This window comes from Pseudorasbora parva, chromosome 1 (assembly GCF_024679245.1).
Source record: "Pseudorasbora parva isolate DD20220531a chromosome 1, ASM2467924v1, whole genome shotgun sequence".
NCBI classification, from domain to species: Eukaryota; Metazoa; Chordata; class Actinopteri; order Cypriniformes; family Gobionidae; genus Pseudorasbora; species Pseudorasbora parva.
Window position 1 is genome coordinate 5615335 of NC_090172.1, and position 59006 is coordinate 5674340.

General features: G+C 42.1%; 1 protein-coding gene across 1 annotated transcript; it reads left to right on the plus strand.

Moving 5' to 3' along the window:
• Positions 1-6998: 6998 nt before the first annotated feature.
• Positions 6999-43059, plus strand: LOC137082552 (adhesion G-protein coupled receptor G5-like). The gene is made up of 15 exons (XM_067447803.1): positions 6999-7015; positions 7252-7348; positions 11258-11295; positions 11548-11666; positions 17266-17437; positions 17536-17668; positions 17888-18004; positions 18104-18223; positions 18308-18347; positions 27702-27802; positions 27884-28002; positions 31035-31303; positions 39522-39636; positions 39734-40014; positions 40901-43059. Exons 1-15 carry the CDS (start codon positions 6999-7001, stop codon positions 41014-41016), a joined length of 1854 nt encoding a protein of 617 aa, XP_067303904.1. The 3' UTR covers positions 41017-43059.
• Positions 43060-59006: the final 15947 nt, after the last annotated feature.

Consider the following 59006-nt stretch of genomic DNA (forward strand, 5'->3'; position numbering starts at 1 on the left):
GATGGTTTCCAACTTTTTAAAGCTGCTCTGATCTTCTGTCCTTGTCTAAAGAAATAATTACACACACACACACACACACACACATCATGCTTAATGTTTTATTATCAAGGTGAACACATGAAATTCATCATCTGTAAAATTCACCTACATAAATAAGTTTCACAACACTAACACTGTTTCAGCTTTGATCGCCTCGGTAAACACGTAATAAACGGGGCGTTAACATAAGCCTACTTGCATTTTATGCTTGTCAGCTTTGTTGCATTACATTTACTTTACCAGGAGATGGTGCTGCAATTTCTATCTTAATGAAGCTTCGAGTAATGAACCATTTTCGACACAATTGTATCAGAAAGCAATAATGCTTCGAAATGCTTCATTTGGCCATCACTATGTTTCAGTGCTTCACGAAGCCTCGGCCTGCCCATCACTAGAACTGACAGAAAGACTAAATATTAATAGGACTTGACAAGAACAGCAAGCAAACACTGACAACGTATTCACAAGCACACACAATGAACCAGCAAAGACAAGAGGGAAAGGAGCTCAGTATAGAGGGAATGCATCGACGTCACTTTCCCGCCGTAACACGCCCCCTCAGCCGGGGCTGAGTGGCAGAAGAGCTGCTGCGTGACTGGAGTTAATGGAGGAAAAGAGTAGAGCAAATGATCCTTACAACTTACCAAAGATTCAGTGATCCATGGATAATGATATGCAGCCAGGAATCGTGTTTTACTTACATTATTAGGAGCCTCATTTCAACAAGAATGTTTATAACTGTCATTCATCACATTTTTCAAGTGAATGCCGCATGTATATGTGGATGGATCCGTGTTTTGAAGCATGTAGTGGTGGTAATATACTTTATATTCACTAAAAGCTGTCACTCATTCAATAAACACAATCTCATAAAGTTCCGCAGTGATGTTGGTATACAATGAATCTCTTATTTTCACAATGTCTGCACTTACAGAGGATTGCTGCACGTGTTTAACTGAACTCAGCGCCTAGACAAGTGTTCGAGCGGTGAGTGATTCCAAATGCAACACCTGTGATTGGCCAATTCCGTTGTAGAAGTCTACAAACATGTCTGTGATTGGCTACATTGCACTGAAGCGAAAACACGTTGGAAATGTAATCATTTGACGAGTGCAAATACAGATACACACTGGATCTTTTGCTAGCTCCTTTTCGCTGATAATATGCAATTATTACGAATTCTTACAGAGGATTACAGATCACAGACAAGCAGTTATGGGCAGCTTTTCACTCTAAAAGCAGAAGCAGCAGCAGGTGGCAGTGGTTTGAGTGAGAAAATAACCCGCTATTATAAAGTCTGTCTCATGCTCAGAACAGCGATGACTATGCGGTCCGTGGACAAGCTTCCCCCTACCCCCCTTCTGGCGCCGGGCCTGGTTTCACGAGTTCCCACTTACATCAAATTAAATAGAGTAAAGATTATGCGTATTTGGCATGCTGTCCAGGGGAGGGCTCCGGGCTCGGATTTTTGCCCGGACCCAGAGTATCCCCCAAAAATGCAAGGAGTGGAGGACAGCCACCAGAAAACCCCCAAATACGCAGAAAAATTGGTGGGCTGATAATTTGAGAGGCCTGGCTGCTAGACCAGGAGAGCCCGTGTTGCCTCGCTGCTTCGGGCGGACGGGTTCTACTGGCTGAAGGAAACTGGGCGTTGGAAGACCGATCGGGAAAGCTCTTGCCGCGTCTGAGGGGGGCCAGGCTCACTGCAACAGACGGGAAAGAACCCTACCGGACGATGGATGAGGAGAATTTTTGTAAAATTACCGATCGGGAGGGCCCTTTGCAACGTCTGAGGGGGGTCCGGCTCACTGCAACAGACGAGAAGCGAGCTCTTCCGGCTGATAAATGAGGAACATCCTCAAAATCAGAGAGGCCGATGGGAAGGCTCTTACAACATCTGAGGGGGGCCAGGCTCACTGCAACAGACGAGAAAAACCCTACCGGACGATAAATGAGGAGCGGCCTAGAATTTGGCGTACCGATCGGGAAGGCTCTTTATCGAGTCTGAGGGGGGCCTGGCTCACTGCAACAGACGTAAGACGAGCTCTTCCGGCTGATAAATGAGGAGCATCCTCAAAATCAGGGGGGCAGATTGGGAAGGCTTCTTACAGCATCTGAGGGGGGCCAGGCTCACTGCAACAGATGAAAAAGAAGACCCTACTGAACGATAGAGGAGGAGCAGCCTAGAATTTGGCGGACCGATCGGGAAGGCTCTCTACCAAGTCTGAGGGGGGCCTGGCTCACTGCAACAGATGTAAGATGAGCTCTTCCGGCTGATAAATGAGGAGCATCCTCAAAATCAGCGGGGTAGATTGGGAAGGCTTCTTACGGCGTCTGAGGGGGGCCAGGCTCACTGCAACAGATGGGAAAAAACCCTACCGGCCGATTCAACTAGGAGCGGTCTTGAATAAAATTACCGATCGGAAAGGCTCTTGCAACGTCTGAGGGGGGCCAGGCTCACTGCAACAGACGAGAAGTAAGCTGTACCAGCTGATAATGAGGAGCATCCTCAAATCAGAAGGACCGATTAGGAAGGCTCTTACAACGTCTGAGGGGGGCCTGGCTCACTGCAACAGACGAGAAAAACCCTGCCGGCCAATAAATGAGGAGCAACCTTGAATTTGACAGACTGATCGGGGAGGTTCTTGCAACGTCTGAGGGGGGCCGAGCTCACTGCAACAGACGAGAAACAAACCCTAACGGCCGATAAATGAGGAGCATCCTCAAATTAGAGTGACAGATCGGGAAGGCTCTTGCAATGTCTGAGGGGGGCCCGGCTCACTGCAACAGACGAGAAACAAACCCCCACCGACCAATAAATGAGGAGCATCCTCAAATTGGAAAGACCGATCGGGAAGGTTCTTGCAACGTCTGAGGGGGGCCGGGCTCACTGCAACAGACGAGAAACTAACCCTAATGGCCAATAAATGAGGAGCTTCCTCAAATTAAGATGACCAATCGGGAAAGCTCTTGCAATGTCTGAGGGGGGCCCGGCTCACTGCAACAAACGAAAAACCTTACCGTCCGGAGAAAGAGCGCACAACGAGATACAAACCCCACCGACCAATAAATGAGGAGCATCCTCAAATTGGAAAGACCGATCGGGAAGGTTCTTGCAACGTCTGAGGGGGGCCGGGCTCACTGCAACAGACGAGAAACTAACCCTAATGGCCGATAAATGAGGAGCTTCCTCAAATTAAGATGACCAATCGGGAAAGCTCTTGCAATGTCTGAGGGGGGCCCGGCTCACTGCAACAGACGAGAAACAAACCCCCACCGACCAATAAATGAGGAGCATCCTCAAATTGGAAAGACCGATCGGGAAGGTTCTTGCAACATCTGAGGGGGGCCGGGCTCACTGCAACAGACGAGAAACTAACCCTAATGGCCGATAAATGAGGAGCTTCCTCAAATTAAGATGACCAATCGGGAAAGCTCTTGCAATGTCTGAGGGGGGCCCGGCTCACTGCAACAAACGAAAAAACCTTACCGTCCGGAGAAAGAGCGCACAACGAGATTCGACATGCGCGAAGTTTGAAAAACCGTCGATCGGGGGCTCAAGCCGCATCTGACGGGAGATTAGAATCACAGCGTCAGATGAGTGAGCCCTACCAAATTGATAAATTGGGCGTCGAAATTAAAAAGAAAGACTGACCTAGGGGGCCCACCCAGCTTCCGCCAGGAACAGATTCCTGGCATCAGATGAGTGGGTACTATCGGCCGACGGTACGGAGAAAGAGATGGGGAAACGCACGCCAGGAGAGCTTTCGCAGCAGTCGACGGGAGATCAATGCTCGCTGCAATCGGAAAGGGAAGCTTCACAGGACGGAAAAAGAAAAGATGGATAGTGACTGAGAGGTTCTGACGACATCCGATGGGAGATTAAGACTCATTGCTTCCAATGGGGGAGCCTCGCCAGATGGATGAGGGAGAAAATTAGCCAGAGAAACTGAGCTCCTGTGAGAGCAGAGGGAACAGCACTGCTGTGGTAGTGGTGAAAATTAGCCAGAGAAACTGAGCTCCTGCGGGAGCAGAGGAAACAGCACTGCTGTGGCAGTGGAGAAAAATAGTCAGAGAAACTGAGCTCCTGTGGGAGCAGAGGGAACAGCACTGCTGCGGCAGTGGTGAAAATTAGTCAGAGAAACTGCGCTCCTGCGGGAGCAGAGGAAACGGCACTGCTGCGGCAGTGGAGAAAAATAGTCAGAGAAACTGTGCTCCTGCGGGAGCAAAGGAAACAGCACTGCTGCGGCAGTGGTGAAATTAGCCAGAGAAACTGAGCTCCTGCGGGAGCAGAGGAAACAGCACTGCTGCGGCAGTGGAGAAAATTAGTCAGAGAAACTGAGCTCCTGCGGGAGCAGGGAAACAGCACTGCTGCGGCAGTGGTGAAATTAGCCAGAGAAACTGAGCTCCTGCAGGAGCAGAGGAAACAGCACTGCTGCGGCAGTGGAGAAAATTAGCCAGAGAACCTGAGCTCCTGTGGGAGTAGAGGGAACGGCACTGCTGCGGCAGTGGAGAAAGTTTAGCCAGAGTAACTGAGCTCCGTGTGAGCAGAGGGAACAGCACTGCTGCTGCTGTGGAGAAAATTAGCCGGAGAAACAGAGCTCCTGTGGGAGCAGAGGGAACGGCACTGCTGCTGCTGTGGAGAAAATTAGCTGGAGAAACTCGGCTCCTGTGGGAGCAGAGGGAACAGCACTGCTGCTGCTGTGGAGAAAATTAGCCGGAGAAACTCAGCTCCTGCGGGAACTGAAGGAACGGCACTGCTGCGGCAGAAGAAAAAAAAAAATGGTTGAACAGACAAATGGAGAAACATGTTTGTATAACCAACTGAGACTTTTGAAATTACTGCTTGATTATTGCAGAATGCTCCTTTTAATTAGTATGAAGGAAATAACATATACTCCCTCACAATTGAGTGCAACAAATTACGATATAATCGTAGTACAGAAACCTTGTCATTGTATGCATTTACTTGGCATAAACGAGAACTAATCATGATTGTGAACTGCTCTGAAATAGAGCGTTGTTGTTGTGAAGGCTGTAGAACGCATAGATTCTGAATGTGAAGCTCGCGTTTATTTAATGAAATCATGGCCTTTGAGGTTTGCGTCATCGTGATATACGTTTTCTTTCCCCAAAATATAAGATGGCTTAAAATAATAATTATTATGCTATACAATATAGCCTACTGTAAGAAATTTGTGTTATATTTAGGAAAACAGGAGCTCCAAATTGGATTGTATTTCGTGAAATGCAGCTCGTCTTGCTTCGTCCGGATTCTGACTTTCAGTTTGCAAAGTCTCTGTCCGGATCAAACTGAACGAAGATTAGGTTCGTTTCTTGTGCGAAAGCGTTCTGTATGGTTTGAATTATCTGACCATTTACAGGAAGTTCCTTTTTATGTTGATGTAATGTTAAAAGCCTTATAGAAAGCCTTCTTTAGGTGAATTTTGTTTGTATGAATGGTTACAACTTCTAAAGATATTTCAAAAGGAATTTCCAGTTTTTTTTTTTTTTTTTTTTTTTTTTTTTTTTTAACACGCAACCACCAATATTTCCACTTCTGGTGACATTATAAATGTAGTACTAGTGAAGTAATTAGATGTGCTTAGTTTTCACAAAAGCTCTCTCTGTTTGCTGCAGATCATTAAACTGTTACACTGCCTTAGAAGTCTGTCCAAAATCATTGACAAACCGCCGCTTTACAAGCCATGTCTCGTAAGGCAGTGAGGCAAAGAGTCAGCTGGCTAAGTTTTTGGGAGTTACTCGCCCGAGTGACGATGCGCTGACGTCAGACGCACGTTCGTTTACGAGCCAATCAATGTCAAGAAGCAGCACACTGCAATAGTAGTGGGAAGTTCGGATCCTTTTTACTGATACGGATCTTTGAATCTTGTTCAGCAAAATGGACGAATCTTTTCTAAAGTGATCCCGTTAATTTAAGCTGAATCTAATTAAAATGTTACATGTTACATTTTCCAGCACGTTTAGTACTTCCCTGTACAGAACATATGCGCGTGCTCGGTAAACAAATGAACGAATCGCTCTCTGAGAAAACTCGTTGTTCAAAAGATTCGGATTAAAGATTCATACAAAATGAACGAATCGTTCGTAAACGACATCACTACAGCAGGACGCATGTCATGTAAGCTCTTTAGTGCACTCGCAAAATTTGCAATGTGAAAGCAAACAAAACTAACCCAACATGTAAAAATGAATCAAACCATGAGCTTCAGTTCAGACCCCAGTGCGGACTTTAAGGTGTGGAAATGCCCTGAGTCGCAAATGCTTGTAAGAAGGTTGTACTCACTGTGTCCGTGTGACCGAGCTCATTTGGAAGTCAAGTTGAGACGTATTGGATCAAGGGAGAGCTGGTTCCGACTAGTGGCTTGTCTTTTTTGTGATGCACGCTGTAGCATTGTCATTATTTGAGTGATGTAGCCTCAAAATATCTGTACATTCACTTTCCCAGAAGTATAATTATTTGTTCATCGCCACGGTCACCGCGTGCGCGTGCATAGTACACAGCGATCGAAAGCTTGAGGTGTGCCAGTGATACATTCATTATTTAAGATCGTTTTCTATTTCTTAAGACAGGAACTGTTGTAGTTTAATGTTGCGAGTCTCAGCAGTGTGCATTCTTTGATGACCGAGTGCTGCTTTCGCAGTTGACTCTGTTGTCGAGGTTCCAAAAACGCAACGTTATTAACATGCCTTTAGGACATTGATTATTAAAGTTGTTCATCGATTAGAATTGTTAGAAGACAAAATGCCAATTGTGTTTCGTAGGGAAAAGCAGAAATCTTTTACCATGAATGCTGATGAAGCGGTATGAGTTGAGTTTATAAATAGCTTAAACTTTTGTTAGGAAAATACTTGTTTCTTGAGCATTTGGAGTTAGCCTAGCAGCGTGAGTGTGCAGGCGGGGCGACCTGCCTGAAGCCATCCATGCCAAAATAAAAATGGTCAACGAGAGGAGGTAAATCTGTAGTATAAGTACACCTCCTATCGTTGATCAGATTGATTAGCTTACCATGCTCCACCTGTGTTTAATTAGGTTTAATTATCTGACGTGCTCCCCTTGTTAATTAGGTTTGATTAGCTGACGGCTCCGTTGTTTAATTATCTGTTAGTGCTCCTCCCGAAATTAGTTAATAAAACTTCACTTTGTGAGTTTTCGCTGCATTCGCGCTGTAAACCAATGCTGCCTCTCAGGCTTTCTGCCATTCAGCGGGGTGTAATCACAGTCACTCCAGCTGACGATGACGTCACGTGCATTCCCTCTATAAAGGGATCAGCACATAAGGAACAGGTGAGCACAATTAGTGAAATGAGGACTAGACCAGACTAAACAAGGTGGCGTGGTAACAGTAAACAAGGGGGCAGGACAAGAGGAACGCATGACAAACGCAAAGAGAGACAGATACATGTGCTAATATACAACACAAACATAGAAATATTAAACAAAGACAAAACAGACAAGACTGCCAGGGCAGAACCCTGACACTTTTACTCTACTAAAACTACATTTTTTGATAAGTAACAGTACTTCTACTTGAGGATGCTTAATCAGTACTCTTTCCACCACTGTCGTTTACACAATGGGAAGAAATGAACAGCATGTGTTGAATTCACTCTCACTCACGTATAGCCCTGTGACAGATATTTTTCTGCTTGTGTGACAGAATGAGAATGAGGCTCACAGCGCTAGAATAGGCTGCTTCTTCATTAAAGATTACACTATTAAAACAAAAACAAAAATAAAATAAAAACGATCACATAATTTAATACAATTTAATGATGTTTGAAAATAAATGGGGAAGTAGATTTATTAGCTAAACAGACAAACAACAATAGATTTGCACACTTCATTAAGTGAAGTTATCAAAAAATATCAAACTCACAAATATGGCAGGAATATTGGGATATTAATGATACAGGAATGTTGGCTATTTATATGATATTCAAAGACAGCATGGTAGTGTTGTCAAAAGTACCGACCGCGATACCAATTCGGTACTGAAATATGACGCTTTGAGCACTGTTGAGCGGAATCGTAAACACCTCTGACTGGCCATTGTGCTCACACGCTCATCAAATAGGTCTATGATTGGCTACTTTGATCAGTGCTTCACAAACATGTTGTAAAAATACAACAATGACGATTTTCACGGAGCGCTTACACAGATACACACAGAGCGTTTGAATGTAGGTGTCTATCAGCCTACCAGTCTGCTGGTCGACGCCTGCTTGTGCTTTCAAACGCTCCTGCTCCCGCTTTCAAAACACTTTTCAAACACTTCCGTGTTGTTTCAAACCGCTGCCGTGAGTTGATCATTGTAGCCAAATCACAGGCACATCAGATGAGCGCGTGAGCACAATGACCAGTCAGAGGCGTTTACGATTACAGCTCAACAGGGCTCGAAGCGTCACATTTTTAACATTTCAGTACCGATTTGATATCGCGGTCGGTACTTTTGACAACACTACAGCATGGTATTGGCAGAGAACTGGATAACATTACTCGACTAAGAATAGGGCATACAGGACACTCAACAAGACACTTCATATAACCCAAATGGATTGTGCTTGAATGAACTGTAACCGACCAGAATCTGTCCAACATATTATAATGGAATTTAATGCACATGAAAAGGAAAGAATAGCACTAAAAGATGCCCTCAAAAGTGTGGAGCTAAACTTCATAATAAAAAACAAAACATTGTTGGAATAGCATTGAGACAAATATATGGATTTTTTTTTTTTTTAAAGAAACGTTTATATATATATATATATATTATATATATATATATATATATATATATATATATATATATATATATATATATATATATATATATAAACGTTTCTTTTATCTAAGCATATATATATAGGTCCGTCTCAAAAAATTAGCATATTGTGATAAAGTTCATTATTTTCCATAATGTAATGATAAAAATTTAACTTTCATATATTTTGGATTCATTGCACACCAACTGAAATATTTTAGGTCTTTTATTGTTTTAATACTGATGATTTTGGCATACAGCTCATGAAACCCCCAAATTCCTGTCTCAAAAAATTAGCATATCTTGAAAATGTTCTCTAAACGAGCTATTAACCTAATCATCTGAATCAACTAATGAACTCTAAACACCTGCAAAAGATTCCTGAGGCTTTTAAAAACTCCCAGCCTGGTTCATTACTCAAAACCGCAATCATGGGTAAGACTGCCGACCTGACGCTGTCCAGAAGGCCATCATTGACACCCTCAAGCGAGAGGGTAAGACACAGAAAGAAATTTCTGAACGAATAGGCTGTTCCCAGAGTGCTGTATCAAGGCACCTCAGTGGGAAGTCTGTGGGAGGGAAAAAGTGTGGCAAAAAACGCTGCACAACGAGAAGAGGTGACCGGACCCTGAGGAAGATTGTGGAGAAGGACCGATTCCAGACCTTGGTGGATCTGCAGAAGCAGTGGACTGAGTCTGGAGTAGAAACATCCAGAGCCACCGTGCACAGGCGTGTGCAGGAAATGGGCTACAGGTGCCGCATTCCCCAGGTCAAGACACTTTTGGGCTACAGAGAAGCAGCACTGGACTGTTGCTCAGTGGTCCAAAGTACTTTTTTTCGGATGAAAGCAAATTTTGCATGTCATTCGGAAATCAAGGTGCCAGAGTCTGGAGGAAGACTGGGGAGAAGGTAATGCCAAAATGCCTGAAGTCCAGTGTCAAGTCCCCACAGTCAGTGATGGTCTGGGGTGCCATGTCAGCTGCTGGTGTTTTATCAAGAGCAGGGTCAATACAGCTAGCTATCAGGAGATTTTGGAGGACTTCATGCTTCCATCTGCTGAAAAGCTTTAGATCGTTTTTCAGCACGACCTGGCACCTGCTCACAGTGCCAAAACCACTGGTAAATGGTTTACTGACCATGGTATTACTGTGCTCAATTGGCCTGCCAACTCTCCTGACCTGAACCCCATAGAGAATCTGTGGGATATTGGGAAGAGAAAGTTGAGAGACGCAAGACCCAACACTCTGGATGAGCTTAAGGCCGCTATCGAAGCATCCTGGGCCTCCAGAACACCTCCGCAGTGCCACAGGCTGATCGCCTCCATGCCACGCCGCATTGAAGCAGTCATTTCTGCAAAATGTTTTCTTTTATTGATATTTAGATGTTTGTTTGTCAGAGTTTCAGTTTTCCAGTTAGTCAAATTAGAGCCTGCCTTTTCCATCACTGACCTAATTTATTCAAATCTATTCTTTGGAAGGGCATTGAGGTCTTTTCATATTTTCCTAGGAATTAAAATATTATTGAGCATCACATGGTACTCCAATGAACATAGAATATCATGATCATACTGTACTTTTTGTAAGTTTTAAAGAATTTATTTGTACCTATAAGTATTAAAAATGTTGTAGAATAATCCCATATGCACAGTTTTACTCTATGACGAGAAAGTGGCAGTAAGTTATAGCAGCATAAAGCAGTGCTGAGGATTTAGTGATATAATATAATTTCAATACATTTTCAATACATTTTTCACAGCATTGAGCAAAAGAAAAAAATACACCCTAATTTACAACAACCATAAACTCCCTTTGGGTAGAGCTGTGCACTACTGTAAACAATATTGCAGTACATATTAGAACTGAACATACATCATACATATAACTAATGCTTCACTCAACCCTTCTCATCAGTGAAAGTTGAAAATCACCGGAATGTTTCAATTTAGGAGACTTTTTCAGGAAAAAAGAAAGATTTAAAAATGTGTGTAATATTAGCTTGACAGATTTTGACAACTAGTTCAACATTTTTGTATGACTCAAGCAATGAAATGAGGGCTATAGTTTATATGGAATGACTATTCAGCATTCACAAGTAGTTAATTTTGACTGACATGACATAAGCACATGATAAGGTTTTAAAACAACAGAGAGTTTTATGAAAGCAATTAATGCATGTCCAAATGCATTTGCAATTTGTTGGAAGGAATGAGAAACTGCTAATATGATGTGCACAAATGACTAAATGTTGTGGAGGTTGAACTAACTGTTGTGCAAATGTAAATAGTGATGTGAGAAATGCACCAAAGTGACTGAGAAAAATGGTAATAGTATTGCTGAAGGCTGACTGTGATGACAAGGATGTCATTGATGACTGAGTTTGACTGAAGCCACAAAATTTGAGTTTTGCTCTTTACTTCTGCAAACTTTCCACAGAGCTGTCACAACTTCAACCTTCATGAAAAAGCAGCAAGGTAAGAGAAGTAAGACTATATTAAGGTTAATGTTTTAAACCAGAAACATTACAGAGGAATAATTTGGCCTACTTGGTTCTTATTATTATAGAGCATTTTTATAAACCATTTTAACAATGAGGAGATAAACTTTTTTACATATTTTATATAATATTGTTGTTGTTTTTGTTGTTGTTGTTGTTGGCTTTTTTCTTTTCGTTCTTTTTTTTTTGTGTGTGTGTGTATTTGATTTAATTATGTCTGTATCTCCAGAGTTGAAGATATGAAACTTCTGCTACTTCTGATCATGATCTATGGAGTCGATAGATCTGTTAAAGAAACAAAAGCTGAGAAAAACAATACTAGTACAAAAAATGAGGAATTAACCCGTAGTAAGTAGCTGACATCACACTGTATTTGACACTGTATTATCGTTAGACTTGTATTTCAGATTTGAGTATTGAGACATTTTTGTAACAAATACAGTATCAGTTAAACGTTTTGTACATTTTGTTAAGATGTTTTAGAAAAAACTCTTCTGTTCAACAAGACGATTATGTGATCAGAAATACAGTAAAAGAGTAATATTGTAATATATTATTTAAAATCACGTTTTTTCTTTGTATTTTATTAATTAGTGAATTAAAGTGTTAACCCTCATCCCTCCCCCACACTTTGACAAATCCTTCCCTCCTGGTTCAAAATTACCCGAAAATTGCCATAAAAATTATACTTTTTGTCCAGAAATATTTTTTTTTCTATTTTTAATGCAACTTTTTGGAGGGAAATTGTTTCTCTATTTTATTTACCTTTAAATTACTAGATTTTATCAAAACATAAATAAATGAATAATTTAAGCACATTCTTTACATTCTTCCAACTTAAATTCATAATAACTCACAATTACATCCATAATCCTTTTACAGTTTTTCTCAATCGCTTTGCCACATTCTTTAAAACAGTCTCTATATTTTTTTTTAACTGTAAGTTCAATCATCACAACTGTTTGCTAAAACATCACAACTATTGCATTTCTGCAAAAATGTAGTTACTCCCCCAAAACATTTAATTATTTCATATAATTGCTTCAAAACCTACTTATTGTGTCAGTAAACTGGCAAATGGCACCAAAATAAGTGTTTTGTTTAGATGTTTTATGTTTTCTTTTTTTTTAACCATAGAAATACTTGTTTTATACAAAATTGCAAAGTTTATCTTTTGTCTGTTGGCACTTACTGATACAATAATGTCAGTTTTGTCTCTGAAATCTCACTCTGAGCTTTTACTGCATACCGATTCAGACAGTAGGTAAAAACTGACTAGGAAAAGTCAATAATGCAGTGCACACAAAGAAAAGTAACATTTGTATTTATACAGTAAATTTATTTATTTATTTATTTAGAAGAAATGTGTTACATGTGAGTTTAAAATTTTACAGTTGTTTGTTAATTTTTACACACAAATTATTATTAACTTTTTCTAACACATATCTTCCTGTTGCTATTTCATGCATTTTCAGCTTACATCAAACACATTTCTACAAAAGTAAATTAATTGTTTGAACACAAATGAGTAAGTAAATATGTACAAATAAGTACTGATGCTGTTCAGGGTTGTGATGTTCCTCCATATTCAAAAATGGTGCTGACTGTACTGTTATTTAAAAAATAAATAAATAAATAAATATATATATATTAGTTTTGTTTTGTTTGTTTTTTAAATATATATTTTTTATTATTATTATGACAAATATATATATATATATATATATATATATATATATATATATATATATATATATATATATATATATATATATATATATATATATATATATATATATATATATATATATATATAGAGAGAGAGAGAGAGAGAGAGAGAGAGAGAGTTTGACAGTTTCACTAAGAAACAACTTATCACTTTGATCAACAAGCCTCATGTGCATTTAGTCATTGTGCAAATTGTAAAAACTATTGTGCACACGTTAAATCAATAAGAAATTAAAATCTGATGTGAACAGGAAACTAATTGTTCAGAGACCTGAACTTAATGTTCCCTTTCTTTCAGTTGCTCCGACGTCCCCCCGGTGGAGCGTTCTGTGGCGATGCAACTGTGAGCGCCTACTCCTGGCGTGGCGATCCTAAGCACCCCTCCAAGGCCTGTCACATTGTCTATGGTATCGAAGACCTACAGAGCTGCGGGGCAGGCCGCCGCTTCTTTGCATGCCATAGCAGCTCTTCAGGCCTACCAGGCCAAGTTGCTGTGTGACATGCACGAGGATGGAGCCGACCCAGGGCTCAGAGATGAGCTGCGCGCCGCGACCGACCTCGCCCTCCGGGCGATGAAGGTTACCATGTGCTCCCTGGGCTGGGTAATGTGGCTATTCGGCGGTGCTGGTCGAGAGCTTCGCCCAACAGTTCTCGGCTGCTCAGAAGCAGACTGAGGCTATAAAGCATATACTGCTCCGGCGGCCCGCTGCTGCATCTAAAATGCCGCCGTCACAGTCGCCTCAGCTGCCTCGCTGCCGAGGCACTGACTTGTCCATCCCTGAGCACCCAGAGACCGGTGACGGCAGTGTGCGCCGCCCCCGGGCCACACCGCTCTCATCCCTCTCTGTCGCCAGCCCCCTCTCAGAGCAGACCACAGTGGAACGCGAGTCCTTCCCTGGTCTCCTCTGTCAGGGCGCAGTCGTTACCAGTGCCTCGACACTGGGCCGCTATGCCACCCGAGTCCGGGCCGGTAACACTGCCTCGCTGTCCCACCGAGGGTACACCGGTGCTCCGTATGACCCCGTTGGTACACTCCCTGGGAGCATGGCTTCAGCTGCCGGGACTGTCCCACTGGGTCGCGTGGACCATCAGGCTCGGCTACGCGATTCAGTTCGCGCAAGCTCCTCCCCGCTTCCAGGGTATCCGGTTCACCATGGTGGGGGCCAATGCCCCTGTCATGCGTGCGGAGATCGATACCCTACTGGCGAAGGGCGCGGTCGAGCTTGTCCCTCCCGCCGAGATGAAGTCCAGCTTCTACAGCCCTTACTTCATTGTACAGAAGAAATCCGGTGGGTTACGACCAATCCTGGACCTTCGCGTCCTGAACCGATCCCTTCACAGGCTTCCGTTCAGGATGTTGACTGCGAAACGCCTTTTCGAATGCGTTCATCCATGCGATTGGTTTGCAGCGATCAACCTGAAGGATGCGTACTTCCATGTGTCCATCCTTCCGCAACACAGACCGTTCCTACGGTTTGCGTTCGAAGGGTGGACATATCAGTATGCTGTACTCCTATTCGGGCTAGCTCTACCCCCTCGCATCTTCACGAAGATTGTCGAGGCAGCCCTTGCGCCACTCAGGCAGCAAGGGGTTCGCATCCTGAACTATCTCGACGACTGGCTCATACTGGGCCACTCTCGGGAGCGGGTGTGCGAACACAGAGACCTGGTTCTCCGACACTTAGCTCGTCTGGGCCTTCGGGTCAACTGGGAGAAGAGCAAACTCTGCCCCGTGCAGAGGATCTCTTTTCTCGGTACGGAAATCGACTCGGTCGCCGTGTGCGTGCAGCTCACCGGCGAGCGCGCGCAGTCACTGCTGACTTGTCTCCGTCAGTTAGAGAGCAAGATTGCGGTTCCACTGAAATTGTTTCAGAGGCTCCTGGGGCATATGGCATCTGCAACCGCAGTGACGCCGCTCGGGTTGCTTCATATGAGATCGCTTCAGCACTGGTTTCGCGATTGAGTCCCGAGATGGGCATGGCAGTCTGGCACGCTCCGGGTCCCAGTGACTCGGGCCTGCAGACAGACACTCACCCAGTGGTCGAAAATCAGCTTTCTACGGGCAGGTGTGCCCTTAGAATGAGTTTCGAGGCATGTTGTTGTGTCAACAGATGCTTCCACTACGGGTTGGGGTGCCATATGCAATGGACATGCTGCATGTGACTTTGTAAATGGTTACAGAGAAAAGCAGGGCATCATACACTAATAGACTTTAAAAACGTCTGGAACACAAACTGAAACAAGCGTCTGGTTGCTAGGAGACGCATCGCATGACATGCATAACAACAAGCATGAGATGAGCAGGAGATGAGCGCAGTAATTTTTAAAGCGACTATCTGTGCGCTGAGCAAAAAGTCAACAAAAAGAGCCAAAACGTACTAGACTTGGCCAGTAGTGGTCAGATTACAGCGGGAGTTAGAGGTAGGCCTTAGTGTTTTTCTGTGCTGATGAGTAAAAATATTGAGTCTAATCTGTAAGCGTGTTCTGTTCGTTTATTTTTATTTTATTTTATTTTATTTTATTTTATTTTATTTTATTTTATTTTATTTTATTTTATTTTATTTTATTTTATTTTATTTTATTTTATTTGGAACTACTTTCGTTGACAATATCTAAGTTACTTATACAATAGTTTTACTGTTTTGATTCCTACAAAAGTCTCAGACAGATAAGATGTGTGACCATTGAATAACGCAACCTTGTTTACTTTATTAAATAATCTGTTAACATTTATTGGAATAAGCCTACAATTAATAATTCGCAGCTATTGACGCTTTTTGATCACTTTTAAACACGTAACCCGGGAAAACGTTAATGTAAAACCCATAGGCTAATGGTAAATAGTGACATAATGGATAAATTAAGACAAATGTTTACCTCAGAATTTGGTTTGCGAAATATTATTAGTATTATTATTTGTCTTTGCTGTATCAATAGACAATGTATTTATATTTAACATGAAGTATATGGCTTCCCTGTAAATGTACAGCAGTGGGTGGCGCGTCAGACACCCTTCTGGTGTGCAAAGACAGACCCTGCGTCTCAATCAGCTCCCTAGTTCAGTTGTCAGGGCACTGATCAGGACATAAGTCAATGGGCTGACTCCCTGTTCAGTGCCCTGACAACTGAACTAGGGATCTGATTGAGACGCACCCAGAGAAAACGGCAGGCAGCCCCGCGACTGACGCAACAGAAGCGACACGTTCACGCCACGCTTGCAGGCAAAATCGATAATAATGTTGTTTTTTATTATTACAATTAGGCCTATATCTGCATTTATGTTAACCTAAAGACTTTTAAACATGAACGTGTCATTTATTAATATGTATTCGTGTCAAAATGACATAAAATCAGCTTTTTTCTTTGTCTACTACCGGTAACAGTTGTCATCCACATTATAGAGACACTTGTGCTTCTGCCACAGCTGAATACATTTTTCTTCCATGGCGGAGTTCCACTTTGTGATCCTGCTGATCTCCATTTCTTGTTTGTTGATTTTTGTTGGCTTCAGTGATTTCCGGTTTCAGTAGCGATGCGTCATGTGTTCTAAAATCGGCTCAAAATATCAAACATGTTTGATATCCTCCGACTGGATGGAATCAAAATCTGAAGCTAAAAAATCGGAGTCTATGGCCATGATATAATACGCGATTTTTCATGGAATCTGTCGGCTCAAATCTGCAGACTGGCTCTGACTTTTGTCAACTAGCGTCAACTTGTTCAGATTCTAAATCTGGGGGAAATCGGGGCAAAAATCGGGTGGTGTATTCCAGCCTTTAGATGAGATATAGGGAGCAAATGAGCTGTTGCTCTGGGTCCTAAAGTCAGTTTCTCATTCAGATAGACATGTAGACATTATAAAAAAAAAAATTGGGAAAGTTTTTGAGCATTTTTGGATTTTTTTCTATGTGTACTGAAGTTCATATGGGGTTAAATTGACTCGTGAGGGAAGGATTTGTTACTTTTATTACCAAACTACAAAACTTTGAATCCAGTCAATTTTTGGTTTAGTTTGTTGTGTGTATTTGTGGTTAAAGTACAACAAAAGTCATAAGATCTTGGAACACTCCAATGAACACTCAGTTTTAAAAAGGAATTTAAACATGAGTTTTGGGTCAAAATAACCTAAGGGAAGGATAAAAACATAGGAACTTCAAACAGACCTAAGTGTGGGAAAAAGATGAAAAGTGTCTGATATATGTTTTTGTGCCACACCCAGCAATAACTTCAATTCAAACTATCAATCCTGAGTGTGAGAGAAGAATTAAGGACAACAACAATAATTACTCAAAGTTGCAGGATTCTTGTTTATTGATGAAATCTGTTAAGGAGGTTAAACAATATTGTTCACAACAGCAACAAAATAAAGAAACTAAGAAATTCTACAACAGGTAAACACCTGTACCAATCTCTTTTAAAAAATTAAAAAAAAATCTAAATAATCTTGTGTTGATTTGGTTGTGTTCCTGTTAATGATATCATTTTGCAGAATGGAGAAGGGAGTCATACAAGCATGCATTTTGACAATGGAATTGCAGATCTACAATTTTATGGATTTCGCTATGATTGTGGTTAAGATGAACCAGAAGATAAAAGGTTATGAACAAATTACAGCTCCAAGCGTAAGACTCTTCTCCCAAAGGTTTAAAAGATAGATGACTTTATTTAATTATATACTTTCTTTAAGATGAAACTGACAATATGGTGCAGCTTGGCTGTTTCTGTTTTTGACACAGAAAACAGAAAAATAAGAAAACTATATAATAGTATTTTTATATATATTATAGCCTTTGCAAGTGTTCATGACACAGTGACTTCATTCACTCCTTTTCTTTTTTCAGGTGTCTAATGAAACTCAAACAGCAAAGATATGGCTCCCAGTGGAGCCTTTCCAGAATTTTCCTGAGGACCAGCAGAAAGTTGGAATAGTTACCTACCACTCCGATCAGCAGTTTAATGTAAGGTTTACATTTTTCTTTTTTGACTGTTTAATAAAACCTGTTCTTAGCTCCTTCACTCTTTATAAGATAACCTGCCTGTCTGGGGTTTATTCACAGCTGAATAATTCCATAATGTCCAAAGTCATACGGATTGAAGTTCCTGGACGCGACGTTGTGAATTTGACCAATCCACTTATAATGCATTTCCCAGTCAAAAATTACACAAATAACACAAACGTAAGCATAACTTTTCAAATTTCCTTAATATGGCCAAAAATGTTTCATAATTTGTTAATTATGTTTTTGTGTTGGAATTCATAGACAAGCTACATATATTCCTGTCAATACTATGATGAAAAAGGTGAGTATGAACTAAAGGGACAGTTCACTCAAAAAGGAAAACGTTCCATGTGCGTTTTATTTATTCTTTTATTTATTTTTATTATCTTCATTTTTTTTTCAACATATCATAGCCAAGCTCAAAAAACATTAACATTTCTGTGCCAAATACACTCCTTCAGGATTCGAAAAAGTTTCATAACGTTTTTCAAGTATGGCCCTGTATGAGTATGCTGGCTCTGCCCTCCTACGTACTTCCGCTTAATTTTCATTTTCCTTCAGTACTACGTCTGGGACTGCAGTGTATTCTTAAATCTAAAATCTAAAAATCCCTGGCCGAATTACCTACTGCTTTTGACAAACACAGAGGTCGTGTGGTGATGTAATAGCTGTCCGAATCCACATCTCTGAGTTTTCAAGAATATATCACTTAAAAATTCACTGTTATAATCTTTTTTGACCACTGCAGGGCACCATACGGTTGCTCTTTGCTGTTATTTGGATGCATTTCTAGACTTGTATTTCTTTAAAATGCTGCCAAGTATTTACAAGAGCAATATATTTCATCACCGCTCAAATTTTTTAAAATAAAAGCACGTAAACATTTAAATTGTTCTTAAATTGGTTATTTATACCAGCATTTATTATCATACCAAGCATATGACATTTTATATACAGCATACAACCATGTTAAGGACCACGTGAGCGGTGCGTTCCCGATCACAAAACTCCCCCCTCCACTGTGGCGTGAATTAATCACAATCCAAATGCACAAGGTTTTATCACTGAGGTGGCCTGTACAAGTGCACATTCATTTTGTCGGATTTCCATGACTAAAACAGGCGAAGGGCGCAAGACATACGTCACGACCAAATAATAGCGATTGGTTATGGCAGACCCAGAGTGGCTCAGGGCAGATCCAATAGTTTTAAACCTCAACAGCGTACCCGCCTTCGCGAAAATAAACCCTTGTCAATGGAGAGTGGCAGACTCTATGTACAAATGAAATGTACGAGAGTCTGGTAAGACCAAGCTACTGTATGAGGTCTTAAAGGGCAGAATTGCATGGGCACTTCTCCCAGAGGAGAGCGCGCGCACACACACACACACACACACACACACACACACACACACACACACACACACACACACACACACACACACACACATAAACCAGAGCGAGAGCAAGAGCGTCAACAACAAGCTTTGTTCGGGGTACAGAAGCTGTCAGCGGCGCTGTCATGTTTTGGGGTTTTTTGTCACTAGAGAAGTGTGTTTCTGGTTGTGAGGGAAAGACCTTCTTTGTTCAGCTTCCCAAATTACCCAGTGCTAAGGAAACAGTGGATGCAGTTTGTTTTCCAGGAGCAGCAACAGAGTTCTGCAAGTGTGTGTGTTTGTTTCCGGTCATGCGTCGAAACCGCAGGCAGTGAGTGAAACTGCGTCAAATGTCTGTGTTTTGTTGGCAATCAGAGTGCAAATCCGTATAATGTTAACAACACAAACTTTGTTATGCCCTGAGCCAGGGGATACCAAGAGCAGGGAACAAGGGTGGCATTTACAACCATTAATAACTAATTTATTTATTTATTTATTTATTTATTTTCAATCGGTCAACCACAACAAATACGTTGACGAGCCTTTTTAAGCACTCGACTGCGACTGCGTCTGCGTCTCTGCGTCCGTGTGAAGGGAGGAAATCGCTCACCATGAAAATGAGCCAGGCTGCTTTATCCAGACAAGGCACACCTGTGCACTGGTGTATCCTGATTAACCTGATTAATCTCTGCAGCACTGCAGTGCCCCTATAAGGGGAGCACAACAAGAACAGCAACTACAGAGAAAACGAGAGCAGTGGTCGTGACAATCGTATCGGCCGTTTCTCAATACCAAGTATGCAAACTTGTGACTTGCGTCCTTGGTAGTTCAGACTTGCCAAGTTCGACCCGAGAGAATGAACTCCGAAGGATGGGAGGAATTGTCATTAATCTCAATTGTGAATCGTCATCAGTCGCTGGTCAAGTACTGTTCCAATTCAAAGTTCACATCTAGCGAAGTATAGTTCAAATCCCCGGATTTGTCCTTGATCCGCCCCTTTTATCAAGGATACTGTGGTGTGACAAGCAGCGGGGCGAGGGACCGCGAGAGCGGGCCGGTGATGAGTGTTGATGAGTGCCAGCTGCATGGCACACCGGTCTCTCATCTTCCACAGCCCTTGCTCCTCCTTTTATGCTCCCGTCACATGGCCGTGAGACGAGACCGGTGTGCCATGCAGCTGGCACTCATCAACACTCATCACCGGCCCACTCTCGCGGTCCCTCGCCCCGTTTCTTGTCACACCACAGATACATCGAGAGGTGACTTGTGGACTTTAGACAGACCGCTATCCCAGAATGCATCTTGTACTGACCAGCAAGCGCAACAGCGGATGAGAAACCCAGCGCAATTTAAAAATACTACAGTTAATGTGTAACTAATGTTAGTTAATGTGTCACAAAATGTAGTTTTAAGACTTTTTCAGGTGAGAATGTAGTTAGTTAAAGCTCAAATCTGTGGTTTATTTATTAAGAGAGCGCCTTTTTAAAAAATTTGATCTGGCATTTTCGGAGTTGTGAGATCCAGGCGATCAGAGGGTGCTCAAAGCTTGTTAACCCGCCGAGAACAGCCTTTCCTCGGCTAGTCCTTCTTTCGTTTGCCGCTGATTCAGAAGTCTCTGTTGTGGTTAAACATGAGATATAATTTGTCTTGTGTAGATCTAACGGGTGGTCTTTGGTTTCATTAATCTATCATTTGTTCCCAGACAGATCATTTTGGCTGAGGGAAGAGTTACATTTTATATTTAAGGCTATTAATTTTTTGACACATTAACAGTAGTATCCTTAAATTAAGTGGGGTTTCTCATCCACTATTGAAGCTTGGTGGTCGGTCCGAGATGCATTCTGGGATAAAAGAATCCTCTCGATGCATCCTTGATAAAAGGGGTGGATCAAGGACACATCCAGGGATTTGAACTGTTGCCTGCTTGGCTAGATGTGAACTTGTGAATTGGAACAGTACTTGGGCAGCGACGGATGATGTTTCAAAAGTCCACGAGAACACAAATGCAGACAAGTACGCATATTGAGAAACGCCCATAGTGAATCGAAAGTTATCCAGGGATAATGCCATGATGTAGTGTGTGTGCTTGTTTTTGTGAAATATCAGGACACAAATGTGTATGGGTATGACACAGGCATTACAAGGAGAGGGTGAAATATGAGGACATTCCCTATGACCCCCACTGTTCAAAATAAATCATACAGAATTTTTTTTTTTTTGAGAAAGTAAAAATGCAGAATGTTTCCTGTGATGGGTAGGTTTAGGGCAGGGGCAGTGTAGGGGGATAGAAAATACGTTTTTTACAGTATAAAAACCATTACGCCAATGGAAAGTCCCCACAATTCACAAAAACCTTAACCACACTAGCCACACTAGATGGCACCTTAGGCAGCTAGCCTACCAAGGATGTAAAATGGCCTAAACTCCGCCAAGGGCAAACTCCAGGTAAATTCCTGGAGGTCCTCCACTCTCCTTAGAGAAGTGATAGCAAGGAGAAAGGCCACCTTAAGGGTCAGGTTCTTAGCCTCAGCCGACTCCAGTGGCTCAAAGGGGGCCTCAGCCAATCCTTCAAGTACCACTGCCAGATCCCTGGTCGGAACTCTGGCTGAGCCGCAGGCCTCATCTTCTGGGCCCCACGGAGGAACCACACAACCAGATGGTGCTTACCCAATGGCCCATCACTCACAGGAGCGTGGAAAGCCCCAATGGCAGCCATGTACACCTTGAGTGTGGACGGGGTAAGACCCACAGAGAAACGCTCTTTGAGGAACTCCAGCACTGAAGCCACCAGGCAATTAACTGGGTCCACCTCATGCTCTATACGCCAAGTAGAAAATACATTCCACTTAAGGCTATACAGTCTCCTTGTAGAAGGAGCCCTGGAACTGAGCAAGGTCTCAATCACATCTGCCGGGAGGCCAGCCTCTAGATACCTGGCCTCTTAGGGGCCAGACACAAATGCTCCAAATTTCCAGCCGGGGTGAAATATTGTGGCCCCGCCTGAGACAGGAGATCCCTCCTCAGAGGGACCTGCAACACAGAGGACTCCCGGGAGCAGAGCGATCGGGGGAAAAGCGTACAGACGCAGCCTCGGCCATATCTGCACCATGGCATCCAACCCCAGCTGGGCTTGATGCATGAGAGAAAACCAAAGTGGGCAGTGGGACGTCTCTCGAGACACAACAAATCCACTTCCACTGGGCCGAACCTCTTGCACATGGCCTTCACCACCTCTGGGTTGAGCCGCCACTCCCCAGGCCTCAGCCCCTGCCTCGACTGGATGTCTGCTCCCTGGTTTCGATCCCCGGGGATGTACATCACCCTGAGGGATGAAAGTTTCCCCTGGGACCATAGGAGGAACTGGTGCACCAGTCTGCATAGAGGGTGTGACCTCAGGCCCCCCTTTTGATTCAGATACGGTACTATGGCCCTGTTCTCGGATCGTGTCAGGACATGGTGGTCACGGAGGTCCAGGAAAAAGTTTCTACAATCTTTGTAGACCACCAGCATTTCCACGCAGTTGATGAGCCAGGAAGAATGCTGGGTCCCCCACGGACCTCTCACAAAGCAGCCTTACAGTAAGGGAGGCATCTGTTGAAATTGTTTTGCGGCAACATGATGCTCCCAGCACTGGCCCCTGGGACAGAAACCAAGGCTTTTTTCTATATGAAAAGGGAACGAAGGAATCTGCGTGATACTCTGATCATATGAAAAGGATTCCCCTCTGGGGAAATCCCCTTGGCCTTCAGCCACCACTGTATGGGTCTCACGTGGCGCAGGCCGAACGGAATCATGTTGGACGCTATTGCCATGAGACCCAGCAGTCTCTGGGACTGCTTGACAGTGAGGCTGCGGCCTAGCTTCACCCTGGAGACTGTCGCCAGTATGGACTCAATATGTGCGGGGGACAAATCGTGCCCGCATTGTTGTTGAGTCCCATACAACCCCCGGGAACGTAGTCTGCTGGGAGGGCATCAACACGCTTCTTTACATGTTGAGTCTCGGCCCCAAGCACCTCATGTGGAGCAGACCGGCATCTCAATGCCAACCCGCCATATCGTACAACTTGGCCAGAATAAGCCAGTAATCTATATAATTTAGTACACAGATGCCCTGGAGTCTCAGTGGAGCCAGAGCCACATCCATGCACTCCGTAAAGGTGCGAGGGGAAAGATCCAGGCCGAAGGGAAGAACTCGATATTGCTACACTCCGCCCTCAAAAGCGAACCTCAGGAACTTCCTTTGGGCAAGAAGGATGGAGATGTGGGAATACACGTCTTTAGATCCAGTCCTCGAACTGGATCTGACTCAAGATGGGATAGTGAGCATCTTGAACCTGAATCACCTCAGAGAATGGTTCAAGTACCTCAGATCTATTAAGGGACGCAACCCCCCTTCCTTTTTGGGAACAATGAAGTAGTGGCCATAACAGCTGGACACCCTGTCTGGCGGAGGGAACACTTTGTGGCCTCCTTACAATCAGGGAGCACACTTCCTGTTCTATAACCTCCCACTGGGCTGGACATACCACAGTCCAGACCACACTGATGAACCTCGGTGGTGAAACACTGAACTGTAGTCTGTACCCTTTGCCCATGCATTCACTGGAAATCAATGTGGCCCGAGCGTCCTGGACAGCAGATCACAAAATCGACTTCCAGAAGACTCCACGGAGGATGCGACCTCGATCGCTCCCCGGGAGAGAGGGCTGGCCAGCAGGCCACTGGGCTGGGCACACCGCAGTCCAGACCACACCGATGAACCTCAGTGGTGGAACACTGAACTGCAGTCTGCACCCTTTTGCCCACGGTACACAGGGCCAAAGTAAATATATTCGGGACGCATAACCATGCCCCGAGATACTCTACTAGGGGAACCAGCCTCTCGATGCTGGCTTCTGGTACCCACCGAGCCTCCTGCCGACCCCCTGAAGTGGACACCTGGCATAGCTTAGTCGGGGAGGATTTTCCTGTGGATGCGGAAACGCATTCGCTGCCCAGCTGCAGGTCTTTCTAGAGGCAGCTGCAGCAGCGTGCATTCGCTGGAAACCAACACAGCCCGAGCGTCATAGACGGCGGATCACAGCATCGAATTCCAGAAAGCTCCACGGAGGAACCGACCTCGATTGCTCTCCGGAGGATTTTCTTTTAGATTAATATATAGATAAGTGAACACAAGTTGGATGAGAGGTGTATAAAATCTACCTTCTTAAAGTCAGATAAACCCCATTTGATTACTCAGAATTAATTGAGAATTTAATGCCACCATAATCACCCATCAATGAACATGGTCTTAATGATAGAATAAATATATGTAACTCCTCAAAGTGAGATAATACTTAATTTTAATTCCTCAGAATTAAATTCAGCCATAATCACTGATACTGTTTTAATATTTATTCATATGTAATTGTCATCTACACATTGCCTCAGCAAACGCGAGATTCGATCCGATTACAACATATTTGGCTTTCATCCCTCGAGATGAAAGACCAAAGGCGCAAGGTCGAAACGCCCAAAAAGCGCACTTTTCTTTTCTTTTCTTTTTTTTCGGCTGTACGCATCAAGATATTTCTCAATAAACACAGCCAGCACCCTCAGGAGCTTACTGCATGCCTCGCACCAAACAGTATCATATGTACACCGATCGCGTGTGTTCACTCTTATTTTATTGCAGACCCGTAATCTACGTGGTGCCTCGGCAACGCGACATCGAGCCTTGAATTATGAAGTGGTGAGCTCTCGTTACTACTCCACTCCCTTGATGCTGAGCACGTCTAATTCCTCGGAATTAAACTACTCAAGCATCTGGTTCTCCACCCGGGGGAAGAAGCCACAACACAGGCTTCCGCATGGGGACGGAGAACACCGGGTCACTACAGGCAGCCCAGAAAACTTCTGAACTGTAATCTAGGTCTAAGAAGGTGCCTCATCGGTCCCCAAACCGGCTAACAAGTTCATTTGCGAGCCCACTGATCTATGCCGCCACGCTGCCTCAACAGACGTGGGACAGAACCACGGGTCTGGCCGGCCTCTTTGAACATGCAGCCAGCCTCGATGCTGTGCACATCTGATCCATCTGAATCATACGGCTTGAGTATTGGGTTCTTCACCCCGGGGAAGAAGCCGCATCACGGGCTTCCACGCGGGGAAGGAAAACTTCTGAACCGTCAGCTAGGTCTAAGAAGGTGCCTCATCAGTCCCAAGACCCGCTAGCAAGTTCATTCGCGAGCCCACTGATCTATGCCGCCGCGCTGCCTCAACAGACGTGGGATAGAACCACGGGGCTGGCTGCCTCTTTGAACACGCGGCCAGCCGTGAGCAAAGCACCCTGAGTATCAGCTTATCACGATGCTTACAGGCAGCTCCCTCGAGAGCCGCCCTAGCATGCTGAACACCCAGGCACTTCACACTGAGCGAATGTGTTTCCAAGCCCACATGAAACGAGGACACTGGTGCAAATAGACAAACAAACGACACAGAGGGCTATGCTGAAGAGCGATAACTGCCGTTACTATGCAATAGGCCCCGATGTAGCTTCGGGGTATGCCATCACATCTACCTCATGACGCAACACCAATCAGGATTGGAATAGATTCATTCAGACTTCAGACACGCTGTTGCTACGGGAGCGTCCCCAAATTCGTTGTTCCGACGCATTGCAAAGTTCCCTCGATAAAGGGAGCTGTGTGTGTTGTTGTGTACCCTTTAAGTAAAATAAAAGTGGTCTATATGACTATATTCCGAGACAAACTGACTGAAAGTTATCACTCAAAAATTCTGCTGTGTGCTGCTGATTTGGATTTATGTCCATTCAAATATGGCACCTATAAGGCTGGATGACACCAATAACTATATACTGTATATTAGTATGCACTTGAGTTACGTCGTCCCTTGTGAAAAATAAGCATACTTTTGAGTATTTTTTACTTTTACTTATTACGAAAATTATATATTTGAGAAGAATATACTTAGGTGCAAACTAAAAAAAATAATTCTTCTGACACTTAATTGCTTAATTTACAAGTAAGAATATCTTTATATGTAATTTCATAATTACTTATATTGTCTTTTAAATATGGTTAAATGTCTTGCTAAATATACCAATAAGCATTTGTGGTAAATTAAAATGTACAAAAAACTGTAGACAGTTTAGTACACTTAATTAACTTCAACTGTAATATCTAATAACACTGCAGTTAAAATTAGATCCAAGCACTTAACATGTGCTTTAGTATGTTAATCAACACATCATATTAAAGCATAAGAAATATTACTAAAACTTTATGATTTAAAATATACTTTCAAATGAAACTTTTTAGTTTGACATTATTGCAAAGGGAAATTACTAAAAATGTTCTTAAAGGTGCACTATGAAGTATTTTTGCAATAAAATATCGAAAAACTACTATGCCAGTGTTATATATTTTGTTCGAGTTCGTTGTTCGAATATCCCAAATGTTTTCCAACTATTTGTAAATTGTGAGAAAAATTGCTATTTTAACCAAGGACTCGGGACATCTAAGCATAGCATTTGAGGGAGTCGCCAGTCAGTTGCATCATATCTGCCTTACCCTCGGCTTCTCTTGAACAAGTGTCACAGCAGCCGCTGAAGGAACGCACAGAGTAACATCATAACATTATTTTCAACACACTCAAATATATCTAATATGATAAACAGAGCTGCGTTACCTCATACTCATGACCGGAAAAACGGAAATTGCGCCGGCGCCCGACGACGGTTTCCCGTCATAGTAAAAGTCCTGGTGCACGCAAGGCGTGTGTTGCTCAACGATCGCTTCAGCGGCCTCGCTCAGCTCCACAACACTCAGTCCAGCTCTGCTTCTACAGTAACGTTAATAATCACATTCACAAACATGAGTCCTATCCTGATTCTTTCCCACTGGCTGTGAGGTGAAGACCACATGTCCCAAGATTCTGTGCTCAAACTTGGTTTTGAATAGGTGCCCTCTAGCGGATGGAAAAGTTACATAGTGCAGCTTTAAGTATGTAATAGTGTACACTTAAATGGCCTTTTGTTTCATGAAATTTATATTAACTACATATATATATATATATATATATATATATATATATATATATATATATATATATATATATATAATTCTTTCAAGATGTGAACTATGCTACAAGGTGAACTTTTTTGGGTGAACTATCCCTTTAAAAGTATAGCACTAGACAGATATGTAAGCATTCGTACCTACTGTTTTAGTTGTTTTGTTTTTTAACTAAAATGTATTTAATATGTATGCAATATGTAGGAAACGACACCTGGAAAACGGATGGCTGTAACACCACTCAGCTCCGTGATGATGTTGTGCAGTGCTCCTGTAATCACATGACCCCTTTTGCTGTGCTTCTAGTGAGTGCTGATCCAATAAGAAATCATGTTGTGCTGATTCATTATTTTCATGTAATTTTGTCCCTCCTTCACTCTGAATAGGTTGAGGTGAATAATATTGATGAACAGCAGTGGAAAATCTTGTCGGTCATCAGTTATGTAGGCTGCAGTCTGTCTGCGATCTTTTCTGCTTTCTCCATCTTGATGTTCATTTTCAACAGGTACTGTTCCTTCTGTTTGCATATAAATACATATATAACCAGTGTTTGGATTCACATTATTTACACTGATACTAGTATGCATATAAACTCTTCAAAGCCAATGATGCATTTACTGTGGGCACCAAACATTTAAATACACTAGTAAAAAACGAACAATACTAGTCAAAAGTTTTGAATAATTATGTTTTTATTTTTTTTATTTTTTTAAAGTTTCTTATGCTCACTAAGGCTATATAAATAACTATTTTCTATTTAAATATACAACTCTGGAAAAAATTAAGAGACCACTTATCATTAAGAAATCCATGTTAAGTGATCTCTTAATTTTTTTCAAGAGCTGTATGTTTCAAGTTGTAATTTATTCATGTGATGCAAAGCTGAATTTTCAGCATCATCACTTCAGTGTCACATGATCCTTTAGAAATCATTCTAATATTCTGATTTGGAGCTTAATTTTCAATTCTTCAATTTTGAATTGTTTCTATTATTATTATTGTCAGTGTTGTAAACACCATAGTGTCCACAAACTTTGACGCTGCGTCATGGTTTTGACACTATGGTGTCTAAAGAACATGTTAATACACATCAATCTTGATTGGCTATTGCAGTCAGGTGTCATCAATAGAACTTGAGACGGGTTTGGCTCTATTTTTCAAGTTTCATTTGTTAGCTTTGCTACTCTCAAGCCAGACCCAGAAGCCCGCTTGACATGTTGTTGGCCTGGTCTATTTCTGATTAGCTAGACATGATGGGAGTTGCGATGGCTGTTTTAAATTAGATTGTCTCCTCCCTCACCCCAACATATGAGGAGCTGGTAGATGTTATGACCAAAATCATGGCCAAATATAAAATAGATTAGTCTTTGGATAAAGAGGAATCTGCTCTAGGCAGATTAGATGAATGATTCCTCACAGGTCATAAATGTCATCCTCCAGCGAGCCTTCCATTTTCCCCTGATTTTGATGAAGAGGTGTTGAGACATGGGAGAAGCCATATCTTGGCTAAGGCTCTGGTCTTGGCATTTAAGCCCTGCCAGACTACATCTCGGCAGTTGACAAGTCATACATAGCAAAGGGCCAGGCCAGTGGTGCTTTGCACAGTATGGTGGTGTTGCAAGCCTACCAGTTGATGGACCTTGGCCAAGGCTAGGGGATGTCTCTATATGTAATCCTGGGGCTATGCTGCATTCAGGAAATAGCATTTCTCCTTGATGTCCCGGATGACTTCCGGACATTTTGGTACCGGTCTTGAGACTTTGGTTCAAAAGTTGAGGGAAGCAAAGGTTAAGTCAGTAACACTGCACATTTCCTGCTGCAGTCAGGGTCCTTCATCCCCATCTTCTTACCTTGTAGCTGGAAACAGGAAATAGGGTCAAAAGACGAGTATGGTTGCTCATGCCCTACCTCCAAGGAGTCGTGGTTTGAGCCAGCAACCTTGCAAGAAGCCTAAGAATGACCTAAAGGAGGTGATTTCGTCCAAAAGAAAACATAAACTGAACCCCTAGGATCTTTCTTGGCTCCCACCCTCCGCCCCCTTCATGCAAGGGTTGTAAGGGTTTGGGTTGATGCAGGTGAAGAGATTGGGCATTATCGCTTCTTGCTTCCCAATCTTCCACCTGTCACCCTTATTAATTTCGAGATGGGCTGTTGACAGAGGTGAAGTGGATATGGCTGAGGTCTCATCCCACTTTCCTCATCTGACGTTAATCTCATCTCACTTGCTCATCCTTCACCCTCTCCGACTTTTAGTTTAGAGGAAACATCATATGCTCCCCTTAGAATCACATTCATATGGTTAATACATGGAATATGGGAACAGTATTACACTTACCTTGGGAAAAGGAAAGGAGCTTTTCACAGAATAGGATGAGTGGGCATAATCTCTAGTAGCTTCCTACCTTTCTATCTGTCGTCCCCTCCAAAATTATACAGAGATTGCATGCATGTGCTTCTCCATGTAATCACATATGAATGGGCTGTACAGCAAGGAGAATGGGCATTACCGCTATTCACGTCTCACTCTTAGTTGTACTCTCTGTCCTCATTTCCAGCAATTTTGTAGGTTCTCATGAACTGTAGGAATGGGCAACCATCAGCTGATAAGGGACACATGGTAGGGAGTATTTCAGAGAGTGCTACATCAATGGAAAAAAATAAGAGACCACTTAGCACTGAGAAATCCATGTTAAGTGGTCTCTTAATTTTTTCCAGAGCTGTAGTTTGGAGGTAGGATATTGTCAGCACAGCCTTTTAATTGTAGCTCCACTCCCATTGCTCTCTCACCAGGCTTCCCAAAAGGTAGTTGAGAGAGCATGGCTCTCTCCTGAGGCATAGTCCTTAAGTATAGGATGCTTAACTCTATGTTTCCTTTGGTTAGGTTCCCCTTAGAGCTAATGGTCGAGGGATTGAATGGTCAGGGTAGCAGTACTTTAGTCTGCCCTCTTCATATTGGGAGTTGCTGGCGGACACAGAGTAGCTGCAGTCTCCTTAGCTAGCTCTGCCGGATCAGTTATGCACGTACATATATGGAGGGAGCTGTGACCAAATACCTCAGCTCTTGGTCACTTGTTGCATGAGTTGCATGGCAATCTTTGGCTCCAACAAAGCTCGCTGGATTTCACAGCACTTTAAGCAGGCATTTGTTCAGTATACTACAATGGGTATAGTGTTCACATAACATCAACACCATAACGCAGCATCTCATTCACATATGTAACCTAGACTATTCACATCCGTAACCTAGACACTTTGCTGCTTAACATTTTTGTGCAAACCGATACATTTTGTTTTAGGATTATTTAATGAATATAAAGTTAAAAAGAACAGCGTTTATTTGAAAATATAAATATTTTTGTCTTTACTGTCAGATGTGGCCAATTTAATGCGAACAAATCAATGCAAACAAAAAACATTTTTTTATTTTTTTTACTTACCTCAAACTTTACATCTTTGATGAGCATAAGATACTTAATTCAAATACAAAATAAAATAATTATTCCAAACTTTTGACCAGTGTGTGTGTGTGTTTCTCAGGAAGGCAAGGGCAGAAGTGTCCAGCAGCATCCATGTGTCTCTGAGTGGAGCTCTGTTTCTCCTCAACATCAGCTTCATGCTCAGCGAATGGGCTGCCACACTGCAAAAAAATGAAGTCTGTGTGTTTATCGCTGTGATGATACACTACAGCCTGCTGTCTTGTTTCACCTGGATGGCTGTCGAAGCCTTGCACCTGTACCTTCTTCTCATCAGAGTGTTCAATATTTACGTCAAGTACTACATGATCAAGCTGTCCCTGATCGGATGGGGTGAGCATAACATCATACAAAAACACAGCAGCCAAAGTGTCATAGGACAACTTTAACATCATTAGAAACTGTGTTTGCAACCAATTTTACTTTCATAGTATAGAATATTTTAAAGTGAAAAAGGATATTTTTAGAGAAAATCTGTAGGGCTTGATTTCAACCACCTGAGTGTTATCTGTAAGAATAGCAGAGGTGGTTGGAAGGAAAGAATAGAAAAGGATTTTGTTACAGTTCTATTTGTAAATAGAAATGCCATTCAGGTGGCAGAGAATTAAAATAAATATTAAATCATTTTGTATACATGTGAAAAAAGGTGGAGCCTCCACGTACACCCACCTATTAAGTAATCGCCACAGACAAATGGTAGTACAAAGCTGTTTATCAGGTGTTTTGGCAAGCTGTTACGAACTCCCAAATTAAACTCCAAATGAAGTTCAATTTGGCCTGATTCTGCTTGAAATGACATCACATCAGTTCATTTTTCGATTTCACTTAAAGTATATCAGGCCTTAAGAGTTAGAGTTGTGGCTGGACACATTACCTCTGAGTTGCTGGATGTTAAACTCCACACACTAGTCGAGCTTTCAGTAAGATTTTGTTTGGGCACAATACTAATCCTTTACACTCGATAACCTCCAAAGTCCATTGGCCATATAAGAACACATATTTCCTTATATGGTTTGAGACATTCAAATATTTATTAATGCAGCATTTAGGTACTTTTGCTAACTATTTAGATAATTCTAGGAACTTATAGGAACTAACCACCCGGGTGGTTTCCCAAGGGCCATTTTCCTGGTTGTGTTACGTCTGTCGACTAGAAAGGAAACAGAGAATCCAATAGCGCGACAAACAGTATGTTTATTATACTCAAGTTCAGAAGAAACAGAAACAGTTCGCTGGAAGGCACAATGTAGATAATCAGGAACAAAGCAGGAAAGGCAGACAGACCAGCTGGACAGGAAGGCAGATCGGAAACCGGGCTTTGACACAGGGATGCAATGGAATCGACGGGAGACGGGACTCCAGAAATGAAGAGCAGAAATCGGGGACACACGGAGGACAGGAACACCACGAAGACAGGAATCCCAGACAAACTGCAATAATCTGACAACAGAACAGGGTGAGAAACTCATGTAAATAACCTGGTGTGTGGGGTTAGTGCAGCAGGTGTCTGTAATCAGAATAGCAGCTGAATAGCAATCAGAAACCACACTTCTAAGATAACCACACACACAGAAAAGATGGGACGATGCATTCATGCATCGTGACAGTACCCCTCCCTCCAGGAGCACCTCATGGCGGGTTAATGCGAAAATAAAAAGCGGGCTTCAATTTGGAAACATGAAATGCGGGGTGAATCCTCCTGTACGCAGGAGGCAGTTTGAGGCAGACAGTCACCGGACTAATGATTTTGTGGTGACTGTGAACAGGCCAATAAATGTAGGGGCTAATTTATTACTCACGGACCGCAGAGGAATGGTCTTAGTTGAAAGCCACACTTTTTGACCTACCATGTAGTCGGGAGGCTTAGACCGGTGACGATCGGCTTGGGCCTTGGGGCGCTCTCCCACCTGGAGCAGAGTCTCGCGGGCTCCACTCCTGGTCTGGCGACACCTCTGGATGAAGGCTTGAGCAGAGGGAACCATGACCTCGGATTCCAGATTAGGAAAAATAATAGGCTGGTACCCTAAACTACAGTTAAACGGAGAAAGGCCGATGGCCGACACTGGTGACTCCAGGAGGAAGGGTTCTTAGAGACCAAATATTGCAACACTCTCTCAAGATCCTGGTTGGCGCGCTCGGTCTGACCATTGCTCTAGAGATGGAAACCCGAAGACAGACTCACCATTGTCCCCAGTAATCTACAAAATTCTAACCAAAATTTGGACACAAATTGGGGCCCCATGTCGGAAACCACGTCCATCGGAAGGCCATGTAAGGAAAAGACGTGATCTACGACAGCCAACACTGTCTCCTTGGCAGAACGTAATTTGGCCAAGGGGATGAAATGAATCATTTTCGAAAACCGGTCCACGACAGTTAAAACCACCGTCTTGCCCTGGGAGGGCAGGAGGTCAATAATAAAATCTAGAGCGATATGGGACCAGGGTCTCGAAGGAACGGACAGCGGCTGGATTAACACATCTGGTGAGCAATTGGAAGTCTTACGTATGGCGCACATCGAGCATGCCAAAACAAATTCCCGAATGTCGCAAGCCATCCCAGGCCACCAGAACTAGTGCTTGATTAAAAACCTAGTTATATTAACCCCTGAGTGACAAGCCACATTGGAACCATGACCTCACAGAATAATGTCGGTCCGGACCCCCTCAGGCACAAACAAACGACTCAGTGGGCCACTAGACGGAGGCATTACCCCTTCTAAGGCGATCTCCCATGTGAGTGTAGAGAGTTTCTCTGGAAAAATACACTAGGGAGTAGATGGGCGCTCAGAACAGTCAAAAACATGCGATAAAACATCGGGTTTGATATTCTTAGAACTCGGACGATACAATCAAAACACCCCCAAAAAAAGAGCCCACCGAGCCTGCCTAGAGTTAAGTCTTTTAGAAGATCTGATGTACTCCAGATTCTTATGATCGGTCTATACGATAAAAGGAACCCCCGAACCTTCTAACCAGTGGTGCCATTATTCCAATGCAAGCTCAATCGCCAACAATTCCATGTTACCAATGTTGTAATTAAGTTCGGCTAGCGATAAGCGATGCAAAAAAACACATGGATGCATCTTGTCGTCTGAAGAAGAGCGCTGGGACAGAACTGCCCCTACCCCCACCTCTGACCCGTCCACCTCCACCACGAACTGACGTGAAGGATCAGGGGGCAACAAGAATGGGAGCTGAAACAAAGCGGCTTTTAAGTTTGGAAAATGTAGCCTCGGCTACACCAGACCACATGAACGTCATCTTGGAAGTCAATGCGGTCAGAGGCGTGGCCAGTTTGCTTTAATTATGAATTACAGGGTCCATGCACACTCCCTCAGACAAAATGATGTAACCTAGAAAGGGGACTGACTGTGCATGTAACGCGCATTTCTACGTCTTAACAAACAGCCCATTCGTTAGCAACCTCTGGAGCACTAGTCTGAGTCATGCTGGTCATGCTAGTCATGCTGAACATGTACCTGGACAGAATAGGAAAATATCAATATGTCATCCAGGTAAACATAAATGAACTGATCTACCATGTTTCTCAGCACGTCATTAACCAGTGCTTGGAAAACGGCAGGGGAGTTTAGAAAGCCAGAAAGACATAACTAAATATCCTAAATGGCCCCTGGGAGTATTAAATGCTGTTTTCCACTCATCCCCCTCCCTTATGCGGACCAAATGTTAAACATTACGTAAATAAAATTTGGTGAATATGGACACTCCCTGCAACCCCTCGAAGGCTGAAGACATCAGCAGTAAAGGATAGTTACTTTTCACGTAATTTTGTTCATCCCTCAGTAATTAATGCAAGGTCACAGAGAGCCGTCCTTCTTACCCAAAAAAAAGAACCCCGCCCCTGCTGGAGAAGAGGAAGGATGGATGAATACGGAAACCAACAAATCAGAAATATATTTCTCCATGGCCTCCCTCTCAGGATAAGTAAGAGAGTATAAACTGCCCTTAGACTGAGACGTACCTGGCATAAGATCTATGGCACAGTCATAGGGACGATGAGGAGGAAGAGAAGTAGCCTGGGACTTACTGAACACTTCCTTCAGTTGAGGTACTCCATTGGCATGCTTGATAAATCCACCGTCTCCTCCTGAAACACACAACTAGACACTGGCGTACGAGCAGACACAAGACAAGAGGCATAGCACTGATTAATCGATGTGGAAATGGAGCCTTGACCACAATCCGCCCTTGGGTTGTGCTTCATCAGCCAGGGGTACCCAAGGATGATAAGGCTGAGGGGGGTGTCCGTGATTAAAAAAAACTCCAGTGTCTCAGTGTGGTTCCCCGCAACATTTAAGGTGATGGTGTCCGTGGTGTGTGTGATAGTAGAAAGTGTCTGACCATTCAGTGCGTAAACTGCAATGGGTTTGTGATGATGAGTGATGGGAATGCGGAGGTGACCGGCAAACGCAAAGTTCATAAAATGACCCTCCGCTCCGGAATCCACCAGGGCCTGGCAGTTGTGGGATCTGGTAGCCCATTGCAATCTACCCAGAAGTAGAGTCGCGGACGAGGATTTCCCCAATGCTGCTCCACCCGACAGTAGCCCCCTCCCTACGGTCGGGTTTGATCTTTTAACGGGCAGCGATTGAGGAAATGCCCCGCCGCGTCACAGTAGAGACATAGCTCCACCTCCAGCTCTCCGACGCACTTTCTCCTCCCGGGAGAGCCGAGCTCTACCCCCCTGCATGGGCTCGGGATCATTAAGTGGGCTGAGCGTATCTCGAACGATGAACTCCAGAGTCTCGGGTTGCCTTCTGACACAGTCATGCCGTTCCAATCTAGAATCGATCCGTAGTGCTAACTCCATCAATACATTAAGGCTCTTAGGAAGCTCCAAGGTGTAAATCTCTCACTGGATACGGTCAGCCAGCCCATGCAGGAATCGGTCCCACTGCGCCTCCTTGTTCCAGCGACACTTGGCCGCCAGGGTGTGGAACTGGATCATACAGTCTTAGACAGAATGTTTGCCTTGGTGTAAATCAGAAAGTTTCCGGGCCGCCTTGCGGCCCACCACCGTGCGGTCAAACACCTGTCTCATTTCCTCCTGGAGTGCCTGGAATGAGGAACAGCATGGATCCTTGTTCTCCCACACCACCATTACCCACTGAGCAGCATGTCCAGACAGGAGGTTCAGCACTATCGCCACTCTGGAATTCTCAGTGGAAAGGGAGTGAGAAAAACAAAGAACATCTCGTCAGAAAAGACCAACACATCTCTGGCTCACCTGAATATCTTTCCGGCATCGGAATCCTGGGCTCGTGCTGATTAGAAACATTGCTCGGGTTGTGGGGAACAGGCGGTGTGGCGGGCGCAGCAGGCGATCTTAGCTGTTTAATCTGGGTAGAAAGCTCGCCCACCTGCGTCACAAGTGCCTGTATTGCCTGAGTAGTAGCGGAGACCTGTCCCTCTTGCTGGTCCATTCGTTGACTACTAGCAATCAGATATTCCTGCAACTCTGCCATTCTCGCTGGATCCATAATAAGGAGCTCAGATTATTCTGTTACGTCTGTCAACTAGAAAGGAGAAAGAGAATCCAATAGCGAGACAAACAGTATGTTTATTATACTCAAGTTCAGAAGAAACAGAAACAGTTCGCTGGAAGGCACAATGTAGATACTCAGAAACCAGCTGGACAGGCAGGCAGATCGTAAACCTCAACGGGCTGTGACGCAGGGATGCAATGGGCTATCCGAATCGACGGGAGACAGGACTCCGGAATAAAGAGCAGAAAGAGCAGCCCCGGTGATGAGTGCAGCAGGTGTCCGTGATCAGAGTTAACAGCAATCAGAAACCCTGCCTCTAACAAAACCACACACACAGAAAAGGTGAGACGATGCATTCATGAATCGTGACAGGTTGCATTTGCACCGCCAGTAGGAATGCCCTGCCCCAAATGGCACCCTAAACCCTCACAGTCTTCCTCTGTGTCCGCAATTTCACTTTCACGTAATGCCGCTTTAGACTACCGGGAAGAAGCCTTAACCCTTAAAATATTGGTTATCTTTTCAACTGTATGCAAAATGTTGTACACCGCTGTAGTGTAAACGTACCCTGAAGGCACTCACACCAGGATCGATAACGATGATGAAAGATAACTGTATATCGCGGATAACGTGGATAAATTGAGCCAAGATAGATGTCCTGTCCTCGCAAGATATCCTGGCTTAATCCCTTATCCTAGTTTTGTGCAATAGGCCCCTGGAGACACACCAACACTGCAGATTTTGCATGTCTCCTTTATCTGCCAACCCCATTTCAGGTCTTTGAGTCTCCAATAATAAAATGATCATTTGAATCAGGTGTGTTTGATTAGGGGCACATGTGAAATGTGCAGTGTTGGTGTGCTTCTAGGATCATGGTTGGGAAACACTGCCATAAACCCTATTCGGACTGGATTAATTTAACATGGGGAGATGAGGGTAAAGAAATTATTATCAGAGGTTCTCTGTGATTTTAGTCCCGTCCGAATGTGCCATCTCAGTAATCATTAGGGACAATGTCAGTAAATATTACAAAGACTTGTACCTTCTGGAAAAAGGTCTGGAAAAATGACCTCAGGTAATACTAATCCCATTCGAATAGACCCGCCGTAAAAATGTATGGTAAAACTCCATCATTTCCTCTTTAGAAGTTAAAAAAGCGCATTTTGGGAGCACAGAGGCACTTGAAGCACTCGGTTGCGTACAGGTGGTGGGAAAACTCTGTGGCAAACCTCCTGTACTTTCCGCATATCATTTAAAGCAAAAAGAAGATCAAAAGGACTTATTAGAGACACAACACTTATTTTAGCTCTAGGAAAAAAAGTGTCTATTACTAACACAATCCAATCAGAATCGTTAGACTGGACCTAACTGTTTTATAATATATATATATATATAGATATAGATATTAGGGGTGTCCCCGACTAAGGATTTACACATTCGAATCAGAATTTTTGAATCTCTCTATGGTCGACCGATAGTCGAATCATCTATGTGTGTGTAAACCATAGACAGGAAAAAAAATAAACGGTATAAACGGGTTGGTAAAGGCAGGACACTAGTCAGCAGCAGGAGACTAAGACTATTTTTATTTTACTTTACACACGGCACACAGCCACCACTTTTAATAAAGTGATCAAAACTAGGCTACACTACACATTCGTAAATTTACCGTTCTCTCATAACATTTAAAAGCCGCGATCGAAACACAGAACATCACTCAAATGTATAAAAGAACATTTTGATAAATAAACCTAAAAAAATACCTGCCTAGAGAGGAAAAGAACACTTTGAGTGCGTTTATATGCACGTTCTTAAGCCGATTGTGCCTGAAGGGGGTCGCACACCGGACTGAAGCTCAGCGCCGTGTCTCAGGTACCGTTATCTCACACCAGGCAGACATGAACATTATATACGCGCAAGCTCAATTTTGAATCGACTTCTGACAGAAGAGCTGCACGATGAGTGTATCTTGTAGCACAGGGTGAAATCAGTATGTACATTCACGATTTGAGGGAAATATACATTTAATCGCAGCGGACAGGCGTCGAATGCCGCCGTTGGTATATGTGTTCGAATTTTAAAGGCATGGCGCGTCCGGTGCGAAGCTCAGTGGCCTTAAAGGGGCGATAACTCAGCGCCGCGACACGTCTTTATAACACTAATATTGAGCACCCCCATATTGCCAAAATGGTATGATCCTCGTTTCATAACACCCACGAAGATTCGACCATGAGATCAGTGGTCATACGCACAAGGTTACTGCATAAAGCGAGTCGCCACTTCTGCTAGTTTTACTGAGATGTCTTATCCCGTGCGAATTGGCCATTAATATTACAGATGTCCTAAGGTAAAATTACTTTACCCCCACCTCCCCATGTGAAACTAATCCTGTCCAAATAGGGCTATTATCAGCTGATCTGTGTGATGCTTCTCGTGGCTGCCAGTTTGTCTCCCAGTTACTGACCTGATTCTTCACTCGAGGTGCCTTTGGCGTGGGAAGCAGCTATTAAGATCATTGGGCTGCTTGAATAGATTAACTACGTCTGGGTCATCCTCTCTGCAATATACCACCCTGCAGTGTTGATCCTTCAATATTCTGCGGCGGAACTTCTTCAGCTCCGCTCCCGTCCTTTTGAACTCCCGTCAGCTTTACATCTCCATCCAGATGTTGCGTATCAACCACGTTGACAATACACTCATCGTGGGTCTTGACGAAGCTACACCATCGATGACTCATGCTCAATATGGTCATTCTTGTCGTCGAATCCACGTCCAGCAAGGAGATTTACACAGACTGTTGATCATGGTGTACTAACCATTTTGGCCAGATTGGTTGGCATATCACCCTTTATACCCTTATAGCAAATATCACACCAAATTTGAAAAATGAGAGCTTTCCAATGGCACACAGTTTGCCAAAGTTAGTAATTGGTTTACAGTGGGTTAATTGAGCACACTGGACCAGCACACTATAATACTAGAAATATAAAAAATGACGATTGAAGTGCAGTGGCTCATCCCGTGATCTTTTCCTCTTGACAGGAGTCCCTGCTGTTGTTGTTGGAAGTTTTCTTTTAATTCATATCACTTATCCTACTCGTCCTTTTTATGGCACTAAAGATGTAACATTTTCAAATTCAAATGCAACCAATGCAGCGTGAGTCCTCGCTTTATAACTTGATCTTTTCATTTTTAGCATGTTTGTTTTTTCCTCTTTTTTTAACTTTCATCATTGTTTATTGTATGTTGTTTAGTTGCTGGATCACAGAGCCTGTCGTCCTGTATGGCGTGAACCTTTCCTACTTCACCGTCGTATTCCTGTTCAACTTAATGGTCCTACTCACAGTGTCCAGACAAATCTTTAAGCTAAAACAAGTGGACTTAAAGAAGCAAAAGAAAATACCAGTGAAGGACGTGGGCACTGTGCTGGGCCTCATGTGTCTGCTGGGTATAACATGGGGTTTGGTCTTTCTTAGCTCTGGATATATCAACTACCCTATTCTCTACCTGTTCTGCATCTTTAACACAATGCAAGGTAGGTTTACTCTTAATCATAAGCTATGGTTGCATCCACCTATTTTAATGTGATTTTTTTGGGGATATTGCTTATAAAACGCTGGATGAAACACCAAGATGTCTAAAAATTCTAAAAATGTGCATTAAAAATGCAATTTTATATCCAAAAATAAGACAATTGCGTCTCGCACAATTGCATTCCCAAACACCAGGTATCCAACGCAAGATTTCAAGACAGTGGTTATTGCATTTTTCTGCATTCATGTGTTTGTTTTACTTATTGATAAAAAAAAGCTTGAATATAACCGTACACCTTTGCTTCATTTTATGGATTCATTAATATGCAAATTAGCCTAGCCCAACTCACTCGCACAAACTCAGAAATACAGTCGGCCAGCTTACTGAGGTAAACACTGCACAATTGCGCTATTTACAACGTCAGTGGAGACACAACTCTGTAATTAATATGATAATCATTTTGCTTGACTATATTATTAAAGGGGTGGTTCCATGTTTTTTCTAGGCTTGGTGACGTAAGATATTAGCTACAAATTAAGCTTGATTTTTGTGTTACAATTAGGAACATAGGAAGTATTATTTGTCCTGATCAAACAGATTAATGTTTCTTCAAGTTTGTAAGATTGATATCCAATGAAGAAATCTCATTTTTCACTCGCAAGACGAGAGGAAAATCTGGATGACTGAAATTGACTTTGATACAGGTTACTTTAACAGGATTAAAAGTACCATTATAAAGTTAATAATTAATGTACAACCAGCAAGTCATATTCATAGACTCATGAATATGAGTCCCATTTAAATTAATTATTCCCTGACACTTATTGTTTTTACATTTCTAATAATGTAATAATACAGTTGTTTATTAACTTTATTTTGTTTTGCAGGAGCTTCTATCTTTCTGTGGATGTGTCTGACAGCAAGGCAAGGCAAACAGAAAGCGGATCATACCAAGTCTTTATCCAATGTTGACACTTTCACCAGTGAGAAACAAAAGGAATAGCCCATGCCTAACATCTACCAGATTGTAATCCTACAGTCAAAATGGCTGGGCTTAAAACTGCATTCGTTTTTTATGGCTTTATGGTCTCGATGATAGGGATTGTTTTGGGAACACTTTTTAAAAGTGATTTCTCTTTTTTATTTTTTTATTTAGTGCCACTAGAGGCCCAAAAATCCTACACTCTGACTGAGTCTGAAACCGCCTCTACACCCTTATACGGTGAACTATTTCAATGACACAAGCATTTCTAGTGGTGTCCGAAACCATAGTGTACATTATCTAGCACACTCATTCAGTCCCACAATGCACCACAATAACAAGTGCACCACCAGCTAGATATACCCATAATGTGCTGTAAAGGCCCCAATATACTTCAAGTGAAATCATCAGAGGTGGAAAGAGTAACAAAATATTCTACTCAAGTAAAAGTACTGTTACTTCAATGAAATTTTACTTAAAGCTACACTGTGTGATATTTCCCCCCATCTAGCGGTGTAAAGGTATATGACCATCCAGAGAATATTATTTTCTGTTCCTCTCAATTCTGATTTCGTTTTAACTCCTACGGTGGCCGATTTAGTCCAAGATTTACGGGTATGTCCCTCTTTGGCTAATGTACTTTCAAGATGGAGGAGCAACATGGCGACCGGCATTCGAACCCTTCACCTGTATGTATTTTCAATTGCATATTATAAACTTACGAGAATACTTTATTACTTGAAAGAAGTAAATATATATTAATGAGCACATATATTTTTGAAAGAACTAAGTGTTTTTAGCTAAGAATAAACTAAAAAAGTTACACAGTGTAGCTTTAAGTACAAGTAAAATTACTGGTCTAAAAATGTACTCAAGTAAAAGTAAAAAGTAGCTCATTTAAAATGTTACTTAGTTACTTTTTTTAAAGAAGGTGGGGGACTCTCCCCTGTAGGGTTGTGATAGAATGAGATTTTCACGATATGACAACTATCTCAGAAAACATCACGGTATTAAACAATTATTTAATAAATAAACTGTACCTATTATTAAAATATGGTTATTATCACTAGTTAAATTGATGTTAAATGAATTAAGATGATTGGTCTTTTTTTTGTTGTTGTTGTTGTTGAAAAAATTATTTATTATAACAAACTTAAAACCATTTCTTTGTTTTGTTTATTAAAATTTCAATAAAACATGTCTAATAAACTAAATTCAATTCATTCAAATTTTTAAAAATAATAGAGTCCTGTATGTAGTAGTCGGAGCAGCTCATTCACAGAGACAGAACAAGCAGATCATATATTCATATAGCAATGTTTTGTGCTTTTATATTCACAGTCGCGATTTGATTTATTCTAGGCCTACAGCTCTACTTTCGAGTTATTCGTTCATCCATCAGTTTGTGTGTATTACGTGAATTCTACGTTATAATGTAAACTTAACACTCATGACTGGATTCCGGGATTCCTTCTGTGTCACAGAAATCATTCGGCCTAAGGTGCACAGAGGGATGTGTTCCCCGAACATGTTCTATGTGTTTCTTCATTTGCATCCACATATTTTGTGTAAATTGGATATTCTCCAGGACAACACCACATTCTTTTTTTCTATATCCAAAGTATTTACATACTAGCCAGGGGCTCACGATGGCATTTTGCTTTCACCTGGGTCTGCGTCACTGACGTCTGTCTTGTTCATCTCCATCTGATATTTGCGCGCTTGTTCTCTCACGCGTCTCGCGCCCTCACTTAAATATAGTCGTTTCCGGATCGCGTTTTTTTCCCCTCCCTTTTGCATTAATGATTTATTTTTACTCAGTAACGGATGTGGTTTAAAATGTAGCGAAGTACAATACTTCAATCAAAATGTACTTAAGTAAAAGTAAAATTACAGATTTTTAAAACGACTTAAAAAAGTGGAAGTACACAGAAAAACTACTCAATTACAGTAGCACGAGTAAATGTACTTCGTTACTTTCCACCTCTGGAAATCATAGAACAAACTGATGTGATGTCATTTCAAAACAAATCTGGCCATTTGGTGTCTATTTCAGTAGTTTGAAACCGCTCACCAAAGCGAACTTAGCAAAAAAATGTTTGCACCATCTAGTAAACACCTCTGAACTGTTATTGGTCCAGGGCCGGCGTTTGCTATAGGCGAGCTAGGCGGTTGCCTAGGGCGACAATTGTGTTAGGGGCGCGAGCGCGCTCTAGTGCCGCCCATTACTTCCCATTAAGCATAGAATCGGAACAAGCGAAATACAACATAATGTTCATTAAACATGATCATCATAGGGCGCCCCCTCAGCCACACGTTTAATTACTTATCAACCTGATTACTGGATTGAATTGATGGTGATTATTGATTATTAGTTCAGGCGTTAGTTCAGGCAAGTGCTCATCTTGCGCGTTCATCAAAAATGAGGCGTCTAAACCCCGCGGATGCACATGGATGGGAAAAAGAGAAAAAAAGAAAGGAAGAAAATCGAAAGAAAGCCCAGTATAGAGGTTAGACTTCTTATCTCAGCCAATAAGTTGTCAAACAAAATAAAATTACTTAGTATCAATCTTATCAACTAATATTTATTTTATAAATATTATTAATATTGTCACTAGCTATCACCTGCTAGTTTTCTACATAATTACTATACGTATTACAAACATAACTTCACTGAGAATAATCTACAATAACCTACATGGATGTCATTTAAATATCAAAAGTCCAGTTCGTTATGAATATGGATAACGTATGCATGTTATTTATGAAAAGTAGGCTACAAATGCTCTCTACGTGGGCGTCGGAAGGAAATACGGCCTCTCTGTTTTTTTTGTTTTTTTTACTAGAGCAGCCTAACGATAGATGCCATATTATATACATTAAAGACAAATATGCTGTGTTCACCAAGTTCTGTACAATGGCTGTGGTGTAGTGGTAAGATGCATGGTATCAAGATTTGATGCTGGTCGATCAGAGGTTCAATCCCACCTTTTGCCACACTCGCTCTATTCCCTTTTCCCATCACATATCAGATCGGAAAGGCATTTATTTTCAATAAAAAGTGAGAAAATGTTTGAAAAGTGGATATAAAGCGTAGAACGTGTTTAATAATAAGTGCTTCTCGGTTAGGGGTAGGCCTAGGAAAACAGACATGTGCTGAATTAGAGATGATAAAAGTGAGTGGGGTGGAGGGGTGGGGGGCGCAAAACTCCATCTCGCCTAGGGCAACCAAAGAGCTAGAGCCGGCCCTGTATTGGTCCATAACCTGGCCTTACCTGACTCTTGTACATTTCATTTGGACAGAGAGTCTAGCCACTATTTATTGACAAGCATTTACTTCTGTAAAGGCGGGTACTCTGTTCAAGTTTAAAACTATTGGACCTGCCATAACCAATCGCTAACATTTGGTCGTGAAGAATGTTATGCGCCATTTGCCTTTGCTTCTCACATGGAAATCCATAAAAATAAACTTGCACGCCACCAGTGATAAAACCTTAAACACGTGCATTCAGATTGTGATTTATTTATTCACGGTAGAGGGGAGAATTTTGTGATCGGGAACACCCTGCTCAGGAGGTCCGTAACATGATTGTATGCTGTAAATAAAATGCCATATTTGGTATTATAAGAATAAATGCTGCTGTAAATATCGGCCCAATTCAAATGGTCACGTGCTTTTCTTATTTTTATTTTTAAGCTGTGATGAAATATATTGCTCTTGTAAATACTTGCCAGCATTTAAAGAAATACAAGTCTAGAAATTACAGTGAAGTGCAACCGTATGGTGCTCTGCAGAGGACAAAAAGGATATAAACAGTGAATTTTGAAGTGATATGTTCTTGAAAACTCATTCGTACAGCAGTTACATTACCACACAACCTTGGTGTTTGTCAACAGCAGTAGGTAATTTGGCTGGGTATTTTTCTGCGGGTGGTGGGAAACTAACAGCAATAAAATCAATGACTAGCCCCTGTAAATTATGACAATACCTTCCGACCCGACGAGAAACAATTACCGTCCGAATAGGGCTTCAGCCAACTCCTTCACCACTATCGGAGCAAGCTGGAAAATCAAACTTTTCCCGAACCCTGTGAGGAGGAGGGCCACAACATCATGCCCACCAACAAACCTCAGGAAAGATTGTTCTAGTTCCGGCTTTAACTTCTGCATATATTCAGCAGCAGTGCCATAACATAATGATTGGTTTCGTTCGCATCTTTCTCTGCCGCGATTACTGAACTACAACTCAAACTAACGCGCGACATCAGCGTCATCATTCTCAGCCACTCCCTCTGTTCACTGATTAGACCGGTTAAAACTAGTGATCGATCCGATATTGATTTTTTATTACCGATACCGATTATTTGCATGTTTATGTGCCGATAACCGATATAGAACCGATATTTACTTATTGTGTTATTTCTGTTTTTTACAATTACAGCAACAGCAACTGAACTGAGCTTTTTAAACACTGTAATTTTTGCAGTTTCACTTACATACAGAACAATTTCAGAATTGTTTTTTTTTAAATACAGTGCAAAGTCTTTTTAACATTAATGCTGTTTTACCTTTTTATTTATAAATACAGCCATATTAACAACAGGCAAAATACATTTATAAAGTCTAATGTTTTCAAATGGAGAACATAAATGAGAGTTGAGTCTATCAACTCCCCATAACTATGAGCATAAATATTAGCAATCATTTTAAACTACAGTTTTAAAAGTAACAGATTCAACCCGGCGCTCTGGTGGAGTTTAAATAGTCTGTAATCGGTGCTCTTGGGAAAGGGAAAAGACGAATGGCAAAAAAGGCAGGTCCAAGGCACTCAGTTAAGTAAAGGATGAGGAAATAATTAAAAAGCCTTTATTTGGTATGGCTTAAATCATTTTAAAATACAAGAGCCAACATGTTTCGACCCAAATTGGTCTTCATCAGTGCAGAGCAACACATTGAATGAGAATGTTAACAATTTATATGTTACACCCCACCCATAACCTAACAAACATCCAATTAGCCTAACAAGGACTAATACAATCAATTAATCCAATGAGGCAATCAGGTGTACAGGATTGGGGATACCAACGTAATAGAGAAAAAAAAAAAAAAAAATTGATTGTATTGTATTGTATTAGTCCTTGTTAGGCTAATATATCGGTAATATAATATATCGGTCGATCACTAGTTAAAACCTAACCAGAATGTATGGAGAAAACCTAAGAATATACCGCAGTCCCAGACAGAGTACTGAAGGACAATTAAAATTGAGTGGAAGTACTTAGGAGGGCGGAGCCAGGCTAATTTGTCCATGGCGATTGTGTAATAAGTGGATTTGGCTCTGAGACTCCGCCTTTACCATGTAGTAAGCACCTCTGAACTACCATTGGTCCATGCCGATTGCGGCTCTTTGAGTGTCACCTCCAGTCTGGCCATTAATCCTTACACAAAGACATGTACGTCATTTAAAAGTCATTTAAAAAAAACGTATGAAAGAAAAAAGTAGACTTTTAATATGCAATAACAAAAAACAAATACACAATGGTGTCTATGGAGGCTTGTTTACATTACTGTTTCCTTGCAATTCAGCATTTAAATCTCACAATTCTGAGATAATCATCATAGTATACAGAGAACCCCCTTAAAGGACATGGTGAAGGGGAAAAAATTGGACAAAAGATTTTGCTAGCAAACACAAAGTTATTCCGAGGAACGCAAAGGCTTTGCGAGTGAACGCAAAGTGTTTTGTGAGCAAATGTAAAGTTTCTAGGGGGAACGCGAAAGTTTTGAGAGAGAACACAAAGTTTCTTTGGGGGTAATGGATAGTTTAGGCTGAACGCAAAATATTTATGAACGAATGCAAAGTTTCTAGGGGAATTACAAAGGTTATGTGAGTGAACACAATTTCTAGGGTGTAGGGGAAAAAAGCATTTGCGAGTGAACGCAAAGTTTCTCAAAGGGAACGCAAAGTTTGTAGTGGAAAGCAAAATATTTGTGAGCGAATGCAGAGTTTCTAGGGGGGAACGCAAAACGTTTTGCGAGCATACACAAAGTGTCTAGAGGGAACGTAAAAACATTTGTGAGTGAACGCAAAGTTTCTAGCACGCGAACGTCTCGGGTTATGTGTATAAACCCTTGTTCCCTGAGAGGGAACAAGCACTGCGTCGGAATGACGAATTTGGGGATGCTCCCTTAGCAAGAACGCATCTGAAGTCTCAATGAAACTATTCCAATCCTGAGTGGTGTTGTGTCATTGCGTAGATGAGACGGCATACCCGAAAGCTACATAAGGGGGGACGGCGCATAGTAACGGCAATTATCGAGATGAAGCAAGCGCTCTCAGGCGATACACGGTGTGGTGACGAGACGCAGTGCTCGTTCCCTCTCAGGGAACAAGGGTTATATGCATAACCCGAGACGTTCCGTGTATCGAGGGAACTTCGCACTGCATCGGAACGACGAATTTGGGGAACAAGTACCCACTAGGCCACACCAAGGGTACGCCTGCCCTATTGTGAAGCTGGAGACCAGGCACAATTAGGACTGGAGCACCCTAGCTCCGGGCGTCGCAGGGAGGTGCCACTGACCTTTCCAAGTATATTCTCAAGGCCCTGACAGGGCATAAAAGTAAAAGCCTCAATTCTTCCGCTGTCACATGGGGCGGGGGATGAAAAACCTGAAGAACCAATGACCTGGCCACACTAGATGGCACCTTAGGTATCTAGTTTAGAATGTAAAATGGCCTTAACTCCACCAGGGGCAAACCCTAGGCAAGTTGGTGTCACCGCCAAGGCCTAGAGGTCCCCCACTCTCCTCAGAGAAGTGATAGCAAGGAGAAAGGCCACCTCAAGTGTCAGGTTCTTAGCCTCAGCCGACTCCAGTGGCTCAAAGGGGGCCTCAGCCAATCCTTCAATTACCACTGCCCGTACAACCAGATGGTGCCTACCCAAAGGCCCATCATTCACAGGAGCGTGGAAAGCCCCGATGTCAGCCACGTACACCTTGAGGGTGGACGGGGTAAGACCCGCAGAGAAACATTCTTGGAGGAACTCCAGCACTGAAGCCACCGGGCAGTTAACTCGGTCGACCTCATGCTCTCTACGCCAAGTAAAAAACACATTCCACTTAAGGCTCTACAGACTCCTTGAAGACGGAGCCCTCTCAATCAGATCTGGATGGGCTCAGATCTGGGCTCAGGGGCCAGACGCAAGACTCCAAATTCCAAGCCAGGGGTAAATATTGTGCACCCCGTCTGAGATGGGTGATCCCTCCTCAGAGGGAGCTGCCACGCAGAGGACTCCCGGCAGCAAAGTGATCGGGGGAAGTGCACAGACGCAGCCTCTGCCATGTTTGCACAATGGCATCCAACCCGAGCGGGGCTGGATGCGTGAGAGAAAAAGTGGGCAGTAGACATCTACTTCCACTGGGCTGAACCTCTCGTGTCCTTCACCACCACCGGGCCACAGCCCCTGCCTCGCCAGGATGTCTGCTCCCTGGTATCGGTCCCTGGAGATGTCCATTGCCCTAAGGGGTGACAGTTTCCCCCTAGGACCATAGGAGGACCTGGTGCACCAGTCTGCATAGAGGGCGTGACCCGAGGCCCCCCTACGATACTACGGCCTCGTTGTCGGATCGTATTGAGACATGATGGCCGTGGAGGTACAGAAAAAAGCTCCTCAGAGCTTTGTAGACCGCCAGCATTTCCAGGCATTTGATGTGCCAGGTAGAATGCTGGGCTTCCAACAGCGTCTGTTGAAACGGATTTCCGGCAACATGACGCTCCCAGCACTGGACCTTGGGACAGAAACCAGTGTGTCTTCCATATAACTAGGGAACAAAGGCATCTGCGTGTTACCCTGATCATATGGAATGTATTTCCCCTCAGGGAAAACCCCCTGGTCTACAGCCACCACTGTAGGGGTCTCATGTTCAACAGACCAAAAGGTTTTACGTTGGATGCTGCTGTCAGGAGCCCCAGCAGTCTCTGAAACTTCTTCACAGTGAGGCTGCTCACGACGGGATATTGAGTGTCTTGAACCTGATTCTCCTCAGAGAACGGTTCAAGTACCTCAGATCTATTATGGGACGCAACCCATTTTTTTTTGGTCTGGCGGAGGGAACACTTTATGGCCTCCTTTACCAACAGGGAGCACATTTCCTGTTCCATAACCTGCCACAGGGGTAGGCACATCACTGTCCACACCACACCAATGACCTCGGTGGTGGAACACTGAACTGCAGTCTGTAACCTTTGCCCACAGTACACAGGGCCCCAGCAGATATATTCGGGAGGTATAACCATGCACCAAAATATTCTGCTAGGGGAACCAGCCTAGAGGCTGGTCTCTGGTACGCACCGATCCTCCTGCCCGACCCCCTGAAGTGGCCACCCGGCAGAGCTTAGTCAGGGAAGATATTCGGTGTGTGAACACATTCGCTGCACAGCTACAGGTCTTACTAGAGGCGGCTGGAGCAGCATTCGTTCACTGGAAATCGATGTGGTCCGAGCGTCGTAGACGGCAGATTGCAGCATCGACTTCAAAAAACTCCACGTAGGAAGCGACCTCGATCGCTCTCCGGATGATTTTCTTTTAGATTAATATATAGATAAGTGAACACGATTTGGATGATAGGCATAAAATATCTACTTCACAAAGTCAGATAAATCCCATGCAATGCATTGCACCAAACAGTATCACATGTACACCGATTGCGTGCGTTCAAACTTATTTTATTGCAGACCCGTCATCTACGCGCTGCCTCGGCAACGCGAGATCGAGCCTTGCATTATGAAGTGGCGAGCTCTCATTTACTTCACTCCTTCGATGCTGAGTACTTCTAATTCCTCGGAATCAAACTACTCAAGTATCTGGTTCTCCACCCGGGGGAAGAAGCCGCCTGATTCAATGATGTATGCTAAGCTATGCTAAAAGTGCTACTGCCAGATACAGAGATCGGCTGAATGGATTCAAAAACGATAAACGTCAACTGTGTGAGTGTTGAGTGTTCCTTTAAGACAGTTCGGAAAACGAAAGGGGGTCAAACACAGTATTCGTATGGTATTCCTAATAATAAAGGATTATAATAATAATCCTTTAGGTGAGTGTATATATTAGGTAAAATTCAGTATGTGACAAAAGAAGTATATCCGAATTAACAATTGGAGCTTAACTCTCCAGAAGCAAGTTTGGACACCCCTGCTTTAGAATTTCTTGGCTACTAGACATTCAGAATAATGCTTTGGTCAAGCTCAGATTATTAATGAATCTATCTTTTAATAGATTGGTTGTTTACCAGTGGTGTAAAGTAACAAATTACAAGTACTCACGTTGTAATTGAGTAGTTTTCCTCAGGAATTGTACTTTTTTTATGTAGTTAAAAAAAGTGTATTTGTACACTTTTTTTTTAGTACATTTTAAGTGCTGTATCGGTACTTTTACTGCGCTATTTTCCTTAAACCTGCCATTGATACATTATGTTTATTTATTTTTCCTGTCAACGTGATTGGTGATTAAAGACTCCATTTGTCCATTGTTTATGTCTAAATAAACACCACAATGCATAAAAGGCTCCATTACCTTGTATCTTACACTTTGGCCCCATAGAAACTGTTTTTGTAAAAATAGGCTAACGATTGCATCATAATCAACGTGACTCTGTCGCACAGTAGAGAAATTACCGTATAGACAGGAGGAGATGCTCGCAGGCAATCTTTTACTGTCTATGAGGCAGTCGGGGGGACGTGGAGACATAAAGTCCGGTAAAGTCAAGAGAGAAGAATGGGGAGAAGCCGATAGTGAGCCAAAATCAACGGGACAAAACATTTAAACAACGTGATTCAGATTTTCCGTTTCACAACTACTAAGACTTACAACTGTCCGACAGGTTTCTTACGTCACATCTACGTCCTCAAGCTCAGTCTGAGCCGGCGCAGTACGCTCAGCCATCAGGAAGTGAGTGCTTCTAATTGACTTCAAAATTCGCCGTTGAAGTCTATGGGACCGCTGTGTCCATTTCTTTTACTGTCTATGGTCATGGGGCTAAGAAGAGGTATGCTCAATTTGATCTGTTAATTTCTGTTTAGTGAAACTTAAGTTAGAGATCAGTTGCAGTGATAGTGTATTAAATATTAACAGATGTAAGCAATTGCTGTGGTAATCAGACATACCCATCCTGTCCCATATAAAGAGGAAATTATGCTTGTTTTGTTGAATATTAGCTGCAGGTACAGAGTCCCTCAGACAGCTCTCTCAGCTCATCTGGATGGCCAATAGCTCACACTTAGCACTGGCCTCATCGAGATTGTTTTTTAAATAGTGGAAAAATATTTTTATGAGCACTCATTGTTTAGTGATGAAGACATTTTTCCATTTGTGCAACAGTATATAGTGTTAAATTATTACACACTTATTGTTCCCCTATATGTTTTAGGATTACACACTTTTGTCGTGACATCTAGATAGCACACACATCTAAGTCACAAAACATCTAAATTCATGTTTCTTTATTCTCTTTTATTCTTTGTGTTAATGTGTATATTGTGGCAAGCAGCGGGGCCAGGGACCGCGAGAGCGGGATGGTGGCGAGTGGTAATGAGCACCAGCTGCGCAACACACCGGTCTCGTCTCGTGGCCGAGTGGCGGGAGCATAAAAGGAGGTGCTACGGCAGCGAAAGACGAGAGAGGAGGGGCTGCCTGCACTTTATTATGTGTGTGTTTACTTTCGTTTTGTTTATTTATTTTAAAATTAAAACGTTTGTTGAATGTAAAAAAATATATAATAATAAAAAACATAAACAAAACAACATAAATCCAGGCCTGGTCCTCTCTCGTCTGCCACTGTCTTTGCTCCTCCCTTTATACTCCCGTCACTCCGCCATGTTGAGACGAGACCGGTGTGTCGTGCAGCTGGCGCTCATTACCACTCGCCATATATATATTTCTCTGTACTATATGTTGTGCTCCTTCATACTTGAGATTGTCTGTTCATCATTTACTCATCTTCAAGCTTTTCCTTACCTGTATGTATGAATTTCTTTGTTCTGCTAAACACAAAAGAAGATATTTGGAAAAATATTTGTAACCAAGCAGATCTTGTAAGCCATTGACTATGATAATTAATAAAAATCTAATTAATAAAACATACATCAACTGTAGCAAATGTCTTTGAATCGTTTAATTGTGACATCAAATTAGAACATTTAATAATGCATAGCTGAGCTTTATTCCTTGAATGTGTACATTAATTCAAGGCAAGGCAAGGCAAGTTTATTTACATAGCACTTTTCATACACAATGGCAATTCAAAGTGCTTTACATAGAAAGGAATTAAAATATGGATAACATATGCATAAGAAAAATAATACAATGTGTAAAAATAAAAATAGAAACAGTTGTAAAGAGATAAAAAAAAAAAAAGATTCCAGATAGATTCCTATCTGCCTGATTCTAAATTCGGGTACTCCTATCTGAGATGGAAAAGATGGAGCAGGTTCGCAACCTTACAAATCGGTCCAAGATGGGTTTCTGTAGGGGACGTTACCTCTGCCCCGCAAGGCCTCTCCTTTCTTGAGTCCGCTTCTTTCCACTCTCTGCTATACAAGCAGAAAGAAGCGAAGCACACTGCTCTCCTTTTCCAATCTCTTCCAGTCAGACAGGCCTAACCAAAAATAATAATCAACAGATTTATAAGAAATATAAATATACAGTTGTAAAGAGAATTAAAAATAATAAAATTATGATAACCAAAGATAAGAACAAAGGTAAACTAAAAAAGTTATAAAAAGTATAAAAAGATGATGCGTAGATAAGATGAGGTGCAATCAGTCAGACATACAGTGCTCAGAGCTCATTCAGTAAATGCACAGCTGAACAGATGTGTTTTGAGTCTGGATTTGAATGTGGCTACTGTTGGAGCACATCTGATCTGTTCAGGAAGCTGGCTCCAACTGCGGCTGGCATAATAGCTAAAAGCAGACTCTCCTTGCTTTGAGTGAACTCTTGGTATTTCTAACGAATTTGATCCTGCTGATCTGAGTGATCTGTTGGGTTTGTATTTAATCAGCATATCTGCGATGTATTGAGGTCCTAGCTTATTGAGTAATTTTATAAACAAGTAATAGTACTTTATCGATCCTACTGGAAGCCAGTATAAAGACCTGAGGACTGGTGTGATATGGTCATATTTTCTGGTTCTGCTCAGAATCCTGGCAGCAGCGTTCTGTATAAGCTGAAGCTGTCTAATGATCTTTTTGGGAAGGCCGGTGAGAAGGCCATTAAACAATAGTCCACCCTACTGGTGATGATACATCTAATTTTTGCAATATTTTTCAGATGATAGTGTGCCGATTTAGTTATTGCTTTGAAGATTCCTGACTTGATTTTTGTTTTTAGACCGTTAGCCTCAAGATGTGCGTTCACCTTGAGAATTTCATCTTTGTTTCCAAATGTAGAGATTTCAGTCTTTGTTTAACGGAAGATAGTTTTGGCACATCCAGTTGTTAATTTCATCAAAGCATTTGCACAGGGAGTCAATGGGGCTGTAGTCATTAGGGGATAGTGCTAAGTATATCTGAGTGTCGTCAGCATAGCTGTGGTAAGCAATTTTGTTATTTTTCATTATTTGGCTCAGATGCACTCAAAAGCTAAACTTGTGGAGCTGAACTTCATGTTAAAAAACCAAAATATTGTTGGAATAGCATTGAGACAAATATATGGCAAAGTATTTTTTTTTTTAAGAAACGTGATATACAGGGCCGGCACGTGCCTATAGGCAAACTAGGCAGCCGCCTAGGGCAGCAGCTCAACCAGGGCGGCAAGAGAGAGAGAAGGCGAGAGAGCGAAAGCGAGATATAATTTTTTTTTTTATATTTATTTGTTAGTTTTACATTAGGTAGGTTACAAATACCACATTTACATCAACAGCATTTTTTCCCAGTCCATTAGTATAAATTTAAATTAACTTTAAATTTAGAATAATAAAAAAAGAGGGCTTTTCGCTGCTTCGAGACCATGGGTGCGTATTTGGATTTTTATATGACATCGCATCTCTCAAAGAAAAGAAGAATACAATAGTTCTTCAGGATTGCTTAAGACTGGAAAAGGCCCTGACACATGGAGACTCACGGGATGTTGATGGGCATGAATTGTTTGAAGAGCTGACTGCTTTGGGCAGATGCCTAGTTGCTGGATCTAAACCACTGGATGCGCTTAAATTCATCTGTGAAAAAGGGATGGAATCAATTTTTCCAAATGTTTTTATAGCATTGAGAGTGAGCCCTGAGGGGAATGCGTCCCATACGCCGAGTCCTGAGAGGGCTCTGTCCCTTGCGCTGAGTCCTGAGAGTGCTCCGTCCCGTGCGCAGAGTCCTGAGATGGCTACATCCCGTGTGCTGAGTCCCGAGAGTGCTCCATCATGTGTGCTGAGTACTGAGAGGGCTCCGTCCTGAGAGCGGAGTCCAGAGAAGACTCCGTCCCAAGCGCTAAGTCCTGAGTGTGCCCCGTCCCATGCGCTGAGTACTGAGAGGGCTCCGTGCCGTGTGCCGAGTCGTTAAAGAGCTCTATCATGAGAGTGGAGTCCAGAGAGGACTCCGTCCCGTGCGCCGAGTCCTTAGAGTGCTCCGTCCCGTGCGCTGAGTTCTGATAGTCCGTACCATGCGCTGAGTCCTGAAAGTGCTCCGTCCCGTGCGCTGAGTACTGAGAGGGCTCCGTCCTGAGAGCAGAGTCCTTAGAGTGCTCCGTCCCGTGCGCCGGGTCCTGAGAGGGCTCCGTCCCATGCGCCGAGTCCTGAGAGGGCTCTGTCCCATGCGCCGAGTCCAGAGAGGGCTCCGTCCCATGCGACAAGTGCTGAGAGGGCTCCTTCCCCTGCGACGAGTCCTGACAGTGCTTTGTCCCGTGCGCTGAGTACTGAGAGGGCTCCGTCCCAAGAATGCAGTCCAGAGAGGGCTCTGTCCCGAATGCGGAGTCCATAAAGGGCTCCGTCCTGAGCGCTGAGTCCAGAGAGGGCTCAGTCCTGTGCGCCGAGTCCTGAGAGGGCTCCGTCCTGTGCACCGAGTCCAGAGAGGGCTCAGTCCCGTGTGCTGAGTCCTGAGAGGGCTCCGTCCCGTCTGCTGAATCCAGACAGAGCTCTGTCCCGTGCGGCGAGTCCAGAGAGGGCTCCGTCCCATGCGTGGAGTCCAGAGAGAACTTCGCTCCTTCAACTGTGTGCACCGCCCTGGCCTCCCTTTCGTCCCTCCCTTGTCTTTCCTTCTCATCCTTCCCTGGTCTGTCCTTCTCGTCCCTCCCTGGTCTGCCCTCCAATCCCTCCCTGCTGTCCCTATCATCTCTCCCTGGTCTGTCCCTCTTGTCCATATCTGCTTAGGAAATTACTTACAGACCTGTAGCCAGCCTAGTGAAAGGGGGGGGTTCTTTTTTTTTTCCAAAAAGTGGACCTCTCTCACATCATATTTACTACAAAGTTGTCAAATTACTAATCAAAATCATGTACAACCCTTTTCAGTCCAAACATACACTGTTATTTGGCAAAGTTCCCCACAAAGTTCGAATCACAAATTCACCTTACAGACCTATACGCTAACGTGTTTGATTGATTTTGTGAAACATGACTGTTTGAAGAAGTCACAAAATGTACATTTATACGATTACTAACTTATAATTGGTCAGGAAACAAAGGTGCTTTAATTATTTGGCCTATAGACCGATTGCGTGCACACACACACACACACACACAACCTAGGTTGTAAGGGGGGTTTGGGGCCATGCTCCCCCGAGAAAATTTTTGATTTCTCTGATCTACATATGAGCATTTTAAGATGTCTGAAAGCCAAAAAAATATGAGAAATAGTTTTAAAACTAAGTCAGTGGGCAGTAGATTATTTGTCAATTGCTGCTCTCTCATCTCCACCAATTCTCAATTCTCTTTGAGAATGCTGGATAAAGACAATGCTGGATAAAGTCGTATTTTTGTTATTTTTGGACCAAAATGTATTGTCTTCAAAAGAGTCTAACCAACCAACTGATGTCACATATGGACTACTTTGACAAGTAGTAAATAGGTGGGTTTTTTTTTTTTTTTTTTTTTTTTGATCACTTTTACTCAGGACATGTTAGCTGGCAACATAGGATTCCATTCATTATGTTAAATAAAGCTGGCAGCGACCCTGTCAAACTAAAACAATGCATGCACTGAGGCAAAAATGCATTTGCCTACATATTTAAATGTAGGGAAAAAGTTGAATAAGCCCTATTTCTAAAAATGGTGGAGTGTTCCTTTAAGAAAAAAAAAGTATTGTTTCCCACGTTCATATGCACATGTTTACAGTATGTATGGTAATAGAATTGCTGAAGGCTAAATTTGATGACAAGGATGTCATTGATGACTGAGTTTGACTAAAGCCACAAAATTTGTTTTGCTCTTCACTTCTGCAAAATTTCCCCAGAGCTGTCACAACTTCAACCTTCATGAAAAAACGGCAAGGTAAGAGAAGATTAAATCTAAATGTATTTAAACCAGAAATGCTACAGAGGAATAATGTTAAATATACAAATGTTTAATATCTCCTATATTGCCCTATATGTGTTTTATTATTATTATTATTATTATTATTATTATTATTATTATTATTATTACATTTTTTACATTTATATAATATATTTAATGTTTTTTGTTGTTGTTGTTGTCATTGGCTTTTTTCTGTCTCTCTCTTCTTCTTTTTTTTTAATCTAATTACATATCGCCAGAGTTTAAGATATGAAACTTCTGCTACTTCTGATCATGATCTATGGAGTGGATACATCTTTTATGAATACAAATTGCAATGATAACCATGAATCCGAAGAATCCGTTACTGATGGTAAGTTCCTGAAATCACACTATCATTAGACAGTAGTGAGATTGTTTTTTTGTTGTTGTTGTTTTTGAAAAAAGTATCTTCTGTTCAACAACGCATTTATGTGATTAAAATCAGGCTAATCAGTTTTCATGTGTATTTTCACTAATACACATGTAAAAACATTAATATACATGTAAAAACATTAATATACATGTAAAAACATTAATACACATGTAAAAATACAGAAGAAATTAAGATTTTTTTTCTTTGTAATTTAGTAATTAGTGAATTAAAGGGTTAACCCTCATCTCTCCTCCACACTTTGACAAATCCTTCCCTCCAGGTTCAAAATGACCCGAAGCCCTAAAATTATACATTTTGTCCAGAATTTTTATTTATTTTTAATGCAATTAATTTTTTTTATTGTTTTTCTATTTTATTTGCCTTTCAATGACTAGATTTTGTCATTAAATAATAGATTAATTAATTAAGCACATTCTCTCAACTTAAATTCAAAATAACTTTTATTTTCACAAATAATCCTTGTACAGTTTTTCTCACATCGCTTTGGCACATTCTTTGAAACAGAATTAACATTCTTTAAACATTCTTTAATCATCACATCTGTTTGCTGGAACATCACAACTCTATTGCATTTCTGCAAAACGTAGTTACTCCCCCAAAACATTTAATACATGCTTCAAAACCAGTGATCGTGTCAGTAAACGGGCATATGCCACCAAAATAAAAAGTGTTTTTGTTTAGATGTTGTGTTTGTTTTTTTACCATGGAAATACTTGGATTACACAAATTTCATGGAGGTATTTTTTTTTTTTTCTCTATTGGCACTAACTGATACAATAATGTCAGTTTTGTCTCTGAATGCTCTTGTGGAAGACAGTGGGTAAAAGCTGTCAATACTGTAGTACACAAAGTGAAAATTAACAATTGTATTTTTACAGGATTTTTTTTTTTTTTTTTTTTAAAGAAATGTGTTACATGTGAGCTTAAAATTCACAGTTGTTTGTTCATTTTACACACTTTATTATATCTTCCTATTGCTATTTCATGAATTTTCAGCTTACATCCAATGTCTTAAATCCACTGCTCCCTGTGATGGTTTAGGGGCAGAGGCAGTGTAGGAGGATAGTATGTACAGTTTATACGGTATAAAAACCATTACGTCTATGGAGAGTCCCCACAATTCAGAAAAACACAATTGTGTGTGCGTGTGTGTGTGCTTGTGCGTGTGTGTGTGTGTGTGTGTGTGTGTGTGTGTGTGTGTGTGTGTGTGTGTGTGTGTGTGTGTGTGTGTGTGTGTGTGTGTGTGTTGCAATTTAACAAACATTCCATGTCATAAATATTTATAGAATATATTGTGTCTGACAGATTTTGATCACTGAATGAAACATTTTACATGGGATGGCTCAAGATGAAAGAAAGTTTATCAGTTGAGGAGAGTTTGAAAGTTTCATTGAGAATCAACTCACAACTTACAACTAGTCATTGTGCAAATTGTAGATGATTGTACTCTTTTACACACATGTGCGAAAACAAATGAGATTAGCTTAAATCAATAAGAAATTATAATCTGATGGGAACAGGAAACTTGTTCAGAGATCTGAACTTAATGTTATTTGGAAAAAAGTCTCATTTGAGAATTTAGCCAAAACAATTAAGAAAAATGGTAATTCAGCTCAAAATATCTTACATTTGGTCATTTGGGAGTTTCTGCCGACCTCTTGTGGAAAAATAAATAATATAACATGATATGTCATGACTCTAGCCACTAGATGACTTGTATGGAGCAAATGAGCTGTTCCTCTGGGTCCTAAAGTCAGTTTCTCATTCAGATACACATGTAGACATCATAAAATATATATTTTTTGTAAAGTTTTTAGATTTTTTTTATGTGTACTGAAGTGTTCCATTCATTCATATTGGGGTCAAATTTACCCGTGAGGGAAGAATTTACTTTTTTTAAATTCCAACCACAAAATGTTGAATCCAGTACATTTTAGTTTAGTTTTTGTGTGTATTTGTGGATGAAGTACAACAAAAGTCCTAGGATCTTGGAACACTCCATTGACCACGAAACACAATTTTAAAAGTTTTGAGTTTTGGGTCAAAATGACCTGAGGTAAGGATAACAGCAAAAAAAAAAAAAACAACAACAACAACAAAA

Excerpts from the sequence above, each read along its gene's own strand:
- LOC137082552 (XM_067447803.1), top strand. Across the intron at positions 17,669-17,887 it reads AACAAATTACAGCTCCAAGC|GTGTCTAATGAAACTCAAAC; the intron begins GTAAGACTCTTC and ends TTCTTTTTTCAG. Across the intron at positions 28,003-31,034 it reads TTGATGTTCATTTTCAACAG|GAAGGCAAGGGCAGAAGTGT; the intron begins GTACTGTTCCTT and ends TGTGTTTCTCAG.